Raw genomic sequence first — 72,089 nt, forward strand, 5'->3', positions numbered from 1 at the left:
GCAGGAGAAGCGATCGTCATCGCTCTCCTCTTCCGTTTCCCCGTCGGCGAGGAAGCGGAGGTCGCTTTCCCCGTCGGTCGAGGACTTGTCGTCCTCAGACCAGACGGAGAAGTCGTGACTAGACTCCTCCCCGGCTTCGATGGCGCGGCGGATGTTGGCCGCGTGGGCCTCCTCCGGGTTCCACTCCGGCGTCGGCTCGCGGGAGGAGGAGGATTGGGTGGAAAGATCCGATGAGGCAGAGGAGGAAGAAGACATGGTGGCGCAGGAGGGCTTTTGGGAGTGCTAATGCGAAGGGGACGAAGAAGCAAACTGTTTGGAGCGGTTAAATAAAAGGGGATATAGTGGAAATTCAATGCCACAGCAGTTTCCGAGGAAGTGGTGCCCAACAAAAAAAAAACTGCCAGGTCACGCGGAGAAGTTGAGAAGGCAGGGCATCATGATGAAGGATGCTGCGACGGTTCTGCTCTGCCACGACATGACCCGACGAAGAAAAAGCAGAGTGATTTTGGAATTATCAATTCCAAAACCAGGGGGGCATGTGTTATCACTTAATTTGACCGAGTTAGAGGTGGGCCGCGATCAAGATGGGCTTGAAGAATATACATGGAAGAATATACGTGAATCGGCCTTATATGCAAAGTTTGGGCTAGTTTGCCCGTGTATCTGTAATATAGTAGGATACGTGTCGGTTAGTTAGAGTTTGGCTCGTGCACGGTTTGGATTATTCCCACGTTAGAAAGTCTACGGACTATAAATATGTATCTAGGGTTTATGAAATAAACAACAATCACGTTCACCACAAACCAATCTAGGCGCATCGCCAACTCCCTTGTCTCGAGGGTTTCTTCCGGGTAAGCATCATGTCGCCTAGATCGCATCTTGCGATCTAGGCGTACAAGTTTATTCGCTGTTCATGCGTTGCTCGTACTGAAGCCTTTTTGATGGCGAGCAACGTAGTTATCTTAGATGTGTTAGGGTTAGCATTGTTCATCGTATCATATGCTATCGTCGTGCAACCCTTAGACATCTAGCCGCCCTTACGCCTATCTTAGGTGTAAGGGCGGCACCCCGCTTGATCATTATTTAGTAGATCCGATCCGTTATGGTTGCTCCTTGTTCTTCAAGGATTAGTTTAATATCTGCATAGTTAGGCCTTACAAACGGGTTGAAGGATCCAGTGGCGCGTGGGGTGTAGTTTGCTAGCCCTAGACAGGATGTTCCGGGGATCAACCTCGTGTTGGTTTTTAGGCCTTGCCTAGGGTCGGTTTACGAACACCGTGCGTGGCCGCGAGGCTCAATCACGAGTAGGATGTTCCGATTATGTGGTGAAAACCCTAAATCGTAGTAGATCGTTTTAGCTTTATTTTGATCAAGCAGGACCACCATATATTCGTACACCTCGTGCGAATCATGGGTGGATCGGCTCTTTGAGCCGATTCACAGGACAACCTGAGAGCCGATCGAGGCTCGTATTTAATGTTTACGTGTATGCCATGCAGGAAACTAAGCGAGGCATCTCCATCACCTTCCCGACCGGTATAGGTCGTGGCACGCCTTGCACCAAAGCATCGGACGTACGTGCCGAGTCTTTGCGGGCCGTCGCTCGGAGGGACCAGGGCCAGCCCGCGATCCCCGGGAGCCTCCCGGCTCTCTGTGTTGCCCGTCGCTGCTCGCCGGTGGGTTTCGACCGCAACACATTCTCGCACGCCCGGTGGGACCGTCTTCGACATCAACCGCATCGCCATCTACATCCGAGATGGCGGACGGCACCAGTCACGTACGAGGATCCGACCGAGGAGCTCAAGAAGAAGTATGACGAGGTCAAAGCGATCCTCGAAGCCGACCTCATCGGCTCTTTTCACGTAACCCGCCGACATGGCATCGGGTGGAAAGGGTTCTCACTGAAGGCGCGCTCGATGGAGTGGACCCGTCCGCCCCGTCGAAGAACGCACCAGGTCCCCGCGTCAGAGATTAACTACATGGTAGCTCACTCGCCGCACCGCCATTCTCGAGAGCCTCGGTGAACACTTTGGACCGTGTCGCTCTTCGGGTGATCCAAGAAATCATGAGGCATCGGTACTCTCCGTCAGACCAGCTCTCGGGACTTACCAAGGAGAGATGCCACTCCAGCCCGTCCACCGCCGCCATTCGCGTTGGCAAGCACTGGAAGTGCCGAGTTCACCGGCATACGTCGTCTACAAGATCGGTGGTGACCCTAGTGACTACCAGTTCTTGCATGAGGCGCCGAAGGAGATCCCTCACGGGTACACGTGCACATATGTGCCGCATCGCAGAATCGGGCACTCACAAACCAGCATCGCAACAGCGGGGACCTCTCGGAACAACAGGAGGAACTTCGGGAACAGATCTTGAGAAGCGTACGTGGCTAGCTAAGTATGCCACTCGACAAACCTCCAGAGCTCAGCTCCCGCAGCTTGGCTCGGAGCTGGAAAAGCAAGCATGGCTGGCTAAGTATGCCACTCCGGCGAATCTTCGTAGTTCGACTCTGCAGCCAAGCACCGCGGATCAAATCGCACCATCCCGAGAGACCGGTTCGGCATGGTGCCGAAGAGGAGGACAATCGGCTATTCCAAGCCGTACCACAACGAGTACGAGTTGATCCCGCTACCACCCAAATATCGGCTCCCTGATTTCTCCAAGTTTAATGGATCATATGGTTCCAGCGCCAGCGAGCACGTGAGCCGATATTTGGCACACTGGCACGATCTCAGCAGCAGATGAAGCTGCGTGTGAGGTTCTTCGCACGATCCCTCACAGATCGGCTTTCGGGTGGTACACATCGCCGCCACCGCACTCAATCCGGACGTGGAAGCGCTTGGAAGAGCGATTCCACATGCGGTATCACTCGAGGCTTCCGAGGCCGCATTGCCGATCTAGCACAAGTACGTCGAAGCGTGGAGAACCGTGGCGTAATACGTCCGCGCTTCAGACTTGTTAGGAACCGATGTTATTCGGCTCGTGTGGCGAAAAAGAAGCGATCGAGTTGGCGAGTGGTGGGCCTTGCATCACCAATCAAGGATATGGCCTCCTGCAGACTACCCTTCATCGGCGCACATGGTTCGTAAACTGTCGTTATATGAACAGCGCCAGAGACTTGTACCAGGACAAATTCAAGCGTGCGGTAGTCCTGGTTGAGGCAGATGAAGACGAAGGCTCAAGGGAGATCAAGAGGTAGCAAGTGGCTGAATGGACTCGGGGGCAACCCCGTGTCCCGCAAATGGGTTAAGCCACCAGGTCCGCCCCGCAGGGTTTGATTTTGACGTGACTAAAATCGAGCAAATCTTCGACCTCTTACTCAAGGAGAAGCGGTGAAGATACCCGAAGGCCTCAAAATCCCCACGGTACAGAGCCGAACGGAAAGCCATACTGCAAATGGCATAACTCGTTCTCCCATACCACCAACGAGCAGGGTGTGGCGTCAGCAGATCCAAATGGCGATAGAACAAGGACGTCTAATTTTCAACCAGTACGCCATGAAAGTCGACACTCACCCCTTCCCCGCCGTTAACATGGTGGAGTGCACTTACCCTGGAAGGTGCCAGCCAAGTTTCTCGTTCAACACCAACATGGTAGGACTTGGACACCACTCTGATAAGGACGGAGACGAGGGCAGCTGCTCTCGTAGCAAGGACACAGAGGAAGCCGTTCCACGCGATCGGCTCCGTCACGATGACAAGCGCTACATCACAGAGGGAGAAGTGAGGAACGTGAGATATCAGCGACCTCTCTCTGATCACCTCCTCAACAAGTATGTGAGTCAATATGACCAACGCCGACGACCCAACGACGATGATGAAAGGGATCGTCTGGCTAGGGACGCCAGGAGACGTCGTCGGCATGATCGCGACGAGGAGAGATATGAGCGCCACGCCAAGGAAAGGTTAAGGGAGCAAGACGACGAGGATAGGCACTGGGACTGTCCCTTCTTCGACATCGCTGGGATTCAGGAATGAGCCGATTGCCTACAATCGGCAAGCCGCCGTAATGTAGACGAGAAGAGGAAGGATGCGACTAACGTGTCCGTGTTCAAACGTCTAGGGCCTCTCCCACCTCGGAACAAGCACGCCGAGTCCCCTCGGGTGGAAGATCTCGAGGATTTGGAAGACGATGATGAAGAAGAAGAAGACAGTACCACCGGCCAAGGTGGTGCCCCTGATGGACTCAGCCGTTCCCAAAAGCGTAGGGTTCAGCCGATCGCGTGGCTTGGAGGAAGCCGAAAGGTTATCCCTGCACACGCTACGGACGGCGTGGCCTGATCTGGCCGCGAAAATTCAGCGAACCCTGGATGAAGAGGGTCGACCACAAAAAATGGAGTGGCGCCCCAAGCAAAGGAAAGCCGATGATGAAACATCGGCTGGCACAAACATGGTGTTCATCCTTCCGACGGAGTTTAGTGCTCCAGGATTAGACGAGGCACCTGTGGCACAACTTGACTGCGGCCCACGGCCTGTTATCTTTGAGAAGCCACGAGAAAGAAGCTACAGACATCTGAAGGCCCTGTACTTGCGAGGTTATATCAATGGGCAGCCTGTCAACAAGATGTTGGTGGACACCGGAGCGGCAGTCAACATTATGCCATACTCCATGCTACGCCGGTTGGGACGCTCTAGCTCGGATCTGATCAAGACCAACGTGACACTGAGCGATTTCAACGGCCAAGCGTCTGACGCACAAGGTGTTCTGAACGTGGATCTGACCGTAGGAAGGAAAACCATCCCTACGACGTTCTTTATCGTCGACAAGAAGAGCACCTATGCTTGTCTCGCTAGGAAGAGATTGGATCCACGCCAATCTGTTGCATTCCATCCACGATGCACCAATGCGTAATACGGTGGGATGGAGATGAGGTAGAGGTCGTCCATGCGAGATGACTCACCGAGATTTCAACGGCCGGCATGAACGCTTGGGAAACAAAGCAGCCAAGAGCCACTCTCAGGCATCAATTTGGACGACTGCGAGCGCATCGACGTGACAAAGGATGGGGTTAGGCTGGTCTTATCCACCGGCCTGACCGTGTAGCAAGAACGAACCGATGGGCAAACGTGGCGAGGCCGATCTTTGGGATCGGCCCCAAAGATCTATGGAGGAACATTGCAAAACCTTCATTGAGCGATTCGATCAACGTGGAGGCCGATTCCAGCAATCGGCCAAAATTATCCTCACCACACATTCTGCCTGTGTTCAACGTCGATCTAATGGGCAGCGGTTTTACGTCGGCTGATGAGAGTCAACATTAGTCCTAACGGAGCCGACGCCTTGGCTAACTACAGAGCCGATATCCGCAGTTACCTGGCAGATTCGGCTCGGGGGGCACCTAATCAGATGAACATGTGCAGATGAACATGTGCGATACATGTGCAGTGAAATATTGGGGGCCGATAGAAAATCGGCCAGTAAATTTTTTTTTTCTCATGGTATACAGCCGATGCAAGGACATCGACTTTAGAGCTAAGAAACAAAGCCGATGCACAGCCATCGACTCTAGTACAATTACACAGGATCTACCTGCTGCGTGTTCAAGACGCGGATTTTCACCAAATCCAGTTCAGCTGTGAGGCCTTCTGCTTCCTCGAGGGAGTGAACAATGAGAGCTTCCTCAGCCGTAATGAGCCGATTTTGGTGCCTGAACTTTCTCGTCGAGGACTTCCAACCATTTGCGCTGATTCGCAAAGATCGTCGTAAGCGTCAGTTTTGGCATACAAGGCATCCTTCTGTTCTTTAAGCCGTTGGTGTTTCGTCTACAATATCGGCTTGCAACGGAAGAAAAGACGATCGATGGGGGCAAGTTTGGCTGACTCTGCATGGTGGCTGTCTCGGAATTACCCGAGTTCAAATCTGTGCATCGTCACCGTTATTCTCGCCTTGACTGAGGCTCGGGGGGCAGCTGGCCCGGTAGATGCTCTGTTTTAGAAGCCGATTGGGGTGTCATCGGCTGATCCTGCGTCGCAACCTTCTTCAAAAATGGTGAGTTCTTGCAGAAGAGGATCACTGGACCTGGTGGGAGGAATTTAAAGGCTCTCTTGGAGACTCCACATTATCCACCAGATTTCAAAGTCATCAGTTGAAGAATTGAAGGATGGATTGTGAAGAACCGATGCGTTGCTATCGGCTCATCGAGCATTGGCTAAGTGAACAATCGGCAAAGTCAGTATGAAGGGGAATCGGCTAAATTAGCTTAAAGGAAATCGGCAAAATCAAATTGGGGGAAATTCTTCATTGATAAACAGGATTTCTTACATGAAGAGCTGATTGCTCTCAAAAGGAAGTACTAGGGGATACATTGCCCCATCTACTACTACTGATCCTATGCTAATGGTCCTATCTACGGGCCGTCGCTGCCCTCGTCGTCGCCGTCGTCGCCGCTGTCGGCGCTACTCCCGGCGGGCTCGTCATCGCTGTTGTAGCGGCCGCCGACAGGACCCTCGTTGTCCTCATCCTCCTCGTCAGCGTCGTCGTCGTCGCTGTCGAAGTCGCTGAGGTTCCCCGGCCAGGGACAGAAGCGCTTGGCCGGCGGTTCATCGGAGGAGGTGTCGTCCTCCTCCTCCTTCTCCTCCTCCTCCTCCTCGGGGGAGGTGAAGTCGTCGCAGGAGAAGCGATCGTCATCGCTCTCCTCTTCCGTTTCCCCGTCGGCGAGGAAGCGGAGGTCGCTTTCCCCGTCGGTCGAGGACTTGTCGTCCTCGCACTGCACGGAGAAGTCGTGACTAGACTCCTCCCCGGCTTCGATGGCGCGGCGGATGTTGGCCGCGTGGGCCTCCTCCGGGTTCCACTCCGGCGTCGGCTCGCGGGAGAAGGAGGATTGGGTGGAAAGATCCGATGAGGCAGAGGAGGAAGAAGACATGGTGGCGCAGGAGGGCTTTTGGGAGTGCTAATGCGAAGGGGATGAAGAAGCAAACTGTTTGGAGCGGTTAAATAAAAGGGGATATAGTGGAAATTCAATGCCACAAATAGCTTCCGAGGAAGTGGTGCCCAACAAAAAAAAAACTGCCAGGTCACGCGGAGAAGTTGAGAAGGCAGGGCATCATGATGAAGGATGCTGCGACGGTTCTGCTCTGCCACGACATGACCCGACGAAGAAAAAGCAGAGTGATTTTGGAATTATCAATTCCAAAACCAGGGGGGCATGTGTTATCACCAGAATTTGACCGAGTTAGAGGTGGGCCGCGATCAAGATGGGCTTGAAGAATATACATGGAAGAATATACGTGAATCGGCCTTATATGCAAAGTTTGGGCTAGTTTGCCCGTGTATCTGTAATATAGTAGGATACGTGTCGGTTAGTTAGAGTTTGGCTCGTGCACGGTGGGGATTATTCCCATGTCAGAAAGTCTACGGACTATAAATATGTATCTAGGGTTTATGAAATAAACAACAATCACGTTCACCACAAACCAATCTAGGCGCATCACCAACTCCCTTGTCTCGAGGGTTTATTCCGGGTAAGCATCATGCTGCCTAGATCGCATCTTGCGATCTAGGCAGTACAAGTTTATTCGCTGTTCATGCGTTGCTCGTACTGAAGCCTTTTTGATGGCGAGCAACGTAGTTATCTTAGATGTGTTAGGGTTAGCATTGTTCATTGTATCATATGCTATCGTCGTGCAACCCTTAGACATCTAGCCGCCCTTACGCCTATCTTAGGTGTAAGGGCGGCACCCCGCTTGATCATTATTTAGTAGATCCGATCCGTTATGGTTGCTCCTTGTTCTTCAAAGATTAGTTTAATATCTGCATTGTTAGGCCTTACAAACGGGCTGAAGGATCCAGTGGCGCGTAGGGTGTAGTTTGCTAGCCCTAGACAGGATGTTCCGGGGATCAACCTCGTGTTGGTTTTTAGGCCTTGCCTAGGGTCGGTTTACGAACACCGTGCGTGGCCGCGAGGCTCAATCACGAGTAGGATGTTCCGATTATGTGGTGAAAACCCTAAATCGTAGTAGATCGTTTTAGCTTTATTTTGATCAAGCAGGACCACCATATATTCGTACACCTCGTGCGAATCATGGGTGGATCGGCTCTTTGAGCCGATTCACAGGACAACCTGAGAGCCGATCGAGGCTCGTATTTAATGTTTACGTGTATGCCATGCAGGAAACTAAGCGAGGCATCTCCATCACCTTCCTGACCAGGTATAGGTCAGGTGGCACGCCCTTGCACCAGCATCGGACGTACGTGCCGAGTCTTTGCGGGCCGTCGCTCGGAGGGACCAGGGCCAGCCGCAGTCCTGGGAGCCTCCCGGCTCTACTGTGTTGCCCGTCGCTGCTCGCCGGTGGGTTTCTGACCGCAACAGGTTCCACGTTGGCGCCGGAATCCCTGGTGTTGCGCCGCACTACACTCCGCCACCATCAACCTTCAACGTGCTTCTTGACTCCTACTGGTTCGATAAACCTTGGTTTCTTACTGAGGGAAACTTACTGCTGTACGCATCACACCTTCCACTTGGGGTTCCCAACGGTCGAGTGCTGTACGCGTGTTAATGACTTCCTCGGCGACACCAATACTCCACGCCATATACTCCCCAACAAAATGGGGTCGCCGAAAGGAAGAATCGAACCTTGATCGAAGCCGCTCGAACCATGATGATGGAGTACAAGTCTAACTACAATTTTTGGGCGGAAGCTATCTCTACCGCATGCCATGCTACTAATCGTCTCTACTTTCGCAAAGGTCTAGAGAAGACACCATATGAGATTCTCACCGGCAACAAGCCCAATGTGTCATATTTCAAGGTCTTCGGATGCAAATGCTATGTGCTTGTCAAGGACACACGTCTATCCAAGTTTGATTCAAGAGCTCAAGATGGAATTTTCGTTGGCTATGCTACGGATTCTCACGCCTATAGAGTCTTCAACAAGTCAAATGGGCGAGTTGTAGAATCTTGTGATGTGACATTCGATGAAGATGATAGATCTTTGGAGGAGCGAAGTGCTTCTTGTGAGAAACGAGATGCAATTCCCCCGGATGGCATAGGAAGGATGGGTGTTGGCGTTCGCCGACCTCAAGAGCTACCTTCTATGAGTACCGGGGAAGGACCAAGTTCCACCCAAGTGGATCCATCTACACCACAAGGCCAAGCTTCTTCCGTTGATCTTACAAGTGCAAGCCAACCTCTACAACAACCTCAAGTTCAACCTCAACAACTACAACAACAATCAAGTACAAGCTCACCTCAACAAGCTCAAGAACAACATCTAACGCAAGCTCAAGAACAACATCTACCGCAAGCTCATCTACCACAACAAACAACATCAAGTGACCAAGGCCAAGCTTCAAGTTCTTCTCCGAATGGCTCGGGGATGATCTTTATGGACAATCCCATTCCTAGTACCCCCGAGTCATCCGGCTCTCATGATGATGATGATGCCCCCTTCAACAACAATGCAGGTCAAGGCGAGGACCTAAACCATGATGAAGGCCAAGAGGACCTACAAGAATCTACTCCTTTAGCCGACACTCGCCGTGAAGATCCTACTACTAGACACTTGTGCCTCAAGTCCCATTCTTTGCGTAATGTCATTGGTGATCTAAAGAGCAAAGTAACCACCTGGAGGCAACTAACAAACTTTTGTGAGCACCACACCTTTGTCTCTATGGTGGAACCACTCAAGGTTAATGACGCTCTTGAAGATCCCGATTGGTTGATTGCAATGCAAGAGGAACTCAACAACTTCAAGAGGAATGATGTGTGGACTCTCATGAAGCGACCCGATCATTGCCGCAATGTTATCGACACCAAATGGGTCTTCAAGAACAAACAAGATGAACATGGCATCGTCATCCGCAACAAAGCAAGATTGGTGGCACAAGGCTATTCTCAAGTCGAAGGCGTGGACTTTGGTGAAACCTTTGCACCCGTTGCAAGGCTTTGAGTCCATCCGTATCCTTTTGGCCTTTGCCTCTCATCATGGCTTCAAGTTACAACAAATGGATGTTAAGAGTGTATTCCTTAATGGTCCTTTACATGAGGAGGTATATGTGAATCAACCCCCGGGGTTCGAGGACCCCCATTTCCCGGACCATGTCTTCAAGCTCAAAAAGGCCCTATATGGACTCAAACAAGCTCCCAGAGCTTGGTATGAACATCTAAAGGAGTTTCTTGAAGACCGTGGTTTCGAAGTGGGGAAAATCGATCCCACTCTTTTTACTAAGAAAGTCAATGGGAAGCTTTTCGTATGCCAACTCTATGTAGATGACATCATATTTGGCTCGATTAACACAAAGTTCAATGATGAGTTTGCTAAGTTGATGACTAATAGGTTTGAGATGTCGATGATGGGTGAACTCAAGTACTTCCTTGGGTTCGAGATCAAGCAAATGCGACAAGGAACGCATGAACATAGGGGGAGTGCGGTTTAAACTTATTGAGCTATCCCTTCCCCCATAATGCATAAAGAAATCCAAAGCATATGCTATTTGTCAATCAAGTGACTAATGAGCTTCATGTTGAGTTGTAGTCGTGAGTCCTAGATACATCTACGCGACCTCACACTACTATACTCTTACACGGTGGCTTCGACCACCAACCTCCTCCTTGAGGAGTTCTTCGTGTTTCTTTGTGACCTTCTTTTTGTCCTTCTTCTTTTCTATCTTTTTCTCCATGTTTTTTTGGGAGAGTCTCATTCAAGCTTTGTTTTCCTTTTGGTTTTTGCAAGCTTGGTTGTATGTTCTCTCTTACCATCCTTATAGTTTCCTTACCCTCCTTTTTGGTGTTCCGATGCCAAAGGGGGAGTAGTTCCTATTCGGATGTTTTTTTTTGCATGGGGACCTTCGTTGAGTGTAGCCTTTTGCTCCTCGTTGTTTATCATTTCTTGTGGCTACATCAACTCTATGGAGGCATCTTACAGTGAGTTTGGGTTTTCTCAAGGCAAAGGTATGATAACTTCACCCAAAACTCCTTGCATGATCTTGTGTTGCCTCCATATTGCGCATATGCTATTTGAACATGTCAAGTATCCTTGTTGCATATGTGCTTGGTTTGTAAATCTAGGGGGAGTTATGCCTCTAGGACGTGTGTATTTGTATTCAAATACATATTCAAAATATGCACATGTTTAGGGGGAGCTCCGTCGAGCTTTTGCAAATCTAAGTATCTCATCATAATATCATATGCTTTTGCAAAGTCTTGTGTTGTCATCAAATAACAAAAAGGGGGAGATTGAAAGAGCAAAGTCTAAACCCTTGGTTTTGTGTGTTTGATGACAACACTTGAATAATCTCACCGTGTGCTTTGAGTATCTTTGTTAGATTTGCAAGTGCACGGTGACCTCGCTGGACACGTCAAGATCGGAGGACTGAAGCGTAGCTTATAGATTTTCTGGTTTTGTGTGTGTATCGTGAGGTGACATGGTTGGAGAGAAAAAGGGGAGAAAAACAATTTTTGTCAGGCCGGTACTACCGGTACCAGTAGCGGTAGTACCGCTACCCCTACTGGTATCGCCCACGGTACCGCTCTGAAGTTCTGCGCTGGATTTGACCCACAGTACGAGTTACGGTACCTCTGCGGTACCTGGAGCGGTAGTACCGCTTGCAAGCGGTAGTACCGCCCACGGTACCGCTCAAGTACCGTAACTAGTTACGGCAGTACCGCTTCGGTACCGCTTTGGATCCAGTAAGGTTTGGACCCCATTGCGGTACCTCGAGTGGTACCGCGAGCGGTAGTACCGCTCTGTGTCCACGTGGACAAGATCTATGGGATTTCGAACTCAGAGCGGTAGTACCGCTTACCCAAAGCGGTAGTACGGCTTAGGCAAAAACTGGACATAAGGGTTGGATTTGGGAGGGCCTATTTAAAGGGCCCTTCTTCCCCAACTCGTTTTATCTCTTCTCTTTCTCTCTCCTCCATTGTTGCTGAGCTTAAACCTTGAGGATCTCCCCAACCATCCAACCAATCTTGCCCAAATTTTGAGTAGTGGTGGAGGAGACCCCGATCTATAGTTCTACCAAGAGAGATTTCACCAATACTTGCTATTCCTTAGTGGATCTTGGTGTTAGGGTTCCTATGGTGGGATCTTGGAGAAAGTGCACCTATGGAGGCTAACTTGGTGTTGTACTAGCTCCATAGGTTGTTGGGAGCCTCCTTGTGGTGTGGAGCTCGCCCCAACCTTGTGAAAGAATCACCGCCTCGACCGGTGCCATAGTGGAGAAGGGTGAGCCCATTTGTGGAGCTCTCTCGAGGAAGAAGGTGAGGCCTTCCTTCGTGTGTGGCCGCCTAGCCTCTTGTGTGAGGCTAGCACCTCCTCAACGCAGATGTACTCTCTTTTGTGAGAGGAACTGCGGGAAACAAACCTCGCTTCGTCTCCGTGCCATCCGGTTGTCCCGCTCCTTACTTTTACTATCTTGATTGTTCTTTTGCTTGTTGCACTTGTCTAGCATCATTGTAGGAACACCGACACCACTAAAGGTTTCACCTTTACCTTCCGCCCGCTAAAATTGAAAAAGACTAAAACTTGACGTAGCATCCATTCACCCCCCCATTTTGTTCGCTACGATCCATTCAGTAGTGGAATCAGATTTTAAAAACTTGTTTAAATGCCACTTGGCACATCACAAACTAGTGGCACAGATAGTAGCATGCCTAGACGCATGCCTAAACTTGAGAAGAGTTGTCCAAACACGAGAGCTAATCAGGTTTGGACAATGCACAAAACGACTTCGGCTGGTCAAGAATAGCTCGGACGCGGACCTAACCCTGACTGAGCATCAACACGTGAATGGATCAGCTAAATCCAAATCATCGAAATCCTTGATGTCCCAAACATTGTGAAAACATTTGTCAGTGGTAAACTTAAACCGAGCACCTCTTGACGCCCTCTTCTCCAGCTGCAGCTTCTTACGATGTTCTGCAAAGAACTCCTCATTGGAGTTCATGGCTTCGATCCCAAGTGTCATCGACTCAAGCACTTTCGCATGCAACACAAAGAATGTGACGAAACTAACTTGGGACATGACGCCGTAATATTGTTCAAGCACAATTTTCTTCAGACGGATGTCATGACATCTGACCAGGTTCTGGTGTTTACGACGCCATAAATTGTTTGGCCCTGTTTCAAATGACTGAAAAGAACATACAAAAGTTGGTCACTTCAGAACAGAAAGTGGATAAAAAACAAACAAAGAAGGAAGAATCTGAACCTGAATGTACAACTTTTCCAAGCAGGGAAAGCATCTCATCAAACCAATAACAATATCCAGACTAAGAATATCCAAAGCAATAGCTAAAATCTTGATACTGCTCACCACTGTTGCTAGGGTATTAATGCGCAGTCTCTTTATCAAGCATAAAAGAAAAAAGTAAGTGATACTTTTTTTGAGGGAAAAGTAGGCTACAATTTTTCTGCATGCAGAAATGCAGGTAAGAAGCCTCACATGGGCAAGAAGTAGAAATACCTCAATAACCGTGGAGCCAAGCAAGATTATGTTGTAGGGTTCCGAAGAGCAGCGCAAGGTCTCAAGTTTAGGTGCGAAGACTACTGACATATCCAGGCCACTACTCCAATCAAAGTGGAGCAACTTCTCAAGAGAAGGGGCATTCTCGATGATAAGTTTCTCAAACTTTCGCTCGCATGCCCTGTTGGGGGGAAGACCCCGGGTAGGGCAATGGACGCGGGGCAGCCGGCTGACCACTGGCCGGCTCGCGGCAAAGGCCGGCTGAGGAGCAGCCGGCTGGAGCCGTGGCCGGCTGGTCCAGAAGCCGGCTGGCTCTAGGTCCTAGTCGGCTTGGCTGCGGCCACCAATGCTGTAGCTGGGCCGGCTTCTACAAGCCATATCCGACTGGGGGTTTGTACCTCAGACCGACTCGAGGCTGGCGAGTCTTGCACTAGAAGGAACCGGGTTGGTGATCCGGGTTCGCGAAGTCCACGCTGACTTCATCTCCCGTAAAGCGCGGGGCACTGTGGAGCAATAGTGCCACGCGCCGGACAGGCCATCATGGCACACGTCGATCCGTACTGGCTACAGTGCTCGATGGCGACAGGGACACTTCCTCTCCATACCGCTGACTTCGGCAGCCGGATGGGACAGGCCATGAGGCCTCAACGGCTCCTGACGTCAGTGCCTCGGGAAGGAGCGGAAGCCGGAGCCGGCCAAGCCGGTCAGTAGACTATAGGGTCTTATATGTAAAGTGCCGGTGCCTATATAAGCCGCACTACCCCCTCTCGTGCAGGGGATCGATTAGTCTCACTCCACTTCCACCCTTAGCGCTGCCCTGTGAGAGAGACTATCGTCTTCCTTAGCCTCCCAGGAGCAGCCTGACACAGCTCTAGGAGCAACCTTGTATTGTGTGATCACCATATACACTTATAGCAGGAGTAGGTGTTACCTCCATCGGAGGGCCTCGAACCTGGGTACGTCGCCGTGTCGCTCTTCCCCATACCCGCATCCGGATACCGCCGTGAGATCTCTTAGGAACCACCTTCGTTAGCCACCCTATGGCATATGCCGTGACGATACCACGACATTTGGCGCCCACCGTGGGGCCTTCAGCATCCTCGGCCGGTGTCTTCATCCGGACGGGCCTCACCATCACCACCGGCGAGCGAGTCGCTTCAGGCTTGATCTGGAGATTCGGCTCCCTCGACTGCGTCGGCCGACAACGTCGTCGCTTCGCCGACCGCCCTTCCCAGCCCGGCGGCAGCGTCATCTCCTTCGGCGGCCACGACGTCTACGTCGCCACCGTCGCACCGCCGCGCTACCCGCGGCAGGTGCTGCGCTGCGCAAGCCCTCCTCCGCGAGCCGGAAGCAGCGCTCCCGCCAGCCCCGCCGTCGTGCAAGTCATGATGGCTGGCGAGGAGCTCCCCACCAAGAACCCGCGCACCCGCGGCCCCAACTTGGAGCGCAACATCGACCCCAACGCTTCCGGCTCGGGCCCGAAGGCGCCACCACCACCATCCCGGCTGGACGAAGTCCGGGCGAAGTTGAGCTCTCCGCTCACCGCAGGCGCCGACGCCACCACCGTCGAGGCGGACACGGAGGCGCATCGCCAGCTCCTCCTCCAGCAGGCCGACGAGCTGGCTACCGCCAAACGCCAGCTGGCCATCACCCAGCGCGAGTACGAGCACGCCCATGGCTTCACGCCAGGCGGCAACAACCCCAGCCGAGCCGGCATGATCCGCCGGCGAGGAGGCGCCCTGGGCGCCGAGATCGAACGCGACGGCGCGGAAACGCCGGCTCCATCCGCGGAGCTACCCGTCTACAACACCCCCGACAAGAACATCCTCGCAGCCGAAGCCGCTGCGAAGGAGCTGGCCCTCCTCGAAGGAGAAGAGCTGCGCCGCCAGACGCAGCGCGTAGGCCGACTGTGCCGGGGCCGTGACCGAGCGGACCAAGGACCCCGTGCACGGTGCTCCCAAAGCTCCTCACGTCCGCGCCGCTGCAGGCAGCAAGAAGGACCCCCACAGTGGACACGGCCGAGTCCGCCTCGCCCGCGCCAAGCCGGCACAAGGACTCCCGCGCCACGCACGCAGGTTCAAGCCGGACAAGCCGGCCGGACAGCGGCCACGATGGCCGCAGCCCGGCCACCACCAAACCGGAACTGTGAGCATGACTCGAACAGGCGGCCCCAAGGCGCCAAAGACAAAGCCGGCTCAGAGCGAACCGGCACCCGCCCGGCACGTTCCTGGCCGGGCCCCCGCATCGAGCCCGCCGACGCCGAGAGACCGCCTCGATCGGTGGTCGAATCCCGCATCGCGGAAGAAGAGGCGCCGGCTTGCCCCAAGTGCTTCGAGCCCCGCATCGCCAACGAGCCCATGCTCGACGGCTTCCAACTCCCCGCGACACGCCCAAGTACGACGGCACCGCCAAGCCGGAGGATCGGTCGCGGGACTACTCCACCGCAGTCGGCATCTCCAGAGGCAATAAGCGCCGGGCGGTGCGATACTCCCCTCGATGCTGGTCGGCTCGCCCGCACACTGCTCAACAACCCGCCAGCCGGCAGAATCAACTACCGGGCCGGATTTCGAGGAGGCCTTCATCAACAACTTCACCGGCACCTATCGCCGGCCGGTCGCCCCCCAGCCTAGAGATGTGCAAGCGGGGCCCAGACGAGACGGATCGCGCGTGCACCCGACGCGCCGGTGCGAGATGCGCAACTCTGCGAGGGCGTGCACGAGATCCGTGCCATCGGCTTCTTCATGGGCGCTGCCGGCCAACACCATGCGTGGCACAAGGCTGCGCCGCGGCGAGCCCAAGTCCATGGTCGCCCTCATGGCCATCGCCGACAAGTACGCGCCGGGCTGAAGAAGCCGGCAAGGCGACGATCGAGCCAACGCCGGCTCCCTCGGGCGGGACCACCACAAGTCGGTGAGCACAAGCCGGCAGGCGACGCCTCTCATGGCGGCCGGCGGGACAACTACCGCGGCAAGCGTCACGGCGACCAATGGACCGCCGTGCGGCTCCGCCCATGTGGCGGCCGTGGCGGAACAACGCGGCGGCGGCGGCAGCCGCCGAAGCAAGACCGGCAATGGAAGCCGAAGTACACCTTCGAGCAGATGCTCGACTCGCCGTGCAAGTACCACGGCGGCAAGAACCCCTCCAACCACACCACCCGCGATCGCCACTTCATGAAGCGGGCGACAAGCGGTGAACCTCTCCCGCCTCCACCCCGCCCCCTCCGGCCGGCGGGCTCGGTGGCTGCCGGCCGCAGAGAAACCCAACCTAGAGCACCACGAAGCAAACCAACTGCACCATGGCCGATACGGCCGAAGATGCTACCTACATCATCGACACCTCCGAGCCCTAGGACAAGACGAGCCAGCAGAGCCGTTCCCTCGAGGTCAACGCGGTCATACCGCCGGTCCCCAAGACCTAAACCGGTCGAGAAGCAGCCATCACTCTTGATCGCCGCGACACACCGGCTGTCCCGCCGAAGCCGGCAGCTACGCCATGGTCCTCGACCCCACCATTGGCACGACCCGGCGCGGCGTGCGTTTCTCGCGCGTCCTCATCGACGGCGGCGCAAGCATCAACATCCTCTACCGCGACACCGCCCGCAAGCTAGGCATCCAAGAAGCCGAGCCGCGTCCCACCCCACCGTCTTCCATGGCATCGTGCCCGGCCATCGCTGCCGGCCGATCGGCCGGATCACGCCGGAGGTGATGTTCGGGAAGCCGGACCACTTCCGCACCGAGAAGATCGAGTTCGAGGTGGTGGACCTCGTCGATCCCTACCACGCGCTCACAGGCGTGCCGGCCCCGACCAAGTTCATGGCGGTGCCCCACTATGAGTACATGAAGATGAAGCTGCCTGGCCCTAAAGGGGTCATCACCATAGCCGGCGACTACCGCCGCCCCATGGACTGCGCCACGCAGAGCTCCAAGATGGCCCAGACGCTGGTCATCGCCACCGAGAAGCAGCTCATCCACGACGCCGTCGCCCTCGCCAAAGCCGCGTAGACGGACATGCCGGCTGCAGGCAACCCGGCTGGGACGACTCACTTCCAGCCGGCCGACAACACCAAGAAGATCCTGCTGGACCCGGCGCAGCCGGACAAGTACGTCACCATCGGTGCCGGCTTGAGCAAGAAATAGGAAAGCGAGCTCACCAGCTTCCTCCGTGAGAATCGGGACATCTCCGACTTGGTTATACAGCAAGCGTCTGGCGACTGGGATGCGAAGGACGCCAACATGGCCTCGTACCGCTTCCACGTCCAGCAGCTATCCGGCTTCTTCGACGGCTGCGAATTCCACCATGTGCCACGAGCAAACAACGAGGCGGCTGACGCCTTGTCCAAGATTGGCTCAACCCGGCAAGCCATTCCGCCGGGTGTCGCCGTGGTGCTAGGCGGCCTCGCGCGCAGGGGCACTGCGGGGATCGGCCCCGTGGTGGACGTCGCCGGCTCGTCGTCCTCCGGCTGCTCTGGCGAAGGGAGCGGATTGTGCTCCCCTTGGCCGCCTTGGTCAGGCGCCTGCAGCAGGTCGTCGTCGCCGGCCTGGTCGCCGGCTTGGGTCAGCCGGATCGGCGTGATCCGGCGTCCACCTCCTTGTCGCCAGGTCGCCGTCCTCGACGTTCTGGCGGTCAAAGAGCTAGAAAACAGGATACAAGCAGCAAGCCGGAAGTCGGTAAAGAGAGAAGTCGGCCACGCAGCCGCAAGACGGAAGTCGGCCAAAACAACAAACTTACCAGCTCAGGCGGCAAGTCCCGGTTGCGGGGCGCCAGCCCGTAGTTCCAGTCCTCCGGCATGTTGGCCTTGGTGATGTTGTTCACCCGGCGGGCCACCTGGGCCTTGTTGAGCGCCGCCTTGGACGTCCGGGTCGGATCGAACCGGCCGGACATGTGCCCAATCTTGTGGGTGCGCATTCGACGGCGACACCGACGCTCGGCGACGGTGCGAGAGGAGGTCCTCGGCGATCGGCCCGTTCGCAACGGCGGCCCCGTGAAATCCCGTAGCGCTCACCTCCGCGTCCGGGTCCGTCGTGCGGGCGTTGTAGCCAGTTGATCCGGCCGACCGGAGGAGCCGGATTGAATCAGCAGTTGATCCTGGTCGAAGCCCGGATTATCGTTGCGCACGTAGAAGAACGACATCTGCCAGTTCTTCACCGAGTCGACAGTCGGAATCTTGGGGAAGGGCGTACCCGGCCGGGAGTAGATCGAGGCGGCGCCGCAGGTCCGCAGGTGGCCGTCGGTGGTTTGCGCCTTGATGAAGAAGAGACGGCTCCAGAAGTCAATGTCCGGCCACAAGCCGGCATACGCCTCCATGAAAGCCACATAGCAGCTGAGGAGGACGCAAGCGTTAGCCGGAAGGTGGTGCGGCTGCAAGCCGAAGTACTCGAGGAAGTGACGGAAAAAGTTGGACGCCGGCAGGCCCAACCCACGGTCGAGATGCGCGCCGAAGACGACGCGCTCGCCGGGCTCCGGCTTGGGCTCCACCTCCGCGCCGGGCGCCCTCGTGATCACCGTCGACGGGATCCGGCGGAGGCGCACCAGACGCTCGATGTCATCTTCCCTCATGTAAGATCCCCTCCAAGACCCGCTCGCGCTGGCCATTGATGAAGAGGAGGAGGAAGAAGACCACGAAAGGCGGAAAGGTGAAGAAGAACCTCGCGACGGCGGCGGCGGAGGACGCACCGTCGAAACACGGGGCCCCGTGGTGCCGGCTCGTCGGAGTAGCGGCGGCGGATCGGCGGAGGTGCGTTCGCCGGAGTTCGCCAGTGAAAACCTCAACCGGAGCAGCGAGGAGCTAGAGCGCGAGGAAGGGCGAGCGGAGCGAGAGCGCGAGGAAGAAGAAGAAGTGCGGGGAGTGCCGCCTCGGTACCCTCCCTCGCGGCATTTATAGCCGCCCGCGGCGGACGGTTGGCCTCCAAGTGGCAGACGTGGCCACGTCGCCCGGATTTTCTGCGCCATAACTCCTCCCACGATCGCTGCGGTTACCAGAAACCGCCACACCACGTCGCCCACGACCGCACCGGATCCGGAGGAGACTTTGATGTGACCAGACGAACCGGCAGCAGCGGCCTGACGTCAGACCGGTCAAGTCGGGCGCAGGACCCGAGGCGGCGGAGACTCCGGTGCGCCGGAGCCGGAGCCGGACGTTAAATTCAATCCGGCCCAAAGTTTTCCCAACAAGGCGGAGACATCGTCAAGACTTGTGAAAAAGCAAAAGCTGCAGAAGCGAAAACAGCGGCCGGCTAGGAGCAGCCGGCCAGAACGAGCCAGATGAGGGCGCAGCCGGCTGAACGAAAATTCTCAGCCGGCCCCTCCGAGTGCCGTTAAGCATGTCCAAGAGATCAAAAAGCCAGGAAAACCTGCCTAGGTCCCTCTAAACGCAGGACCTTGCCAGCTTCGGGGGCTAATGTCGGGGGGGAAGACCCCGGGTAGGGCAATGGACGCGGGGCAGCCGGCTGACCACTGGCCGGCTCGCGGCAAAGGCCGGCTGAGGAGCAGCCGGCTGGAGCCGTGGCCGGCTGGTCCGGAAGCCGGCTGGCTCTAGGTCCTAGTCGGCTTGGCTGCGGCCACCAATGTTGTAGTTGGGCCGGCTTCTACAAGCCATATCCGACTGGGGGTTTGTACCTCAGACCGACTCGAGGCTGGCGAGTCTTGCACTAGAAGGAACCGGGTTGGTGATCCGGGTTCGCGAAGTCCACGCTGACTTCATCTCCCGTAAAGCGCGGGGCACTGTGGAGCAATAGTGCCACGCGCCGGACAGGCCATCATGGCACACGTCGATCCGTACTGGCTACAGTGCTCGATGGCGACAGTGACACTTCCTCTCCATACCGCTGACTTCGGCAGCCGGATGGGACAGGCCATGAGGCCTCAACGGCTCCTGACGTCAGTGCCTCGGGAAGGAGCGGAAGCCGGAGCCGGCCAAGCCGGCCAGTAGACTATAGGGTCTTATATGTAAAGTGTCGGTGCCTATATAAGCCGCACTACCCCCTCTCGTGCAGGGGATCGATCAGTCTCACTCCACTTCCACCCTTAGCGCTGCCCTGTGAGAGAGACTATCGTCTTCCTTAGCCTCCCAGGAGCAGCCGGACACAGCTCTAGGAGCAACCTTGTATTGTGTGATCACCATATACACTCATAGCAGGAGTAGAGGTGTTACCTCCATCGGAGGGCCTCGAACCTGGGTACGTCGCCGTGTCGCTCGTCCCCATACCCGCATCCGGATACCGTCGTGAGATCTCTTAGGAACCACCTTCGTTAGCCACCCTATGGCATATGCCGTGACGATACCACGACATGCCCAACGACATTCAGCACGCACACCAATGCTTCTAAGGCTAACAGAATTGATCGTGATGCGACGGAAACTGGAACAGTAGCTAATCAGCAAGCATTCCAGTGCAGGGCACCCTGCAATAATGCATTGCAGCGAACACTCGGAGATCGTGACCATTTCGAGCGAGAGCTGCTTAAGCTGGAGGAACTGAAGCCCTTGGACAGTGTTGTCAGAGAGGTGGCATCTTTCAATGGTGGCAACAATGAGAGTTTTCGAGAAGCGGAAAAAGGGTTCCGACAACACTGGTAGCATCACCTGATGTTGTCTCGGGCAATGTAAATTAAATTCCTCGAGGTTGTCAAGGGCGGGCGACCGGAGCCAGGAGTCCACGGTAGCTGCTCTGTAGCCTCTAAATCCATGGCGGATACAGAAGCGTCGTCCGGGACCTTGGTGAGAGGCAAGGATGTGTGATATAACACCTGCAGCAAGCTCACCGCAACAGGCAAGGCCACGGCAGTCGAGGTTGAGAGGGGCAGAGCACCAGATGTGGCGCCACCGGGAAGCAAGGATTCGGGTGCGGGCGCCATCCTTGGTAGGAAGGAGGGAGATGATCTCGCCAAGAACAGCGTCAGAGAGGTCGCTGATGCGGTCGGCCCCTCCTCCTTCATCCTCATCCACTCGCATCCTCTTCTCTGAACTAGGGCCGTCCGCCTCCATTTCCATCCTCGTTCCTGAAACTCTGCTGTGCTACATATTGTCCATCACATCTTCAGGAAATACACATCTGCTAAACTCCTTAACCTGAAACTCTGCTGTCAAGCAAGCAGTACAGTCAATTATCTAAGTTGGAAAAGATCTTTTAACATGAACTGAGCTTGTAAAACCAATGGCGTAGAAAGAAGAGCAAGGGACCAATCTCTATACGTAAGATGTGAAGAGAAAATGATAATTCTAAGGGATAGAATGTTACGAGACAGAAACAAGTAGACAATGTTACCAATACCATGCATCCTTTGCTTATTCAGATCAAGTAGAACAGATCTGACTCACTTGCACACACAATTCTGGGCAAGTTGCAATTAGAATTGGTGACAAGATAACACTGCACACTACCATTTCTGGTACCGACAAAATCACACTGCACACCAAAGAACTACACTAGCAAGAGAGGCTACAATGTCCAAGAACACCAAAAGTAACTTGCAGCAACATGCTCAGCGCATCTTTCAACAAAACAAGAAACAAATATGATGGCCCTGCAATATTCAGTGTTAACACTGAAGAAACATGCATACTGAAAGTGGCAACATGCTCACGGCATTCAGATAGGACACAGGACAGACGCGAATTTAACATGAGCTAACTAGGATTGCACATACATATATAGACAGATTATATCAGAGTTCAATGACAGACAAGCATCCCAGGCGAGAATAGATGATTGCCTCAAGCATTGCACCCAGCTAGTAACAGGTTCCGTAGCCAGAACAGATCTGAGCCTCTGGAACATAGAACGAATGTGAATTAATAATCTCTAGATACGTTGGGAGAAGATGTTACCCCTCCGATCCATATTAGTTGAAACAAATATAGATGTATTTAGATATATTTTAGTTCTAGGTACATCAACAGGTCCACATGGCCCGGCCGCATAGGGCCCCATTTTTTGGGGGCCCAAAATTTCTAAGTTGTCCTTCTATATAGATTATAGACATGTGTGCCATAGTTTAATTACTAAGCCTTCTCAGCTGAATTAGTTGTAAGGTTCAACCTTGCATATTGATAGATAAGGAGGAGCTTGCTAGTTCGATTCTTGCAGATGGCGCCACTTCTTTGTTTTCTTCGAGTTTTTTCTATTCTGATTGGCGCAGCTCATTTCTTTATTTTCTTCGACTTCCTCTATTCTGATTAGAGTTACTCATTTTTTTTGTTTTCTCCAACTTTTTCCTATTCTGCCTGTACTTATGGTATAAATACTTAATTATTTATTTTATTAGCATCAAATAAAACTCAAACAAGCTGCATGTATAAATCACACTGTATCCACTTTTGAAACAAATATGTAATTCAAGTTTTAAACATATCAGAAAGTTTATAGTTAGATATAGTGATGTTGTATTCCTCTGATGGAGCACTTCTTATAATGGGCTTTTATCTATATACATGCACTTGTTTGTTTCTTTTGAAAACAATTTTCTGTTCCAAGTCTTAAACATATCAGAAAGTTCATTATTTTGTATAGTAATATTGCATTTCTCTCATCGGGGTAGTTCTTGTAATGGTCTTATCTATATACATGTATTTCTCTCATCGGGGTAGAATGAAAGTACTTTCCTAGTTTTTATAACTCAAACAGTGTAAATGCATCAAAACCATCAGCTGTAGGTCTTTTTTGGTTGGACCATTGGTCCGGTCGGATTTTAAACTATATGCTACCTCATAAAATAATTTTTAAGACGATGTTAGCGCGAGTTCAGAATCCACAGATGTCGAGAGTAGTTCTTCCCTAAAAAAAAACATAAACCACACATGTGTCATAATTTTTCATTATCTATATTTGTCTAGTGAAATAGGGCTCATTTTAGAGTAATATGAATCATAGGGAGTAATATTTTTGGCCAACAAGACAACTGACTGACTGAACGAACCTACACGTGCTGTTCTTCCACTAGATTGACGGCACCAAAATGACACATCACACCACATAATCATGATTTTTCACTAGAAACTACGGAATCAAGCGTGTACCTTGGAGATGATCTTGGATTCCTCCACTTGTAGCACAGCAGATGAAACTTCGTTCCTAGAACGTGTCGCAGAGCGCCTTGGAGGGAAGAGGATGTCGGAGCCTCGGGTGCGGCGGCGGCGCCCAGCAGAGAGGGAGGTCGGGGAGATGGTGTGAGCTACGGGATGGTGGCTGACAACACGGCCACGCCGGTTCAGCCCAGCGGCGTTTTGCAGGCTGAATTTCTGCAGGGCTTTTGGGCCCTGATCATGACCGGCCCGGTCCACCAAGATATAACCGGTGCGTCCATGGTCCAGCACGGTCCGCCCGAACCAACCGTCCACGTCTGCCCCCAGCTCAGCTCAGGCCGAGAGCCGGCGCCGGCGGCGACCATGGGGACACGGGAGGTTTACGAGGAGAAGCTCCGCAGCGGCGCGCACCTCCACCGCGACCCCACCATCAACCCCGGCCTCGGCTCCGCCCGCTGCCCGCGCTGCCTCTCCCTCCTCAACCCCACCGCCAACTCCGTACGTGCTCACCAATCCCGGCCCCTTCTTGCCTTCCACCCTCTCCCGATTCCTTCGCTGTTTGTTCTGACCGGCTCTTTCTGATTGGCTGCGCAGGGAGAGGGCGACTGGGCCATCACCTCCGTCCTGCACGACGCCACCTCCGTGGTAACGCGATTTCCCCCCCCCCTTGCTCTGCTTACTTTTCTGGCTGCCTGCCCGAGATCCGTGCCCCCTTTCAGCGTGACGTGGGGAAATTTGCCGATAATTTGTGTGCTTACCTTAGTTTTTCCTGTCTGTCCTGTCGATGTAGACTGGTGCGGGCGCCGGCGCGATGCTCAGTGCCGTTCACGGGTTCAATACAGGTTCGTTGTGTTTTGAGTTCTGGCAGTTTTAGGTTTTCTAGCATTGTTTAGCTCTTGGCAAGGTGCTCTGGATGAGAATTGATTTAACTTTGTGGCTTTGGGACAGGCATTCCGTTTGTCCAGAAGCATGTCAAGGGACCCAAGTGGCTGCATTTACTTGTTGGGGTAAGTCTTGATTTCAGTTCATGTGATGCTAGTATCCCTTTGATTCAGTTCAGTCATGTACATTGTTAGGTTCACAGTTTTGTCAAGTTAGCTGAGAATTGATTTAACTTTGTGGCCCTTTGATTCAGTTCAGTCATGTACATTGTTAGGTTCACAGTTTTGTCAAGTTAGCTGACAAGATTGTTGGATCGTCTTACATCACTAATCCTATTATTTAACTGCAATTCTAGAAGATGGATGTAGTGAAGGAGCTTATAAGTCGTTAGTTATCAAGTGAATGAGTGCAAGTTTGGTGCAAATTGACCTCAGTTCCCATAAGATAAAAATACACAAAAAATTATAATAAATTCATCGCTGTTTGGAATCTACTAAAAGATTGATAAGTAGGAGTGGGTATACAGACTAGAAGAACTAAATGAATTAATTGGCTAAACCGTTTTTCCTTCAAGCATGATTAAATATTGAACATTGCTGCAGTGGTGGAGCTTGAAAGAAATTGATGGGCGGGCCAAGTTAAAGGAGAACCTAGTTTTTTAGTGAATTGCACTTTTCAACCTGTAGTTGTGTATTTGTGACACATATTGTTCCATTTAGTGGAACTTCTACCAAAATATCCCATTTAGGAGACTTTAAACACGGTATAGCCCCAATTTAGCATCTTGCTTGTTATTGTTAGATAGGATAGGCATGATACATCGATGTGGAGCGACAAAATATGTAATATCGGAAGGCCTCAGGGACGATTATGTCCAAACTTCTTTAATCCATGTGTTCCATTCCTCACTATTGTCTTCATATTTTTGGACCCTGATCATCATCTAACACCTTGCTCAATGGGCACACATCAGAAAACAAGGGTCCAAAGCTTTTAAAATGGGTAATCTACACAAATTTTCACTCAACGGAGTAATTAGTGTCACAAATGCATAACTAGAAGGTAAAAAAGTGGAATTCACTCAACTTTTTTTTTTCTTGAATCATAACATTTCACTAGATATTAATCATCATTACTGGTTGTGTTGTTCTGGTTTAAGCAAGGGTAAAGGACCAGTTGGTGGTGCTGAAGAACCTTCCTGAACTCAACTTATTTCATCTACCTTTTCTTTTCAAGACAAAAATCAATTCTTCTCTGACTAGCCTTTCTCACACGGATGATGGTTGCTGGCTGTTGCAATTTGTCAATGCGAAGAACGAATTAAATGAACAACAGAAGATATCATGTTGCCAAATTGCTAGCTAAAAATTTGGGGAAAGAAAGATAAATTGGGTGTGAAGGAAATTAGAGATGAGAATTGGCTGGATTCGCTGGCTTGATTTTGTCGCTGGTCATCTGCCGGATCTACCGTCCGGTGCGGCCGTGCCCCGTGCATCTGTCAGTCCGGCGACCAACTGCCCCCCTGGGCCTGGCTGCAGGCGGCGGCTGCCTGCTGTGCTGCTGCTCAGCTGCTTCCCCACTTTTCACATGTTCTTCTGTCCTATTTTTCTAGACTTGGTGAAGTAGCGAGCGGTTGGGCCAGGTGAGTACATCGATAGAGTGTTCCGGAAACGAGGGCATTGAGGGAGACATGAAAGAGATCGGGAGTCTGGATTCTGCAAAGCAGCGTGAAGGGCTGGGGTCAGGAGTTGGTGCGCTGGGACGCTAGTATACATGCATCAATATTTTTTGACAAAATATCTGGGCAGGCGATGGCCCAGTTTGGCCCTAACGAAGTGTGTTTAAGAATAAGAGCAGCGTATTTACTGAATGTAGTAGCCTCCTGGACAAATATAGTTTTAATTAATCGTTGTTTAGATACTGCTACAAGAATGATAAGTTACTGGTGAAACTTGTACAGATTAGGAAAACTAAAGATAATTTTATTCGCTAAAGCCTAAACCTGTTCCTTCAAGCATCATTAATTTAATATTTTATGAAAGCAAAGAATAAGAGCAGGGTGAATGTTATAGTATCCTGGACAAATCGTATCGACGACAGGCCATCTCCTAAGGCACTTGTTCAAATGTTTGACAGGCTGGAAATGCTTAAGGAAAAATGTTGTGTTTAGGCACATAACACTTCGGCTTTAGGAAATTCAACCTTAACATAAGTTCAGGTTTGCAGCCATCTGTTTAGACAGGATAGTGATATGTGTTGTTAAGTACTTGCGTTGGACCTTCTCTTCTCTATCATGTGTTTTAAGCACAACTGAAACTAGACCTTGCATTGATCTGCTTGCTGTTTGGCATTGTTGGCAGTTTCTGTAGATGTTAAGTGTACATTGTTGTTGCATGTTCAATTAACGGGGAGATTTGATTTTTGTGCAGGTCCCTCCTTTGATCTTATTCTCTGGCGCTAGTGCTTTGTTTGGCTGTAAGTCTTTGAAATACTACTAATATTTTTTTTGTACAAAGAGGGTTTTGATATTTTCGATTACCAAATGCCCCCTCATTATAGGAATTCGCATAATTTTCTTCTTTCGTTTATGCATTGGTCATTATGAATCTTCATGAGCTATATTCATTCTTTACGGCTATACGGAGAAGGGGATCATATGATATTGTGTGATCTACCATCATTTGTTGTTTAATGTATGGTTTTGGACTCATTCAACTCTACAGAACTTATCTGGTTATTGCTATAGCTTCAACTCCCAGCCTAAGCATTTACTTTCAAATTCTGTAGTTAAGTTGTTATTCATACTTATGTATCAGTGGATCCACTATCAGCAAAGGAATGTAAGTGTGCAGAATAGAGATTATAGGTGCATTAGAAAGGAATTACTTGATCAGGATGGGACTGGACAATGGATATGATCAATGGCTCTTTGCCATTCTGTTATCCTAATCATGCTAGGCTTATTCCAAGCTTCTGCAAAAGTTATTTCGGATCTTCTTAGCCACCATGAATTGTTGGATGTTAGTATTTCCGTGTACTTGTCCAATCTCAGAAAACGCGGTCTCCACTTTTCCAGATGTATAACTTGATTGTCATGCATTTTGCCAACGAATGCCGGTTAGCGAAGTAGGTTACAGTAGGAATTAGTTTTGATTTTGAGGCATCCTGTCTTGCTGCAGTAAAACATGCATTCTATCTTTTTTCCTTTTGGTGTATTGAATCGTCGTATTTTAACATTTGAGATATGCTGAAATTTGCACCAGCTCATGCAAGTGATTGGCTTTGTGAACTTGTAATAATATATTTATTTGCTAATGTCTAATAATTGGCTACTTCCCTTTTGCAGCATATGCGCTCCCAACGTTTGCTCAGCTCACCGTGACATCATATTATGCCGCATCAAGTGCTTCTCACTACGCAATTTCACAGATCACACGCCAGATCGAGAAGGCCCATTTATCAGACACTGATGAGAAATCTTGATGAGCTGTTCACAATCAGTTTGATTCGGTGCACATGCCATGTACATTGGTATTGGTATATATATGGACTCCCTGCTTCTCCATGTTTCTGTAGTCTGATAGTTTTGCCAAGTTCCAGGCGCTCAAACTTATTCTACGACGCATATAGTTATTATATAGTTTTGCTAATTCGTAGGCATGCCACGTTTAAGCATGTATTGTTTTGGCTTCCTTCGTTTTGTTTGCTGTTTGTATAAAGTGACATCTGAAACTGTTGGTCACGTCGTGCATGGTGAAAGTGATGAGCGAGAAATCTGCTGAATTCACCACGAAACAGTAATTTTGAGTAACAACAAGGTAACTTTGTCCTTGCTGAGAGTTCTTTTTGATGCGGCACCCAAACTGGACATAATTAAGCAAGGCACTGAGAGTTTCATGCCGCCTTTCATTGAATGACAATGGAGACTTCTCTGAAAGATGGATGGATCACTAGGCCGCTTTTTCAGCTGGTTACGTAAACGAAGCTAAACGATCGAAGATTATGTACAGTTGATGATTCATTTGAAAAAAACTTGGCCAAAGAAAAAAAATGACAGGATGCATGGCTCGATTCCTCGGACGGCCGCCCCACAACGTACGTCGGTCACAAATGGATTGCTCTAACTCTGCAAACGAACGACGATCTCGTTATTCTCCAGATCGAGCTCCAGGTAGACCTCCGGAACGAGCAGATCCGGCGGCGCCCGGACGTTGGACAACCGCGCCGCCTCCCTCGCCAGCCGCCGTTCGTCCTTGCACTTCTTCCGCCACATCAGGAACTCCCTCCGCCGCTTCCCGACTCCGCCGGCCGGCAGCAGCGTCGCGCGCCGCCTGACCGGGCGCAGCGTCCCGCTCGCCTTCTTCATCCTCGCGACCCTCCGCGACTGCTGCTGCTCTTCCTCACCCTCTACTACTTCCGCGTCGGGGATGGAGTACACGTATTCGCCGTCGCTGGAGTCCATGGCTCCGTTGCTCGCGTCGGCGCCGTCGCTGTCGCTGGCCATGGGTCGGTTGCTCGCGCTGGGTTAGGGCTATCTTGCGGGTTTTTATGGAGCCCGTACGTCGGTGTCGTGTGTGGGTCGGTGTCGGACCCCAGAACGACCACGCCTCCTCCCGGTCGGTCGGGTCCTACTATTCTTTGCCATCTGTTTGGAGACTAGGCCTGGCATAGATCTGTCCTACCCGGCCCATCTCCAATGAAACCTGCGAATCATTTTATTCAGATTTCGTATTCTTATTACTTAGTTGACTTGGGACAAAATTCTTTGATCGAGGACGTCAGCCTCCGCGTGCGTCAGGATGTCCGGCGCCCGCGTATCGTGTTACAGTTTTTATTTTCTTTGATCGAGACCTTCGTGTGCGTCCGGTTCGGTTTCTATTTTAGATCGAGGCGACGTACGACGTACCGGTCTCATTGAGATTTAATAGTAAAGATTTGAGAGCTCCTTAAATAGACGCCGACAACAGAGACGCCGACACCGTATCATCTATTTGACGGCAACCGATCCATGAAAGCTATTTTATTTCATTTTAAAAATATTTTAAAACAATGTTTATTTATTTTCTTTTTACAATCTTTGCCGTCACCGCATCCTCCATTTGCCGGCAACCGACACCAACGTTCTCCAAACCGGCACCCCCAAATATTTTTATTTTCTTTTTACAATATTTCAATCATATAAAATTATCCGTAAAATATTTTAACATAATTTAATACAAATACAAATGAAATTATTCATATAATAATTCAAATTAAATCATGCGTTGTTGGCAGCTCCTCTCCTCGCCCACAAATGCGCAACTAGATCTGTCTGAAATTGAACACGAACACCCGCATCTCGGATTTCTTGATGTATGTGAAAGAAAGCGGCAAATTGTTGGGTATATGCTCTACTTTACCAAGAGGCTCCTGATAATCAAATGGTTGATCATCATGCACAGATTTGTCGTGCTCGCTCTCAATGATCATGTTATGCATGATCGCACATGCGTTCATCACCTCCCACATCTCAGACTCAGACTAAGTGAGAGCTGGGTACCTGACAACGACGAAACGCTGCTGAAGCACCCCAAAAACACGCTCAACATCCTTGTGAGCTGCTTCCTAATATGTTGCAAAATAAGCGTCCATCTCCGAAGCTGGAGCCGGGATTTTCTTCACAAATGTAGCATACATTGGATAGATACCATCAGCTAGATAGTACCCCTTGTTATATGCGTGGTCGTTTACCTTAAAGTTCACGGCAAAAGCTTCTCCCTCAGCCAGCCTGAAAAACACCGGAAAGGGCTGCAACGCGTTGATATCATTGTTTCTTCCTGCCATGCCAAAATAAGCATGCCAAATCCAGAGGTCATAGTCTGCCACCGCCTCAAAAATGACACTGCACTCACTGGTATGCCCCATCTAGATCCCTTTCCAAGCAAGAGGGCAATTCTTCCAACTCCAATCCATACAGTCGATGCTTCCTAGCATCCCAGGAAACCCTCGGGCTGCATTTTGTTTCAGGATTCAAGCTGTATCATCTGCCCTTGGTGCTTCCAAATAATCCCCACCAAACACCGCTATGACGGCTGAGAAAAACCTGTAGACAGTCTATGAACATATCGACTCTGCCATGCACAGGCAGGTAGTCATTGACTATATCTGGAGGAGCTCCATATGCAAGACAACACATTGCAGTAGTGCATTTCTGGATTGAGGAGAAGCCCCAGAAACCCGTGCAATCTTGCTTGGTCATGAAGTAGTCATCGTACTCTCCTGACGCCAAAGACAATCTTCATGAATAGATCCTTGTTCATCCTAAACCGGTGCCAAAATTCCTTCGGCGAATGAGTAGCATCGTCGACGAAGAAGTCACACTCAAGCAGCATGGCACCGGCTTCACGATGCCGGTCGATGTTCCTCCTCTTGCTTGGCCTTAAACTGCCGCATCGAGGCACGACCTAGAAGGGTTGGCGAACGCGGAGGAAGCTCTCCAAAATCAGCAGTAGTTGCTGCTGCCGCTGGACATCGGCAGTGCTCTCCTCCTCCATGAACAGTTGGACCAACATCTCGTCGTCGCTGTCCATTGCGGCAATCCGATTGACAAGGTATTAACTCGTCAATGCCTACAGATTGTAGACTAGGGTTTTGTTCGATGTAGAGGGCAAGTAGATCTCGAAGGTTTCAGCCAAAAAGTACTCGACGAATATAAAACTAGGGTTGTGTTGACAGTAAATTCGATCCTTTCTTTGTCCCTCGACTCCCCCTTATATAGGAGGTGGAGCCGAGGGTTTCGTAATACACAAGTTTACAGAGTCCGGGAGGGTTTCTGACCCGTCCCGCAGGATTACACGTAAGGCTTCCTATTACAACTCTAGCTTTCCTAAATAACATCTTGGGCTTCCGAATCTTCTTGCTCTTCAGGTTATGGGCTTTCAGTAAACCCCGGGTACCATCTTCGGCAGGCCCATTGGGGATGCCTATGTCAGTAGCCCCCGAGATTTTGCTTGAATCGCAGAATCAGGGAAAATCTCCAACTTTAATCATTCAATACATCTGTCGAATTTATGACATATCTTTAGATACGCAATTCTATATTGTACAGGGATAATGGTAATTGGGGCTAGTTCATCTGACGGATCAGGTACTAGTTAACTGCTCTAGTGGCAATCCGCAAAAACCTACTTCAAGATCACGTCCCCGGACATGATCTCGGGATACTGGTGTAAACTTCGACAGGTGCCGCTTAAGGTCTTACCATTCTGTCGAGTCCCAGTCATATTTTATCGGGTACCTAACGCGTCCGTTAGGATTTTTCTTCGTATCTGTTGATACGGAAAAAAGTAGCAAACCGACGTCAGAGACGGCGCTACGCCGCTCAGAACGGATCTGGGGTCTTACCTTCGCAATGTTTTGCGGCATTCAGAGATTATTTGCTACTTTGGCACTCTGAGAATATATTGTCGAGTGCTTTTTCGGCTATTGGAATAGCACATTTTATCGAGTCAATCTATGACTTATTTTGCCTTCCCGATGGGAGTATATGTAGAGTTATTTGTATAACTCGAAATATCCTCACTTCGTCTTTTTTCTTCTTTCTCTCTTTTTTTTTATAATTTCATCGGGCACGCGAACAGCGTTCCCGATGGGAGTAGCCCCCGAGGCTATAGCCAAGGACTTGTGCTTGGTTGTAGGCTCAACACTTTATTGCCTCATGTCAATATATTTTCATTCTTTCTTGACCTTTTTATATTTATCGGGTGCGCGACCAGCGCTCCCGATGGGAGTAGCCCCCGAGGCTCTGAACAAATGCTTGCATTTGGTCATAGGCTCTCGACATTTCTATTTTGTCATACTTGAATTGTTCTTTTTTTTTCAAAGTAGCCCCCGAGCATTTGGGCAAAAACTTGTATTTGTTCAAAGGCTCTCGAAATAATCAATAATATTCTGCTGTCGCCATCTTTATGAAGCTTCATAGTCGAGTTTTTCTCTTGCCAAGGTGACATCATTGCTGACGATAGCCACGATCACTGTATCAGGAAAACGCGAGAACGTCTCTCCCTCTGTCTCGTGGCCCCAAATTTCGTACCATGTTGACACGTCGTGCAAGTGGGGGACACACGTCCTCCACTTTTCCTGGCGCATGTACTGTAGCTCCTGTGCTTTCTCGTCTGTATGAAATTACCTTTTACCCCTTGTCCACGTGTACACCATCTGTCCCGCAATCTCTCAATCCAACGGCGCGTCGATTCACCGCACCTCTATATAAAGGTATCGTCTTCCTCCTCTAGTCCTTTCGCTCGCGCCGCACCTCTGCTTCTCCTCTGCAAAATCCTCCATTGCTCCCATTGCTTCAAGCGCTCAACCACACTCACACCCTTCGCCGCCAAGCTCATTGATGCCACCGCGCGCGCGTCTGACCAGGCATAGCACTCCGAAGTCTAAGATGGCCGCCGAAGATCTGGAGTGGGAGAGACCCAAGATCTCCAACCAAGACATGAATCTGCTGAAGAAGCTGGGGTTCACCAAGAAGGAGAACGCGCTACGCTTCCCCAAGGAGGAGAGCTATCCATCACCTCCAATGGAGTATCGGGTCAGTTTTGTTGACCATCTCATCCACGGTCTTTCTCCCCCCATCCATGAATTTCTCCGGGGTCTCCTTTTTGTCTATGGGCTTCAGCTGCATCAGCTGACGCCTAATTCTATCCTCCACGTGTCGATTTTTATCACACTGTGTGAGTGCTTCCTCGGAGTCCAACCTAATTGGGCTTTGTGGAAGCGCATTTTCTGCCTCCGCCGTAATGGCTCCCACGGCGTCGCTTATAACATCGGCGGTGTTGTGATCTGTGTTCGTCCTGACGTCGAGTATTTCGACGTTAAATTCCCCGACTCCGTCCAAGGATGGCGCAAGAGATGGCTCTATGTACACGAAGAGAGCTCTGATTCAGTGGAGTACAACATTGCTCCCTTTGACGGAAAAACCAAGATTCTTCGCCGCCGATCCTGGGACGCTGAAGCTACTGAAGAAGAGAAATCGGCGACAGAGGCGCTGATGACTCGCGTCCATGAGCTCCAGAACACCCGTGGCAAGGAATTGTCGGGTATCCAGATCACAACCTATTTCCTTAGGATTAGAGTGCAGCCTCTGCAAGCTCGCAAAAATCCCCTTTGGATGTACGCTGGTGATGAAGATATCGAGAGAATTTCCAAGGACCTTCCTGTGAAGGACTTAGAGAAATTGATCCGAAGAATGTCAAAGCTTAGCAAGAAAGACACCATTCCATATTCTTGCCGCGTTAAGCCATTCAGTAGCACCAATCCCCTTCCCGAGGTAATTTTTCCTCTATTATATTGTTCTTCTCGAGCTTTTAGTATCTGTCGACTACCATTTTGCTAACGTCTTTTTTGCATAACTTTTTGTCAACACCCTTTGTGTTTCGCAGAACCACCCTGTTCTAGCTTCTGTTCCTCCTCTTCCTGAAGGTGGTGAAGTCGAAGAACGTACCGTTGTCGAGGATGACAACCAGGGTACTTCTCGCCCTGATAGTGAAGTTGCGGGTTCCCACAAATCCACGGCTTCTCTTGAAAAAGAAGTTGATACTGAGGCCACTGCCTCGACACACTCTTCTCTCCCAGCTGCTTCTCCGAAGAGCAAGAGGAAGAGGGACGAGTTTGTCAATTCAGGCACCTCCGAAGCCGGTGCTGCACGTGCCGGAGAAGCTGCACTTGATGCTGGAAAGAAAGCTTTTGACCCTTACGAGGCTGCTCTTTTCATCTCGTAAGTTCTTGATGCACTATATTTGTTTGTTCTCGATAATTCTTTCTTTCGTTTCTTATATTGTCGCTTTTATTTTTGTAGTGGCGACAAAGATGAGAATACACCTATCGAGGCGACTGCTCGAACGAGCACGTCCCGTACTTTAGTTGTTTCCGAATCTTGGCCCGATGGGGATGAAACTTCGCCTCCTCAACAAAACACCGAACATCCAACACCAGTCGAGAGCCCCCGAGCTTCTTCTCCAAAGAGAGCGAGGGTAGAACCAGCTAAGGAGCCCATCCAGTTCCCTGGTAGCTCTACAACACCTTCATTGGATGACGTAAGTTTTTCACTCTTTTTCTTTATGGTCCAAACCTTGCAGCACTTTCATCTCTCATATGTTTCTTTATTAGGTGTTGTCGAGCTTTTGCTGGCTATATTGACTTCTTTTCTCTCTTGGTCCTCTCTTCAGCCTTTAATGAAGGGATTTATTCGTCTCGGTACCCAATTCGCCGGGTACCGTGACTATTCCAAAAAGCTGGAAGGTACTTCTTTTATCCTCCTCCTCTGTTGCATGTGCTCCATTATTTTGTCATGATATTTTATTGTCGTTTATTTTGCCAGGAGATCTTGCGGAATCCAATAAGCGTGCTAATGATCTTGCTACTAAGTTAAAGCAGAGCGAGAAGGCCCGCAAGAAAGCTGAAGCAGATGCTGCCGCCGTCGAAGATCTTCGAAAAAGACTTCATGATGCAGAAACTTCTTTGAGCGAGAATATAGCTCAACAATCTGCTCGAGAAACAGAAATCCTCACTCGCCTGGAGTCGCAGAGTCGACGCTTTGTTAGTAAGTGCTCGAATCCTTGTGCATTTCCTCGGGTTACTTCACATTTTCCGAGCATTCTTTATTTACGAGCTACCCTTTGCTTGTTTTCAGGGAGAACTCATCAAGAATACGAAGTGGAAGGTCCCGAAGGCGACGAGCTTCTCGACGCGCTGACCCTTCTTGAAATTCATGGGGATGAAGCACGCGAAGGCCTTGCTGACGCTGAGGCAGGTCTGTCGAAGCTTTTCCCCTACTTCTTCAAGAAGAAAGAGGTACCCGCGACTTTTGTCGCTCTCGCCAAGTGCTTCAATTCTCGATAAGACCTTGGACTCCAACTTCGTCAAGAAGGGTTGAAAGTCGGCGTCGAGGGTACAATTGCCTTGGTTGCTGACAGCCAGCAAGAAGTCGATTGGGCAAGAGTTGGCAACACGGAGGAGATGGAGACGAAGAAATGGCAGTCGCTGATTAAAGCGGCCAAGCCCAACTCGAAGAAGATCCTCGCCTACCTTGGATACAATCCAACTCCTGCTACCAGTTCGTCGAAGCCGGAGGTCAAGTAGACCACCTTGTCCTCTCTTTTAGTTTTAGCTGTCTTTTGACGCTGTCGCCCTAGTAGTTTTGGCGACAACTGCTTCCGTAGTCCATTAGGGACCCTTCTTTTGTAATAGCAATGTACATACTTCGAGAATCAATGGAAATCTATCTTTGCTTGATGATTGATGTCGAATCTTTTATTTCCAGTTGATTTTTGACAACTATACTGCAACTCCTCGTCCTTCCGATGTTTTACCTGCATCATCCCGTTTGAAGAAAGCACCTGTTGCTGTCGAACGTATTGAAGATTCATCGAGTAAAGATTCGGCAGAGGATTTGGAAGAACTTCGCCAACAACTCCAGTGTGCGAAGAAACAAACACTTGTGACGATGGAACAATCTCGAAAGGCATCTGAAAAAGAGAAAATTGCGCTGCAGCAGGCTCAAGAAGCCATAGCTGCCAAGGAAGCCGCCGTTTCTGAAGCTGAAAAAGCGACCACTCGAGAAAATTTTATGCTTGATTTGATGAATGAAGCCAATGTGGATATGTCAGGTATACTTTTGCAAACGAAAACTCCTTTGTTTTTTCGCTGTTTCTTTTTTGAAATTCTTGTGCTGTCGCCAAATAGGTTCCTTTCTCGACGCTGCTGCTGAAGACGAAAGGGTCAACACCAGGACAAATATCCTCGTTAACCTTTCTCTTGACCATGGTTCTCTTTTATGGGCCACTCCAGAATGTACCCGGCAGATTGTCAGGTTTCAAGACCGCGCCTGTCAGGTTCGCGAATTCCTTGATTTCTGCACCAGGACCTTGTCCCTGGTTTACAAGACAATGTTTCCTCGGAACGAGACACCCGACACTCTTCTTGGTCTGATGGAAATATTTCGGGATGCTCCTCGTATCCATAACTTTGTGCGAGCTCAATTGTCTGCTGGGGCAAGATTCGCAATGATTATGATACAGATCTGCTACCAAAAATTAGACCTGACGACGATTGTCTCCAAGTGCCTGGCCAAGCAGCCGAAACGAAAAAGGAACATCGACAAAATCAATGACATTGTAACTCCTGTAGCCGAGGAAATGATGGACGAGCTTCTTCGGATGGACTCTGAATTCTTTGTCAAAGGGAGCTATGCTGAACATACGACAAATGTTGCAAATAACAAAGGTCTATCCATAGATAGTATATTAGGCAGGAATTGATATTTTCTTGTAGCTTGTCGAGCCTTCTCAGGAATTGCGTCTTTGTATGTTGTAAACATATTCTATATTGTAAAGCCAGCAGATATGTTTATTTTTCTTCATCAAGCCCCCGAGTGACTCGGTGGTAGATTTCTTTATTGTATGTGCGAGGTTTAAACCAAAGCCAATAAATTATATTGAATATACTATATTTTGCGGGTACGAGCCCCCGAGTGTGTTTTTCTGATTGCTATTTTGTCTCTTCGTTTATTTTGCGAGGTGTTTTCCACCAAAGCGAAATATTTTGTCGGTAATATATATTGTAATTCTTGGACATGAACCTCCTGCCGAAAAAGGATATATATCTCCACTATCTTTATTATATTGCAGCACCGCGAGCCCGCCTCATTAAAAACCTTTTCCGGCCCCACTCGGTGCCCCGAAAAAGGAAAAGAGTGCGTCTGAAAACTCGTGGGCGTTTCAGTACATTGTATTTTTACAAGGAGGACTATATTTCGATTCTAGGCGTAGAAACGCCTTAGCTGCGCCACGTTCCAAGGGTTTTTCTCGGGATCCCCCGTCTTCTTGTCCTTTATCCTGTACGCTCCTCCTTCGATTACTTCTGTGACAATGTAAGGGCCAAGCCATGGCGACTCGAGTTTTTCAGTACTATTTTGATTGAGTCGCAGAACTAAGTCTCCGACCTGAAAAGATCTTGGTCGCAAACGTCGACTGTGGTAATTTTTCATGTCCTGCTGGTACTTAGTGACCCGCGACAGTACTTCGTCTCTGGCTTCGTCCAATGCATCGACATCGTCTTCCAATGCTTTCCTAGAAGCTTCTTCATCATACTCAGTTACTCTTGGGGAATCATGCTCTATTTCGATCGGTAGTACTGCCTCAGCTCCATGGACCAGAAAGAATGGAGTTTCTTGTGTCGCTGTATTTGGCGTTGTTCGAATACTCCATAAAACACTTGGCAGCTCCTCTGGCCAAGTATGTCGAGCTTTTTCCAGTGGTCCTAGCAAGCGCTTCTTGATACCATTGCAGATTATACCATTAGCTTTCTCGACTTGGCCGTTTGTTTGCGGATGCGCAACTGACGCAAAGTGCAATTTAATGCCCACCTCTGCACAGTATGCCTTGAATTCCTTGGATGTGAAGTTACTGCCATTGTCCGTGACGATGCTATGAGGTACTCCAAATCGGAAAACAATGCTTTTCACGAACTTTATTGCTGATGCTGCGTCTGGTGAGTTTATCGGCTTTGCTTCTATCCACTTGGTGAATTTGTCGACAGCGACGAGCATATACTTGTATCCTCCTGGCGAGGCTTTGTGTAACTTTCCCACCATATCGAGGCCCCATTGAGCAAAGGGCCAAGATAATGGTATTGGCATCAACTCCGCCGCCGGAGAGTGAGGTTTCGCGGCAAATCTCTGGCACGCGTCACAAGTTCGCACTATTTCCTTCGCATCCTCAATTGCTGTCAACCAGTAGAACCCAGCTCGGAAAACCTTGGCCGCGATAGCTCGGCTGCTTGCGTGATGACCGCATACTCCTTCGTGTACTTCCTTCAGAATTACCCTTCCTTCTTCGGGTGTAACGCATCTTTGTAACACACCCGAAATACTTCGTTTGTACAACTCTCCTTTGACCACAATGAAGGCTTTGGAACGTCTAATAACTCGCCTTGCTTCAACTGGATCGTCGGGTATTGTTTTCCTTAAGATGTATGATATGTATGCCTGCATCCATGGGATTTGCACCATCAGTACTAGATCCTGTTCCTCTTCTTCTTCCGGTGTTTCTTGCACAGCCCCCGAGGATTTCTCATCCTTCTCCTTCTTTTTTGATTTCTTCGGCTTTGTGGATCTCTCTGTTATCTCCTCCCAGAACACGCCAGGAGGAATCGCGAGACACTGCGACCCGATGTTTGCAAGAACATCGGCTTCATCGTTGCTTAGCCTGCTGATGTGGTTTACCTCGCATCCATCAAACAGTTTCTCCAGCTCATTATACATTTCCTTGTACGCCACCATGCTATAATTGACTGTGTCACATTGGTTCATGACTTGTTGGGCCACCAATTGTGAGTCGCCAAAGATTTTTAGTCGAGTTGCACCACAAGCCTTCGCCATCTTCATCCCATGTATAAGAGCTTCATATTATGCCTCGTTGTTGGACGCGTTTGGGAACGTCATCCGTAAGACATACTTTAGTTTGTCGCCTTCAGGTGATATGAGTATTGGATAGAGGCGAAAGTTTATTGCTTTTCTTTTTTCATACGTGATGTCCCAAGGAGAAAGTTCTATTCCCCAAAGGGAGACACGACCTGTAGCTTCTGGATTGTTTAGTATATTGGATAGAGGCACCTCGTTGACCACTATTATCGGATGTGCCGAAAAATAGTGCCGCAATTTTCTTGCGGTTGTAAACACTCCGTATGCTAGCTTCTGGTACTGCGGGTACCGCTGTTTTGAAGGCGATAAAACTTCACTGATGAAGTATACCGGTCTCTGCACTCCATGGAGTGTTCCTTCTTCTTCTCTTTCGACAACTGGCGCCGTGCTGACCACCTGGGGTGTAGCCGCAATGTATAACAGGAGGGATTCCTTCTCTTTTGGCGCCACCAAGATTGGTGGTGTCGAAATTGTGCGTTTAAGATCCTCGAAGGCTCTATCTGCCTCTTCGTTCCACTGGAACTTCTCTCCTTGTTTGATTAAGGCATAGAATGGTAACGCCTTTTCTCCCAGCTTGGCGACGAATCTGCTTAAAGCTGCGACTCGCCCAGTTAATTGCTGTATTTCTTTCAACTTTGTTGGTTTCCTCATTGTTACGATAGCTTGGATTTTCTCTGGATTGGCTTCGATCCCTCTTGCTGATACTAGGAACCCAAGAAGTTCTCCCGCAGAAATGCCGAAAGAGCATTTTGTCGGATTCAATTTAAGGCAAAACTTGTCAAGGTTGTCGAAAGTTTCTTTCAAATCCTCGATCAATGTTGTCCCCTTTTTTGAGGTTATGACGACATCATCAACGTACACTTGTACGTTTTTGCCAATCTGTGTTGTTAAACACTTCTGCATCATCCGCTGATATGTTGCTCCCGCGTTTTTCAGACCAAAAGGCATTGTTCTGTAGCAAAACACGCCATACGGTGTGATGAACGCTGTCTTGGCTTCGTCATCTTCTTTTAATCTAATCTGGTTATAACCAGAATATGCGTCCAGGAAGGAAAGACATTCACATCCTGCCGTGGAGTCGATAATTTGATCGATCCTTGGGAGGGGAAAGTGATCCTTTGGACAGTGTTTATTGAGGCACGTAAAGTCGACACACATGCGAAGGACTTTCGTATTTTTCTTCGGCACCATCACTGGGTTAGCTACCCAAGTGGCCTCTGTAGATATCTCTTTAATAAAACCAGCTTCTCTGAGTCGATCAATTTCTGACAGCATGGCTTTGCGGTTTGGTTCCGAAAAACGCCGCAAAGGTTGTTTGATTGGTCTCGCTATTGGATCCAAGTTTAGGTGGTGCTCGGCAAGTTCCCTGGGTACTCCTGGCATGTCAGCTGGACACTATGCGAAGATTTTCCAGTGCTCACGGATGAACTCGACGAGCGCGCTTTCCTATGCAAGGTCCATGTTTGTTGCAATGGACGTCGTTTTCTTTAGATCTGTCGGGTGAATCTGCACTTCCTTGGAATCCTTAGTAGTATTAAAGGTTGGTTCCTTGAGTGGCCTTCCTGAGTCTGGTAACACATCATAGTCGGTTGTAAGCCGTGACGCCATATATTCTGCTTGCATCCCGAAAGTTTCTGATAGTTGGTGAAAGTCTTTGTCGCATTTATCGGATAAGGCGAAACTTCCTTTGACTGTGATTGGTCCCTTAGGTCCAGGTAATCTCCACAACAAATACGTGTAGTGTGGTACCGCCATAAACCTGGCATATGCTGGTCGTCCCAACAAAGCATGATATTGCGACGGGAAATCCACGACTTCGAATTCTAGCCTTTCTATCCTGTAGTTTTCTCGGGTCCCAAACTGAACGTCGAGATTGATTCTTCCCAACGGATAACTCGGCTTCTCTGGCGTGATTCCATGGAAGCGTGTATCGGTTGGTTTTAAATTTGCCAAGGATATGTTCATCTTCCTTAGTGTATCTGCGTACATAAGGTTTAAACTGCTGCCTCCATCTATGAAAACTCGAGATACGTCGAATCCTGCAATCACCACTGGTAAGATAAGTGCTGACTGTCCTGGTCGAGGAACTTGCTGCGGATGATCCGCGATTGTGAAGCCAATGTCCTGTCCCGACCAATTTAAGTACTCAATCGTTGGTGGAGGCATCTTCTCTGCCATGAATACTTGCCGCGAGATTACTTTCTGCGCCCTATTAGATGGCCTAGCTTTCTGAATCATCAAGACCGCGCCATTGGAATTAGGATCAACATATGGAGGTGGGTGTGGTGCTGCCGCTATTCTGAGCTGGTGTCGATTTTCGTCCGTGATCGCGGGAGGAGGTGGGATGTGGATCTCACTCCTGGGTCCCTGGGGGTTTCTAGTTGCTGCTTGAGCATTGGCTAGCCCTGCAACTCGCAACATTGCTTGAAAATTGCGACAGTCTTTCTGCAGATGTCCTGACTGCCTCTTCCCGTTGTTATCGAGATAGAAATGCATCTGGCATGGCCCGTTCATCATATCTTCGGGAGTTACAAAAGGTCTCTGAAACCTTGATCCACTATTTTGCCTGTTGTTTCGAGAATCATCTCTATTGTCGCCTCGCTGTTCATTACTCCTTTGATATTCATATCTATTGTTTCCTCCAGTGTTTCCTCGAAAACCAGCCGATATTTGGCCAGGAGCATCGTAGTTCGAGAATTGCCGCGAAAACCGTCTTCTATTTTGAAAGTTTCGGCTACGGTCCTCCTCTGGTGACCTGTGTCGCTTATTGTGAACAGCATCCTCTCCGTCTGCCCACCTGTTTGCTATCTCCATCAATGCTGACACTGTCCTTGGGTTAGTTCTCCCCAAGTCTTCGACAAAATCTCCTCGCCGAATTCCTGCCACAAACGCATCTATTGCTCTCTCGTCAGATATATTCTCTGCCGAGTTTTTGATGATGTTCCACCTTTGGATGTATTTTCTCATTGATTCATCATGTTTTTGTCGACACGATCTCAACTCTTCTAGTGATGCCGGTTTTTTGCAGGTTGATTGGAAGTTCTTGACGAATACGTCCTCAAAACTGTCCCAGCTGTCGATGGATCCCGGAGGAAGCTTTTTTATCCAGGACCTTGCGGCTCCGCTCAGGTGTATTTGAATAGTTTGCATGGCTGTTGCTCTGGTACCACCTATCAGTTTCACCGTCTCGAGGTAATCGACAAGCCAATCTTCGGGGTCTTGCAGGCCATCGAATTTTTTGAAACCATCTGGCAACTTGAATCCTGACGGGACTCGAGTTTTTCGGACCCGTCGCGTAAAACACGGGAGACCACACATATCTTCTTCAGTAAGGTCTGGTGACTGCCGATGTTCCCTTCTCTCTTGTCGCGCTCTATCCACTCTGGCTTGAGTCGCCGTATCTCTAACTCCACTTGCTCTTGGTGGATCTTGCACTGCTGCAGTAGGTCGCGGACTATTTTGCCTTGCAGTTCCTTCGGGAGGTGTAGCCGCGAATGCTGCTCCCATGGCTCCACATCCTGCCATGGCCATGTTGTACAACGCTTCTCTTGGATCTCCGGGAGGTGGTCTGGACGCGAGGATTAAAGCTTGCGTTGCGATGTATCCAGCTTCCGGTGTTTTAGGGATAATATTTCCCCTCGTGTCGATTGACATGAAAGACATGTCGAGGTTTTGAATTAAATTCTCCCTTTCTGCTTCGGGTATATTCTGTAACCGAGATCTTGCTCGCCTTCGAGCTTCCCTGTGACTATCTCCCGAATTTCCTGATTATCGACTGAGCTCTGCTCTTCGCCTGCTTGACGCGGAGGCTGCCTCCTGCCTTCTATTTAATGCAGCTGTCTGTTTTTCTAGCTCCCTACTAACACGGGCGAGTCTATATTGATAAGCTTGCAGTTCTTCTGCTTTCGCAGTTGTGGTCATTGGCTCCGTTCCATCCATGGCTTTTGCGGCTCTATCCCATGCTGCTTGTGGGAGTTGAACCCTCACACGTGGTGTAGGCCCGACATATTTAGTGCCTAAACCTCGCCTAAGATCAGCGGGATCAACATATGGGTTTCCCGCATTGTCGAAATCCTTTGATGTCTCCGGCTCTGCTCGGTTTTTTTCTTCGATTGCGTAGATCTGATGATATTTTGATTTTTGTCAGGATTGGTGACACCATCGTATAGATTGGTGAAGACCTTTTCGAGAGCGACAGATCTATCGATGAAGTTGAAGCTGTCGATGCTGTCTGAGTCGCTGCTTATATCAGAGTCCGCAGACGACTCGAAGGACATGCCGCCGAAGATCTTGGCGAGTTTTTCACTTGCCATGGCGCTGATGAAGCGTGGCGACGAACTCTCTTCTTCGCCTGATGAGAAATCGGAGTCGATCGCTGATGATCCCGACGACATCGGAACTTCGAGACGATATGACCCTTCTTTCCCGACGCAGAATCGGAATTTTCCCAATGTCATCTCCATGGGCTCCTCCAGATACATACATGCATCCAAACGGGAGGGCGAGTGAGGTATAAAATCAACTAGACCAGTTTCGATCTGTTTACCTCGATCCAACGCATTGCTTGCTACCGACGAAGTCGACGATCTTGAACGTGCCATCGAGATCAGCTCCTTGTCGCCTCTAGACCCCATGGTCGGCGCCAATTGACAAGGTATTAACTCGTCAATGCCTACAGATTGTAGACTAGGGTTTCGTTGGATGTAGAGGGCAAGTAGATCTCGAAGGTTTCAGCCGAAAAGTACTCGACGAATATAAAACTAGGGTTGTGTTGACAGTAAATTCGATCCTTTCTTTGTCCCTCGACTCCCCCTTATATAGGAGGTGGAGCCGAGGGTTTCGTAATACACAAGTTTACAGAGTCCGGGAGGGTTTCTGACCCGTCCCGCAAGATTACACGTAAGGCTTCCTATTACAACTCTAGCTTTCCTAAATAACATCTTGGGCTTCCGAATCTTCTTGCTCTTCGGGTTATGGGCTTTCAGTAAACCCCGGGTACCATCTTCGGCAGGCCCATTGGGGATGCCTATGTCACCGATGAACACCTTGCGGGCGGGGCGGTTGGGCGTTTGGGTAGCGGTGACGACCACTATTCCGGCCGAAAGAGCGGTAGCCGGTCGAGGGAGTGGCGGCGGTGTCGATGGCCGGTGGTTTATGGACAAGTAGGGTGGAAGGCTAGCACGGGGGACACGACGGAGACGGCGGTGATGTGTGGGAGTCGACTCGGGCGGGGATGGGAGGAGGCGGAAATTGGCGCGTCTGGCTGGCAGAAGGGCCCCACGGGTGCTTTCTTACGTGGGCGAGGGTGCCGGCGCGCCCGATTCACGCCCTTTGCAAAGGGGCCGGCACGGGGTTGCCGACGCTTCTATTGTGCTCGGATCCGTGCAAACGCTTTTTGGGGCGCGCCGGTGTGAGTCCAAAAACAACGCCGACCCCAAATATCTTTCGGGGCCGCTATCAGGGCCGAAACTACTACCTCTATGTAAAAAAACCGTCCATTTTTTCTAGATACGAATGTATCTACACACTAAAAATATATAACCGGATATAGACAAATTAAGTTTGCGGTGGATGTGGTTACCTCCCGTGTGGCCTCTACTTGGCTGCCCCTCGGTTTCGGGATACTCATTGATCCCGCTGGCCTCGGTTCGCTGGCCGCAGTAAGAGGGTGATGATGTTTCTAAGGCCGTGGTGGCGCACGTTGGTGGGTGGTGAGTACGGTGGAGCACGATGGTGCATTCGGGGCGGGGTGCGAGGGTTGGGAGAAATCTTTGTCGTTCTGGACGACATCGACGGTGTGACGCCGGTGGGCACCAACCTTCCTTCCTAAAGGGTACGTGTTGGGTGAAGCCCTCCTCCCATGTCACTATGCGTACCGGGGAAAACCCGGACTAGTCCGGGCAGTAGCGTCGGTGTCATCGCATTCCTTCTTGAAGGTCATGCTTGGTACGCGGTGCATCGAAGTGCTAGGAGCGTGGTGGGAATTCTCTGGAGGACGCAATGGCTGCAGGACATATTCGTTTTCGTCGATCCGACCTTTTTGACTTTTCTTTTTTTGTGTGTTTTCTTTTGGGTGCGCTTGTGCTGATGCCTAGTAGTTGTACCATATATGTGGTTGCTATATTAATATTGCGGGACAAAAGACTATTTCGAGGAATATAGACAAAGTTAAGCAGTTTATTTTAGGATGGAGAGAGTATCAACAATTATGCTACTATTGTATGAAAATATGTTTTATGATGTATCTAATAAAATTAATTTGATGTTGTAAAGCTTTATACTAGTTTGGGTGCCGCATATTAACATTATAAGATTAATTTGGTACATGAGTAATTGGTGCTAAAAATTTGGTTAAACTTTGCACCGTTTGAATTTAGACAAAATTTACATGCTTTGTTTTAGGTAAACGGGGGGAGCACATGTTGGAGATATGCCCAAGAGGCAATAATAAAAGTGATTATTATATATCTTTATGTTTATGATAAATGTTTATATACCATGCTATAATTGTATTAACCGAAACATTGATACATGTGTGTTATGTAAACAAACAATGAGTCCCTAGTAAGCCTCTTAACTAGCTTGTTGATTAATAGATGATTAGTTTCATAATCATGAACATTGGATGTTATTAATAACAAGGTTATATCATTATGTCAATGATGTAATGGACACACCCAATTAAGCGTAGCATAAGATCACGTCATTAAGTTATTTGCTATAAGCTTTCGATACATAGTTACCTAGTCCTTATGACCATGAGATCATGTAAATCACTTATACTGGAAAGGTACTTTGATTACATCAAACGCCACTGCGTAAATGGGTGGTTATAAAGGTGAGATTAAGTATCCGGAAAGTATGAGTTGAGGCATATGGATCAACAGCGGGATTTGTCCATCCCGATGACGGATAGATATACTCTGGGCCCTCTCGGTGGAATGTCGTCTAATGTCTTGCAAGCATATGAATAAGTTCGTAAGAGACCACATACCACGGTACGAGTAAAGAGTACTTGTCAGGAGACGAGGTTGAACAAGGTATAGAGTGATACCGATGATCAAACCTCGGACAAGTAAAATATCGCGTGACAAAGGGTTCATTCGATCACTAAGTCATCGTTGAATATGTGGGAGCCATTATGGATCTCCAGATCCCGCTATTGGTTATTGGTCGGAGAGAGTTATCAACCATGTCTACATAGTTCGCGAACCGTAGGGTGACACACTTAAGGTTTGATGTTGTAATAGTAGAACTTGAATATGGAATGGAGTTCGAAGTATTGTTCGAAGTCTCGGATGGGATCCCGGACATCACGAGGAGTTCCGGAATGGTCCGGAGAATAAGATTCATATATAGGAAGTCATATTCCAAGTTTGGAAATGATCCGGTGCATTTATGGAAGGTTCTAGAAGGTTCTAGAAAAGTCCGGAAGAAATCACTAAGGAAGGAGGAGTCCCGGAGGGACTCCACCTCCCCATGGCCGGCCAACCCTAGAGGGGGGAGTCCAAGGTGGACTCCACCAAGGGGGCCGGCCACCCCCCTTCATGGAAGGGTGGGAATCCCACTTGGGTGGGAGTCCCACCTTGGGTAGGTTTCCCTACTACATGGAAGGTTTTGGGTTCGGGTCTTATTCGAAGACTTGTAGTCCAACACTTGGGGTTCCACCTATATAATGAGGGGCATAGGGGAGGGGGCCGGCCACCACAAGCCACCAAGCTGGCCGCACCCATAGAGGCCGGCCACCCCTTCTCCCAAACCCTAGCCGCCCCCTCTCCTCCACCTCTCCCGCACGCTTAGCGAAGCTCCGCCGGAGTTCTCCATCGCCACCGCCACCATGCCGTCGTGCTGCCGGAATCAAGGAGGAGCTACTACTTCTGCTGCCCGCTGGAACGGGGAGAAGGACGTCGTCTTCATCAACACCGAACGTGTGACCGAGTACGGAGGTGCTGCCCGATCGTGGCACCGTGATCAAGATCTTCTACGCGCTTTTGCAAGCGGCAAGTGATCGTCTACCGCATTAACAAGAGCCTCATCTTGTAGGCTTTGTAAATCTTCAAGGGTGAGTCTCGATCATCTCCTCGTTGCTCCCGTCTTCTAGATTGCATCTTGGCTTGGATTGCGTTCTCGCGGTAGGAAAATTTTTGTTTTCTATGCAACGAATCCTTACAGTGGTATCAGAGCCATGTCTATGCATAGATGGTTGCACGAGTAGAACACAATGGTTTTGTGGGCGTTGATGCTTATGTTGTTTTTAGTTTGAGTACTTTGCATCTTTGTGGCATAGTGGGATGAAGCGGCTCGGGCTAACTTTACATGACCGCGTTCATGAGATTTGCTCCACGCTCGACATGCAACTTGTATTGCATAAGTGGCTTTGCGGGTGTCTGTCTCTCCTACTATAGTGAATATTCAATTTATTCTTCTATTGACAACACTAGTATCACCGTTGTGGTTCATGTTCGTAGGTAGATTGGATCTCACTCGAAAACCCTAAACCACGTAAAATATGCAAACCAAATTAGAGAACATCTAACTTGTTTTTGCAGGGTTTGGTGATGTGATATGGCCATAATTTGATGATGACTATGTATGAGATGATCATTATTGTATTGTGGCAACCGGCAGGAGCCTTATGGTTGTCTTTAAATTTCATGTTGAGTAGTATTTCAAAGAAGTTGTAATAGTTGCTACATGGGAGAACAATCATGAAGACGGCGTCATTGACCTTGACGCTACGCCGACGATGATGGAGATCATGCCCGCTGATGATGGAGATCATGTCCGTGCTTTGGAGATGAAGATCAAAGGGGCAAAGACAAAGGGGCCTATCATATCACATATGAACTGCATGTGATGTTAATCCTTTTATGCATCTTATTTTGCTTAGATCGCGACGGTAGCATTATAAGATGATCCCTCTCACTAAAATATCAAGATAATAAAGTGTTCATCCTTAGTAGCACCGTTGCCAAGACTTGTCGTTTCGAAGCATCTCGTGATGATCGGGTGTGATAGACTCAACAAGTGCATACAACGGGTGCAAGCCAGTTTTGCACATGCGGATACTAAGGTGGCCTTGACGAACCTAGCATGTACAGACATGGTCTCGGAACACGTGATACCGAAAGGTAGAGCATGAATCATATGATTGATATGATGAACACTTTGAGTGTTCGCCATTGAAGTTACATCTTGTCTCGTGATGATCGGACTTGGTGTGATGGATTTGGTTCGTGTGATCACTAAGACAATTCGAGGGATATTGTTTTGAGTGGGAGTTCACCTAGTTTTTAATTTTGTTAAACTAAAATTTGAACTCAATTTGTCATAAACTTAGTCTAAACTATTGCAAATATATGATGTAGATATGGCATCCCCAATCAATTTTAACCAGTTCCTAGAGAAAGAAAAGCTTAAGAGCAACGGTAGCAACTTCACCGACTGGTTCCGTCATGTGAGGATCTTCCTCAATGGCGGAAACCTGCAATATGTGCTTGATGCACCGCTAGGTGACCCTCTTGCAGAAACTGAAACCGATGAAGTAAAGAATGTTTACGCTACTCAGAAAACTCGGTACTCTCAAGTTCAGTGTGCCATCCTATGCAGTCTGGAAGCCGATCTTCAAAAACGTTTTGAGCACCACGATCCACATGAGTTAGTCAATGGGTTGAAAACTATCTTTGAAACTCATGCGGCCGTGGAATGCTATGAAGCATCTAAACACTTCTTCAGTTGCATGATGGAAGAAGGCAGCTCCGTTAGTGAGCACATGCTCGCCATGACTGGGCATGCGAAGAAACTCAGTGACTTGGGAATAGTGATTCCTAACAGACTGGGGATTAATCGTGTCCTTCAATCACTGCCACCTAGTTACAAGAACTTTGTGATGAACTACAATATGCAGAACATGAATAAAGAGTTACCTGAACTCTTCGCCATGCTAAAATCTGCTGAGATTGAGATCAAGAAAGAGCACCAAGTGTTGATGGTCAACAAGACCACCAGTTTCAAGAAACAGGGCAAGTCTAAAGGCAGAAACAAGAAGGGTGGCAAGAAAGCTGTCACGCCTCCTGTGAAACCTAAGACTGGCCCTAAGCCTGATGCTGAGTGCTATTACTGCAAGGAGAAGAGACACTGGAAGCGTAATTGCTCCAAGTATTTGGCGGATCTGAAGAGCGGCCTTGTCAAGAAGAAGAAAGAAGGTATATCTGATATACATGTTATAGATGTTTATCTTACTGGTTCTCGTACTAGTACCTGGGTATTTGATACTGGTTCGGTTGCTCATATTTGTAACTCGAAACAGGAACTAAAGAATAAACGAAGACTACTTGACGTGGGCATTACCCTTCGGGTAACCAATGTTGCTCTACCCTACGCGGTCCAACTGGAGGCCCATGAAGGTACCCGATGGCAAGATGGGCCACTAGGGCGGTACGACGGAAGATTACTTGGAGAACAAGACACGGAAGAAGCCGAACAAGGAAAGATTGGAGATAGATCTACTGTAAACCTACTCGTACTCGATTAGACCTCTCGGGACTTGGCCACCTATATAAAGGCCAGGAGAGGGGCTATCGAGGGACACAATCAATCTTAGCAATACTAGCCAGCAGAAGCTTAGAACTAGGTTACCCTAGCAACCAGCATCTCGACGAGATCACAACCGAACTATTCGGCACCCCATTGTAACCTGTTTTCATCATAATCAAAGAACAGACAGGCAGGACGTAAGGGTTTTACCTCATCGAGGGCCCCGAACCTGGGTAAATCGCTCTCCCCGCTTGTCTGTGAACCGATGTCTCGTGTCAGCTTGCAGGATTCCATCAACCCTAAGCCCCTATCAGAGGGCATTGCCGAGGAGCACCCCCGACAATTGGCGCCGTCTGTGGGAACCCTGTCGGCACAAGGCAGGACATCGGCAGATCCGATCATGACATCGGCAGCTTCGCCGGCAAATTCGCCGGCAACTTCATCACCAACTTCATCAACAACTTCGTCGACACCATCGTCGCCAATCCTAGGAAGCCCGATTCGATTCGGCTCCTACGAGTTTACTCCACATAGCGATTCCTCCCGCTCGAACTTTTCAGATCTACAAGGGAACATGGAGATGACCTTCGGCAGCGTCCACTACAACGTCAACGCAGAAGGAATCCTTCGATTGCTGGAATCCCCCACCTCCGGATCGACGAGTTCAAGCGCACCATTGTCACTCAATCTGTCGGCTGGTCTGACAGGATCGACGTGCTCACCCGCACCCTCGACTCCCCGCTCGGTGTCCTCCATGTCGGTAGGGTCTGACGATCCCACGCCTTCGGAATTAACCTCGTACTACTGCTTGAACTGCGACACCAGGCACGGGCTGGGATCGAGCGACATGCCGTTCATCTGCAACGCCCAGTATTCATCGGGAGAGGACAGTATCGACAGCACCGTCCAGGGAACCACCCGAAGACCGGCACATCATCAGGTTTATGTCGCCAATAACACGGGAAACACAAGGCGTAGAGGTGACGAGGAGCATACCCCCCGTTCCAGTAGAAGGGCGAGTTTTGAGAACAGCGCCAGCAACCGCGACAGCGATTATACCATCGCGGTTGAGGAATGGGCAGCAGCAAGGGCAACAGTACTCAACAACACGCCGCTCCCCGCGGGGACTTCGGTCGGAACCCTCAATGCTTATCGCTCCATACTAGAGAAAAACCAGGAGCACCTGTCAAAAGAGCAAGCCTCCCTCGAGAGACGCTTATCTGCAGCGGATCGATCCAGCGAACGGCGAAGGGGATCGCAAGGGAGTGCCTCCCGAAACACTCAGGGAGCAGGCAAGCACCGGTCGAGGATGTCCAGGCTTTCGGAAGATGACGCCAGAGAGATAACGTCGAATCTAACAAAATCCTTTATGACTACGGATACCGCGGGCATGCCACGGCCGAAAACCGTTGTAGGAGCAACGGCCAACCTCGCCGCTTACCTCATCAACCAACGCCCCGAAGGATCCATGACTCAAGCTCATCGAGGTGCCCTGGAAAGCCTCGCAATATTGGGGAACAACCTAGTCCTGTCGAAGGAAAAGACCACCTTCCAAGGCAGTGGGTCGAAACATCATGCGAGAGATGCTCGGGACGAAATCACCCAGAGCAAGATCGACAAAGCAAGGCGACGACGCGCCGCTAGGAAGGACGACGACAGCGATTCTTCGGATGAAGACCAGGAGTACGACGGCGAACTCAGGGGAGCCGACTGTCTAAGTTACAAGATACGCGAAGCAATGCTGCCCAAAAAGTTTAAGCCTACCCCTACCGACGCTGCCAAATACGATGGGCAGCAAGAACCAAGATCCTGGATAGACGACTACCTGCAGACTGTGATCCTGCACAAAGGAAACCAGATAGCGGCAATGCAATGCTTACAGCTTTACTTGAAAGATTCAGCACGGGCCTGGCTAAGGGGGCTGCCGAAAGGTTCTGTCAAATCATGGGACGACCTAGTAGACGCCTTCGTTGCCAACTTCCAAGCAACATACAAGAGGCCCGTCGGGATCGAAGAGCTACAGAATTGCCGGCAGAAGCAGAAGGAGTCGATGCGTTCATACATCGGGAGATTCACAAAGCTCCTGAACGCTGCCGAAGACGTATCTATCGACAGAGCAATCGATGCTTTCAGCGACGGCGTTCAGCGGGAAAGTTACATAGAAGAACTCGGGCGCAAAAAGCCAAAAACCATAACCAAGCTAATGGAAATCGCCAACAGCTGGGCTGATGGTGAGGACAACGTACGAAGGCCACGGCAGCGTAGTGATGACAAAGACGATGACCAGCCGAAGCACGACTCGGGTGGCCAAAGGGATCGTCACAAGAGAAGGAAAAACCGCAACTACGATGATAACAATCTGGTAGCCACAGGGTATTCCGATCGGCAGGACGATCGAGACGACATGCACGATGGTAACCGGAACAACTCTGGGAACCGTGGTAATTATAAACCACGACAGCAGAGGACTCCCGAACTACCCTACGCTGAATAGGTTAACGCCCCCTGTTACCTACATTCGTATGTCGATTCCAAGGACGGCAAAACGAAGTCAAGTCACCTGCTCAGGGACTGCCGGCAGTTCCTTGACATGCACAAACTCATCCAAAGAAGCCAAAGCAAGAATGACTACCACCACCACCCCCACCTCCACCGCAGCATCAAGTCCAGCAGGCTCAACCCCATCAACCCAACGAGGCGTTTCCACCACCACGTGGGCAGATGGGCATGATCCACAGGACAGGTGTTTCGAAAAGGGAAATGAAGAAGCTCACCCGAGAAATCAACTTGGCAGAAAGCATCATGGCAAACATCCCTGAGTACGTCGACTGGTCTTCTCAGAACATTACGTTCAGTCGAGCAGATCACCCGATGACCATACCAAAACCAGGACACGCCGCCTTGGTAGTCGAAGCACAAATTGGGGGGTTCAAGATGAGCAAAGTCTTCATGGATGGTGGAAGCGGACTAAATCTGATATTCGTCGACACAATCAGAAGCATGGGAATCACCATGAGCATGCTGGAAGAAACAGACACCTGCTTCCACGGGATCCTTCCAACTGCACCGGGCTACTCTCTTGGCAAAGTCTACCTGAATGTTATCTTCGGTAGAGCCGACAATTTCAGGAAGGAAAAAATCGAGTTTGAAGTGGTGAACTGGGAGTCACAGTATCACGCTATACTCGGGAGACCAGCGTATGCCAAGTTCATGGCTGTGCCACATTATGCATACCTCAAGCTGAAAATGCCTGGGAACAATGGGACAAACATCACAGTCTATGGAAGTTTTTCACGCTCGGACAATTGTGATCGCGACTTTCAGAGGATTGCTGCAAAGTTCGGGCCACAGCAAGAAATCATCGACCCCCCGCCCAAGCTGTCTTTACGAGAGATCAAGGAAGAAAAAGATGGCAGGGAAACCAAGAAGAAGCCAGCCGCTCTCGCCCTCAAAGCTTCGGCAGCAGAAGCTTCGGCAGCAGAAGCCTCGGCAGCAAAGGGTTCGGCAGTTGATGGCACAGAAGGCTTAGGAGATAGCAAGACGATGGCAACCACCGCTCAAACCCCTGATGAAACCAGCAACGCTGCAGCAACCACTAACGCGGTGAAAAAGCCAGAAGAAGAGAAGAATCCCTTCCTTGACTAAGCAGTTTACTGGCCTTTATTTTCTTTTTCCTTTATTATAAACAGGGCCCTCCCCTTTTTGCCCTCTAGCATCGTGCTTACCTTATTAATAAGAACTTAAGCTTTGATTCTTTGCTAAGCATTGCAGTAACTACAAAACTTCTAAAGCCCCATCACTATGTAAAAGTAGTACGAGGCAGAAGATCGTGCTCCAAAAAGCCTCTACGAGTGCTAAAACGACGTTGACCTTCCCCTCTGCTATAGATGCCTCTACGAGTGCCGTAAATAGCAAGAGTTTGGAAATACACATAAACAACAACCCACGTTCGATATTTTACTTATGGAAATATCAAAGAACAACGGGCTCATCGGCAGAATCACTACACCCGAAATATTCGGGAGTGCCTGTCGAAATTTAAAACGGTTGAAAGAAAAGTTGCGCATACAACAGGTTTAGCAAGACCTGCAACACGAGCTGATCACTCACATGATTTGCTAACCAACCAATATACATACATCTAAACGAGCAACTAAGATTCGCTCAAAACCTGCCAACGGCAATAACATGGTAAAAGTACATATGCATGTATCTACCGAATGAGAGGGCATCATTACATAATCCAGACACTTGGATAAAGTAGCCAAATTCTCTATTTACAAAACGGACATTAAATCCCTGAAATCACCCTTGTGGAGTTCCTCTTTCTTCAGGTACCCTTGAGTCTTCCTCGAGTCTGTCGACAACTATGTTGGCAGGCAATAATACCTTCAGGTACATCGCCTCCAAGTCTCCAGTAGCGTTGGCAATCGACAGTAAACCTGCCGAAGGATAACGGGCAAGTACAAGGGCAAGTGTAAACCTGGCCCCTGCAAAAACTTGCGCACGTACCAACTCTCGGACCTTCTTGGCGTTACCAAATTCAGACATCAAAGCAAGGAGAGTTGGAGGAACTGTGTTCAAAGGGAACATTGTTTTCCAAACCACCCTCATAGCATTATAGCACTTGTCAAAAAAGGTATGGACCTGCTGAACCCGATCTTGAAATCGCGCGACAGCCGAAGCCTTCGAGTGCTCCCGCTGAAAATCTCTTCGGATGAGGATAGCTGGGTCAATGCATTCACACGTTCGTGAATCCGTTTGTTCTCCTCTGCACGGTTCAGAGCTATGACTGGCACAGAAGTAAGCAAAGGATCAGATAAGATTCTATCAATCAAAGGGCGCAGAGATCAAAGGACTCACAGTTCAAGCTCTCGGTAGCCTTATGTAGCTCAGTAAGAGCATACCGCTCTACGTCGGCTGCAATCTCGCTCTTCTTGTTGACAATTGCAGCCAAGGCGTAAGTGCTGCGCAGGTCCTTCTCCATCTGCGTGATCCGGTCCTTCATTCGTTGGACCCGATCACCTTCGGGAAGAACGCCCGAAGAGTCATCAACAAACGAGGGCACCGGGAAAACCTGCAGGCAACAGTGTCAAAAGGATGATGGTTATGGGCAAATCAAGCATCCAATGTAACTCCCATCGGGAGAGGTACAAGAAATTCCTATCAGAAGAAGTACAAACGAAGATATTATGACAAAAGTATGTTGGCAACATTGCCAGCACAGTGTTCATTACAAACTTGGGTTCTCGCAACAGAATAATGTTTCATACTAGCCCAAGGATAAAATTGTTACAACAATCAAGGAGCCTGAGTCTGAGTCGACAGGCTGGGGCCAGCCGATGCCTTTCCCGACGAAACTAAATCAAGGAGCTGGCGAGCACAAGTACGGGCGGATGCTGTAAAGGCGCTTAAGTTAACAAGTCGCCCATCTTTCTCTTTCGGCAGCTCCTTAGTCATTTCTTCAATGTCAGCCTTAAAGCCGTAACCCATCATAAGTTGGAAGGCAAGGAGGGCACCATAGGTACATGAGGTGCGCTTGAATACCCCGATGACCTCCTTGGTGTCTACTGCGAAGGCATCAATCAGCTGCCCCAGAGTCTTCTCCTGCTTGGCCTTGGGGAATATCATCGAATGCATCCGCGCCAGAGCACCCTTTCCCTTGTCAAGCAGCTCCCGGGTAAGCTGGTGGGTGGCGAGAACCATTGACACACCATTTGCCGGGGAGTTGCTTGGAATTTTGTCCAAGGCAGTAGCAGGGATGCTGGCGGCTTCTGCAAAGAAATTAAAGGGAATCGTTGACGAAGAAACAGATTCATAAAAAGTGGTAATCTACAAGAGATGTAGGAACTTACCAAGCAGGGCCAAGGCAGACTGACGGAGGAGTTCATCCTTTTCTGCCGCCTGAGCTTCCTCCTCCTTCAGCCTCTCCTTCAGCTTGTTCAGTTCTTCTTTCAGGGAGTCGACCTCCTGGCGAGCTATGGCGGCCTTTTTGATGGCGCCATCCAGCTTTGAAGAGGAAGACTTAGGCTCCTCCTGCAGCCGGATTTTGTCCGCCTCCAGAGAGGTGAATTGAGAGGCGAAGGCCTCTAAAGAGGATATCACACCTCGTAGATCCTTGAAGAAAGGGAATGTTTTACAAAGATCATTAGGCAAAGACACATTCCAGAAGATTCTTGTTAAATTCGACAAAGACTTACAGAAGGAGGAGCTGTGGCAGCAGCAGGAGCATCTTTCCCTCTGGAAAGGGAGGAGGCAGTCGATGCTTGCGCCGCGGGAGCCGCCTTAGGAGCCGAAGCTTTGGAAGCTGCGGCGGCTGGTGAGACAGCATCAGACCTGACCCTCTTAGGTGGAGGCTCAATAAAATCATCGTCACTACAAGGAAGGTTTGATCGACTAAGTTATGAGAAAAATATGAAAAGACCAAGGAGCTGAAAATAGTAAAAAGAAGAAAAACACTTACATATCAAGGAGATCATCTTCATCGGCAAAGCCGCCGATTGACCTCTTCGTAGGTGGAGCCCTGGTCTCCTCCGCAGCTGCATTAACAAAGGCATCGTGATCAGCGTCATCATCACGCACTGATCCCTCTGTGTCGCAAGTGTCATCGGCTGATGGGGGGAGATTGGTGTGAGTAGTTTCAGAATCTATCAGGTCATCGTGATCGCTTGTTGGGTTTTTATGCTCAACAGTACGAGAGTCAACGGGTTCTGAAGAGCCTCTTCCTTCGGAAGTATCATTTGGCAAGTTATGAAAATCCCCGGAAGCTACGAGGGTCTGTAGAATAAAAGACGAATGAGAATAACAGTAATCGTGTTGATTAAGTAAATAGCAGCATAAGAAGAATCTGAGGAGGGAAATTACCTCTGGTGGTGGATGATCGGCATCAAAAGGAATATACGGGGACAACAATGGGATCGAGTCTTCTTGGCTGAAGAAAGTGAGGCGACGGACTTCATCAAGCAGTTCTTTTTCCGACAGCTCGGCAGCGTTAATTCTGGTCTCATCCTTTGGACCCGAATACAACCACATTGGACGAATTCTAGCCATAACTGGTTGGACTCGATGTTTCAAGAACACTGCCGCTACCTCAGTACCAACCATGGTTTGGCCATCAGCTTCTTTAATCCGAAGAAATCTAGCAAATAGTTCGTCGGCAGCTACTTTTTTGTCGGGAGAGAGAACATTCTTCCAGGAATTCTTAGGCTTGGCTTCAAGGGCATCGACAAAGCAGGGAAGCTGAGATTCGGGTGATAAGGAATCCTTGATATAGAACCACTTCAATCTCCACCCTTGCACGGACTCTCTCATTGGGAAATTGAAGTAATTGACATCCGAACGAGCTACAAATCCCACTCCTCCGGTGACAAAAGATCCGTTACTACTGCTGTATCTTTTCACATAGAAGATCTTTTTCCACAACCCAAAATGAGGCTCAACGCCCACATATGCTTCGCAGAGGGTGATAAACACAGCAACGTGGAGGATTGAGTTGGGAGTGAGTTGCCATAACTGGATTTCGTAAGTTCGCAAGAGATGGAGGAGGAATTCGTGGACGGGAAGCGAAAGACCTCGGTATAAGAACGATAAGAACATCACGGTAAAACCGGCAGGGGGATTAGGTCGAGAAATCGCACCTGGAAAGATCACATTCCCCTCATCGGAGGAGATCAATCCCAGGCTTCGGGATCCTTTTTCGTCACGCTTGGTGACGGTAGAGGCTGTCCAATCTCCGGGCCTGGCTGCTGAACTTGGTGGCGCCATCGGCGCCGGAGCTGGGGGAGGAGCGCCAGGCGCGCCTTCCTTCGAAAGAATCGAGGAAGATTTGGCGGCGGCACCACCGCTCGTGGAACTGGCGGCGGCGCTAGGGTTCTTCTTCTTCACCATTGTGAGATCTAGGAGAAATCGGAAGACAGTGGTGGCGGCGCGAGCGGTTGTGAACAGGAGAAGAAGAAGAACAGCGAAGGGATGAATGAAGGAGAATGCTAGGGATTTCTATCTCTTGGGGAACTTAAGGAAGGCTTCGTATTGTTAATGGGCCTTTTCTCCAGTTAATGGTTGCGGAAATCGAGGAGGTGCCTCGCTAACCGTGTAAAGAGGAGCAGGAATTGCTCGAAAACAGGGCTGGCAGGTTGCGTCTTATCAGTCAAAATCAAGGGGACAGAAAAATGACATCAATGACGTCATGAGGAATGATTGCATACGAAGAGATAAGAAAGTATTGAGTGATCAACTTAAGCCTATGCACGGATTGCAAGCATCCGCACCTAGGCTCGGGGGCTACTCCCATCGGGAGTGCTGACGCGCACCCGATAGAATAAAGGTTCGAAGGAAAAAACTTGACTTGAGTCTGTACCCGGATGTAAGCACCCGTGCCCAGACTCGGGGGCTACTCCCATCGGGAGCACTGAACGCGCACCCGATAAAACTTTTTCGTACTCCAGGATCATGCCCGGGGACTTGATTCTGTGTAGGGTAACGTTGTTTTGCCATCGGCAGTTAACCAACAGAAGTTGGGCACGTTATTCGTTATCCCTTGCATAAAGAAAATGTATCATATGGACTATAAAGACATGCAGGATGAAGCTTCGGCAGAAGAAACTGTTCGAGTGGTACAACTTGAGTCTACGCACGGATTGCAGGCATCCGTACCTAGACTCGGGGGCTACTCCCATCGGGAGCGCTGACGCGCACCCGATAGAAAATAGAAGATAGAGGAAACGCAAGAATGATCGAGGAGAAGGACTTCGGAAGAAGACATGTTCTAGTCTCTACCCGAACTATGTTCGGCTAGACACTCAGGGGCTACTGACGTGGGCATTACCCTTCGGGTAACCAATGTTGCTCTACCCTACGCGGTCCAACTGGAGGCCCATGAAGGTACCCGATGGCAAGATGGGCCACTAGGGCGGTACGACGGAAGATTACTTGGAGAACAAGACACGGAAGAAGCCGAACAAGGAAAGATTGGAGATAGATCTACTGTAAACCTACTCGTACTCGATTAGACCTCTCGGGACCTGGCCACCTATATAAAGGCCAGGAGAGGGGCTATCGAGGGACACAATCAATCTTAGCAATACTAGCCAGCAGAAGCTTAGAACTAGGTTACCCTAGCAACCAGCATCTCAACGAGATCACAGCCGAACTATTCGGCACCCCATTGTAACCTGTTTTCATCATAATCAAAGAACAGACAGGCAGGACGTAAGGGTTTTACCTCATCGAGGGCCCCGAACCTGGGTAAATCGCTCTCCCCGCTTGTCTGTGAACCGATGTCTCGTGTCAGCTTGCAGGATTCCATCAACCCTAAGCCCCTATCAGAGGGCATTGCCAAGGAGCACCCCCGACACTACTAAAGGATGAAGTGACGATGCGCGTTGGAAATGGATCCAAAGTCGATGTGATCGCTGTCGGCACACTTCCTCTACATCTACCTTCGGGATTAGTTTTAAACCTCAATAATTGTTATTTTGTACCCGCGTTGAGCATGAACATTATATCTGGATCTTGTTTAATGCAAGACGGTTATTCATTCAAGTCTGAGAATAATGGTTGTTCTATTTTTATGAATAATATCTTTTATGGTCGAGCACCTGAAAAGAATGGTTTATTTCTGTTAGATCTCGATAGTAGTGATACACATATTCATAACATTGATGCTAAGCGAATTAAATTGAATGATAATTCTACTTATATGTGGCACTGTCGTCTTGGTCATATTGGAGTGAAACGCATGAAGAAACTCCATACCGATGGATTACTTGAATCACTTGACTTTGAGTCACTTGATAGATGCGAAGCATGTCTAATGGGAAAAATGACTAAGACTCCATTCTCTGGTATTATGGAGCGAGCTACAGACTTATTGGAAATCATACATACCGATGTGTGCGGACCAATGAGTGTAGCCTCACGCGGTGGTTATCGTTATGTTCTAACCTTCACAGATGATTTGAGTAGATATGGGTATATCTATTTAATGAAACATAAATCCGAAACTTTCGAGAAGTTTAAGGAATTCCAAAGTGAAGTAGAAAATCAACGTAACAAGAAGATTAAATTTCCACGATCTGATCGCAGAGGTGAATATCTGAGTTATGAATTTGGCATGCATTTAAAGAAATGCGGAATACTTTCACAATTGACACCGCCGGGAACACCACAACGAAACGGTGTGTCCGAACGTCGTAATCGAACTCTCTTAGATATGGTTCGTTCTATGATGTCTCTTACTGATTTGCCGTTATCATTTTGGAGTTATGCATTAGAGATAGCCGCATTCACTTTAAATAGAGCACCATCAAAATCCGTTGAAACGACACCGTATGAATTATGGTTTAATAAGAAACCTAAGCTGTCGTTCCTTAAAGTTTGGGGTTGTGAAGCCTATGTAAAAAAGTTACAACCGGACAAGCTAGAACCCAAAGCGGAGAAATGCGTCTTCATAGGATACCCTAAGGAAACTATAGGGTACACTTTCTATCACAGATCCGAAGGCAAGATCTTTGTTGCTAAGAACGAAACCTTTCTTGAGAAAGAATTTCTCACTAAAGAAGTGACTGGAAGAAAAGTAGAACTCGATAAGATTGAAGAATCTTTGCTCGTTGATCAGAGTAGCGCAGTACCGGAAGATGTTCCTGTGCCGCCTACACCGGCAACAGAGGAAGCTAATGATAATGATCATGAAACTTCAAACGAGATAGCTACTGAACCTCGCAGATCAACAAGGGAACGTGCCACTCCAGATTGGTATGATCCTTGTCTAAATGTCATGATTGTGGACAACAATGATGAAGACCCTGCGACGTATGAAGAAGCGATGATGAGCCCAGATTCCAACAAATGGCAAGAAGCCATGAAATCCGAAATGGGATCCATGTATGATAACAAAGTGTGGACTTTGGTAGACTTACCTGATAGCCGCAAGGCTGTCGAGAATAAATGGATCTTCAAGAGAAAAACAGATGCTGATGGTAATATTACTGTCTATAAAGCTCGACTTGTCGCAAAGGGTTTCCGACAAATTCAAGGTGTTGACTACGATGAGACTTTCTCACCTGTAGCGAAGCTAAAATCTGTGAGGATTTTGTTAGCAATAGCTGCATTTTTCGATTATGAGATTTGGCAGATGGATGTCAAAACGGCGTTCCTTAATGGAGACATTGAGGAAGAGTTGTATATGGTACAACCCAAAGGTTTTGTCGATCCTAAAAATGCTGACAAAGTATGCAAACTTCAGCGTTCAATTTATGGACTGAAGCAAGCATCGAGAAGTTGGAACTGACGCTTTGATAAGGTGATCAAAGACTTCGGGTTTATACAGTGTCATGGAGAGGCCTGTATTTACAAGAAAGTGAGTGGGAGCTCTGTAGCATTCCTGATATTATATGTAGATGACATATTATTGATTGGGAATGATATAGAACTATTAAGCAGTGTAAAAGGTTATTTGAATAATAGTTTTTCAATGAAAGACCTTGGTGAAGCATCGTATATATTAGGCATCAAGGTTTATAGAGATAGATCAAGACGTCTAATAGGGCTATCACAGAGTACATACCTGGACAAGATTCTAAAGAAGTTTAGAATGGATGAAAGTAAGAAAGGATTCTTACCTATGTTACCAGGCAAGGTCTTGAGTAAGACTCAAGGTCCGGATACGGCAGAAGAAAGAGAAAGGATGAGTCAGATCCCCTATGCCTCGGCAGTAGGATCTATCATGTATGCCATGTTATGTACTAGACCGGATATAGCACATGATGTAAGTTTGACTAGCAGATATCAAAGTGATCCAGGAATGGAACACTAGACAGCGGTCAAGAATATCCTGAAGTACTTGAAAAGAACTAAGGATATGTTTCTTTGTTATGGAGGTGACCAAGAGCTCGTTGTAACCAGTTACACCGATGCAAGTTGGAACACTGATCCTGATGACTCTAAGTCACGATGCAGGTACGTGTTTATATTGAATGGTGCTGCGATGGTGGGCAAGCTCGAAGCAGTGCACGGTGGCGAAGTCTTCAACAGAATCGGAGTACATAGCGGCTTCAGAGGCTTCATCAGAAGCGGTATGGATGAATAGGTTCATTGTAGAGCTCGGTGTGGTTCCTAGTGCATTGGACCCACTAGTCATCTACTGTGACAACATGGGTGCCATCGCCAATGCACAAGAACCAAGGTCACATAAGAGGCTGAAGCATATCAAGCTGCGTTATCATTCGATTCGTGAGTACATCGAAGATGGAGAAGTAAAGATTTGCAAAGTACACACTGATCTGAATGTAGCAGATCCGTTGACTAAAGCTCTCCCTAGGGCAAAGCATGACCAACACCAGAATGCCATGGGTGTTAGGTACCTTACAATGTAATCTAGATTATTGACTCTACTGCAAGTGGGAGACTGTTGGAGATATGCCCAAGAGGCAATAATAAAAGTGGTTATTATATATCTTTATGTTTATGATAAATGTTTATATACCATGCTATAATTGTATTAACCGAAACATTGATACATGTGTGTTAAGTAAACAAACAATGAGTCCCTAGTAAGCCTCTTAACTAGCTTGTTGATTAATAGATGATTAGTTTCATAATCATGAACATTGGATGTTATTAATAACAAGGTTATATCATTATGTGAATGATGTAATGGACACACCCAATTAAGCGTAGCATAAGATCACGTCATTAAGTTATTTGCTATAAGCTTTCGATACATAGTTACCTAGTCCTTATGACCATGAGATCATGTAAATCACTTATACTGGAAAGGTACTTTGATTACATCAAACGCCACTGCGTAAATGGGTGGCTATAAAGGTGGGATTAAGTATCCGGAAAGTATGAGTTGAGGCATATGGATCAACAGAGGGATTTGTCCATCCCGATGACGGGTAGATATACTCTGGGCCCTCTCGGTGGAATGTCGTCTAATGTCTTGCAAGCATATGAATAAGTTCATAAGAGACCACATACCACGGTACGAGTAAAGAGTACTTGTCAGGAGACGAGGTTGAACAAGGTATAGAGTGATACCGATGATCAAACCTCGGACAAGTAAAATATCGCGTGACAAAGGGAATTGGTATCGTATGTGAATGGTTCATTCGATCACTAAGTCATCGTTGAATATGTGGGAGCCATTATGGATCTCCAGATCCCGCTATTGGTTATTGGTCGGAGAGAGTTCTCAACCATGTCTACATAGTTCGCGAACCGTAGGGTGACACACTTAAGGTTTGATGTTGTAATAGTAGAACTTGAATATGGAATGGAGTTCGAAGTATTGTTTGAAGTCTCGGATGGGATCCCGGACATCACGAGGAGTTCCGGAATGGTCCGGAGAATAAGATTCATATATAGGAAGTCATATTCCAAGTTTGGAAATGATCCGGTGCATTTATGGAAGGTTCTGGAAGGTTCTAGAAAAGTCCGGAAGAAATCACTAAGGAAGGAGGAGTCCCGGAGGGACTCCACCTCCCCATGGCCGGCCAACCCTAGAGGGGGGAGTCCAAGGTGGACTCCACCAAGGGGGCCGGTCACCCCCTTCATGGAAGGGTGGGAATCCCACTTGGGTGGGAGTCCCACCTTGGGTAGGTTTCCCTACTACATGGAAGGTTTTGGGTTCGGGTCTTATTCGAAGACTTGTAGTCCAACACTTGGGGTTCCACCTATATAATGAGGGGCATAGGGGAGGGGGCCGGCCACCACAAGCCACCAAGCTGGCCGCACCCATAGAGGCCGGCCACCCCTTCTCCCAAACCCTAGCCGCCCCCCTCTCCTCCACCTCTCCCGCACGCTTAGCGAAGCTCCGCCGGAGTTCTCCATCGCCACCGCCACCACGCCGTCGTGCTGCCGGAATCAAGGAGGAGCTACTACTTCCGCTGCCCGCTGGAACGGGGAGAAGGACGTCGTCTTCATCAACACCAAACGTGTGACCGAGTACGGAGGTGCTGCCCGATCGTGGCACCGTGATCAAGATCTTCTACGCGCTTTTGCAAGCGGCAAGTGATCGTCTACCGCAGCAACAAGAGCCTCATCTTGTAGGCTTTGGAAATCTTCAAGGGTGAGTCTCGATCATCTCCTCGTTGCTCCCGTCTTCTAGATTGCATCTTGGCTTGGATTGCGTTCTCGCGGTAGGAAAATTTTTGTTTTCTATGCAACGAATCTCTACAGCACATAGCTACGAATTCAAGGATAACGAGACGTACAGCAGGACCTTAACTCTCACTCCTAGGATATGTGATCAAGATGAATTGATGGTACTACCTTCTGCCTTAGCGGTAAAACACGTTTGTCTGCTGTACGTTGTATAAGTACCATGCGTCCGGCTAAAAAAGAATGATGCAGCGTCGCGGCCGGTCGGTGTGCCTACCTTATTGGTACGTACCTCAACAAGATTAGACATTGCAGTCTATGGTTATTAAGGGCGCGTTTGGTAGTGAGTCTGATTCATGGCTCGCTGACGATAGTGGTGTGGTAGGTTGGGTTGCATGATTTAGCTAAAAAGATCTTTTTGTTTGTTTGCCTGCAGTTAACCCAAATTCTCGATGAAGATGAGATTATGCCTGTTTGGTACCATCCAGACATACTTAAGGTCACCTCTTATCTACAACAGGTAGCCTTACCCCATCACACAGACATCTCAGTTCATCACAGTTACAGACTAACGAAGCTAGCAGTTCACGAAATTAGCTCTAGCTACTACAAATGGCAGTTTATCATCACGGGGTAGTTCAACATACGGGGATCCAATTGGGGTTCGAGAAACATGGGATCAAAGGGGCTGTTCTTCTCCTTCTCAAATGTTCTTCACTTGTTCACTTCACTTCTTCACTTGTTGTTCTTCTTCTTCTCAAATGGTGGTGTCGCCTCTGGCTTCCACATTGCATCTGCTCACTCTTGCCTCTTCTCCTTCCATACTTCATTGTCGCCTACCTCCATGCCATGGTCGGTCTCAACTTCATCACAAATGACAACCTCTTGGAAGAAATCATCCACGCCCCAACCTAGGATCCAGTTGTGAAGAATGCAGCAAGCAATGACCAACTTTACTTGAGTCACAAAAGTGTGGAACGGTATCTGGTCAAGGACCTTGAACATGTTCTTCAATGCAGTAAATACCCTCTCAATGGTGACTCTAAGATTTGTGTGTCTCAGATTGAACAACTCTTTCGCATTCTTAGGTCGGTTCCTGGGAGTGAACTCGTTGAGATAGTACCTTGTTTTCATGAAGGGAGGTAGAATACCAGGTCGGCATGCATATCTAGCATCTCCAAGATAGAACTTACCCTCAGAGATTTGCAACCCATCAGGACTGGTCAAGCTGTCGGACAGGATGCTCGCATCATGAGCTGAACCCTCCCACCTAGCAAACACGTATGTGAACCTCATATCGAAATCCGCAACTGCTAGCACGTTCTTCCTGGTGTAGTGCTTCCTCCCGCGAAATGTTGTAGACATTGATCTCGGTACCTTTGCAGTCACATGAGTACCATCAATAGCTCCAATGCAATCCTGTTAAACAATTAGCACATAGTCATGTTGTGACAGTACCACACATCTGATAAGTAGAACGAATATGATTTTGTACTCACCATGAAATACTTAAACCACCTGTAGTTGTTCTTGATCTTGGGTGGTGTGTTCGTTGATGTTAGCTTGCTCATTTCACCTCCGAGCTCCCCAATTGCGTACAACACCTGCTGGAAGTACCGAGAGATAGTCTTCGTGGATCGCCTGAATGTACTAGGATGACTCTGAACCTCTGCTTATGACCCACGATATGAGGACACATTGCTACTTATTCTTTGACAAAGGTTTTGATGCTATCAACTAGCAGTCCTCTAGACCTGAACGTTTTCATAAGTGCATAGAAATGGGCTCTTCTCATCGGAAGCATCTGGATAGCCTCTACATCGTTGCAGTTGCAGATGTAGTTTAGGTTGGCCATCCTCTCCTGATCTCGTTGTAACATAGGATCGTAACTGACAGGAGGAAAAGCAACATGCCTAACTGCTCTGTTGTGCACCATCAGGATCCATGCTTGTATGCAAATGATGAGTGCTATAGTGTGATGCTCTAGCTGGAGCTGGTCGGTCTACTCAAACAAGATCTATGCATTATGAACGGTCTTATCGAACCCAACTAGTTCTAATAACATGAATCTAACACTACAGTAGAGTAGAGGAGTTTCCCGTTACCTCCGTCATGGCAGACGATGGAGACGGCCGAAAGCCGCCGCATATGTGCGCAGGCTCCGCCTCGGCTGCAAACGACGACTCTGGTCCGGCACCGGAGACCGAAGGGAGATGCGCGCGATCAGATCTAGGTCGCCACAGTCGCCGCCAATGCGAAAATTGGGGAAATGAAATTTTTGAGAGGGGGTTAATGGAGAGGGTGCACCTACCTTTGCCGTGCAACAGCGTTCGGATTTCGCCTTCTCCCGCCATGCCAAGGCTGAGCGCCTGAGCGAAAGGCGTTGTCAATTTTTGTCTCCCCAGTGCTGTCCCTAGAGAAACTATCAAATTAGGCGGTCCTCCCATGTCTGTCTCATAGGTGCTTTAAGAACGTGCGATGCGACAACGCGGAGGAGTCCAAAAAATCAAACGGCTTAAAAACTGTGAGGCACATGCGAACCAAATGCTGCCCAGACTTCCAAACGCGTCCTAACTGTATGTAGCCAACAGTACTTGATTTGGACCTCCAAGTCTCGGATGGTTACAAAGTGAGACGAAAGTCATCATGGTAACATGCATTATCGACCGTGATCAGAGTCGTATGTTTGGACGGTTGTTTTGATACACATCTAGCCACAAGCTAGGCATGCACACGTACACGTACATCTCCGACACACCCACACCCAATGCATGCGTACATAGTCAATCAACCATCATGTTGGGAATTGGTTACCCGTTTATGCCAGATCGATCCGACACACCCACACCCAATGCATGCGTACATAGTCAATCAACCATCATCTTGGGAATTGGTTACCCGTTTATGCCAGTTCGATCCAGACTGCAAACGGCAACTAGATCGGAAACATCACGTACTAGAGTCTAGAGAGTCATCTCCAAAAAATGAGGAAAAAGAGTACAAGAAAAATCATAAATATGTATTTGGACCAAATGGGGACGATTCCACGAACTAGTGCGAGCTAAAGGTACGTTGCCGTTTTCGCCCCTCCATCACCGGAGGTGGATAAAAAAATTCGGTGGAGGATATTGTAACAGGCTATGTGAAGTCGTAGTGCTAAGGCCCAAAGAACCAACGCAAAGCATCATCCACCGTCAATGGTAACAACCATAGATCAGAAGAGACTGGCCTAAAACCACACGAATAAACACGAAAATCGAGCAGATCCTAGGAAATTCGTCGGGAATACGACTCCACCTACTCTGTGTCAGCGCTAGACACACCGCCGGAGCGAGGGTAAAGCGAAGAGGATCTTATTCTGACCATCACCTCACCATCCCAAAAACATCATTAAAAAACAGTCCAAGCGAAGAACGGATTCCCGCAAGTGAGGGGTCATATTCCAAGAGCGGCGATTTTAAAGGCGCCGGTAGGTGTAGGTGTTACATCTACCGTCCACACTCTGCTTTGAGATTGGTGAGGCTTTTGACATTTGTCTAATATAAAAATAATAATTGAAACATAAGTGAAACTTTTTTGAAACTAAAGTGATACATGAGAAATATTGTGAAACAGTCTGACAAAAAGTGAAACTGATGACATCATTGCTGACGTCACTACGGTTTGTTTCACAAAATATTAGTGTTTCAGTTATGTTTTAATTATGTTTCAAATTTGTTTCACAATTTTATGAAAAAATTGGTCAGTACATGGCTGACGTCATTGCTGACGTCACTCCGGTAGGTACCGGCGCCTGTAAAAACAAGTTTTCGGTCATATTCCGCCATACCTCCAAGCTCCATGGCCAGTGAAAACGAAGCGAACCATCGGCGTTGCTGGCAAGGGAAATGGAACCCTAAACGAGTTTTGCGATCGCCGCTCCTGATCGCCTCAGGTACCGGTTCGGTAGACAACCTCCGATCTGTACCGACGAACGCACTATACTAGTGTATCATGTAGTATATGGACTATGGCGTACATTATTAGCTCCATGAGCAATAAGCTTGATGTATCGTCTATGTACGTAAGTACCTACTCGTAGCTACGTGGGGTCAGCGATATTATAAAGATCGGCAAACAAGACGACAGCGACACAGCGTACAGAAAAGGCATCACACGTACGTGCGCGCGTTATACATAGAGCGCATACGTACACGTACTGAATTTTGCCAGCGACCCAGCGTTGCACTTGCACGCACACACATACAGGTTACAACCACAAGCACAGTGATCTTGGGTACATCGTGGAGCAGCAGTACGTGTGAAGGTGCACGTACGCGTACATGGCTTGGGTTGGACTTAGCGACAGGAGCTAGCTAGCTAGCGCAGGGTACGCTCGTACGCATGTGTTGTGTGGTGATTAGCTAAGGCGATCGATGTGGTATAGGACAGTGTACCGGTGAATTGGTACGGTGATGAGCAAGATCGACGCTTGACGCTGGTCGACACGAACTGACCTACAGCTAAGTTTATACGGAAGTTAACACCGTTGGGTATTTTTACTCGCAAATCAATGTATGCAGATTAATTTAGTGAATGGACACACTCGTTTTCGTCAAAAATACTTATAAAAGTTAAAAGTCCCACTGAAGATAAAGAATTTTTTGTGCTTCCTTACTAAAAAAGTATTACTCACTTGTGATAATCTAGCTAAAAGAAATTGGAACGGAAATAAGAAATATTGCTTTTGCGACTCATAGGAGATGGTAAATCATCTTTTTATATCTTTGTCCTTTTGCTAGATTAGCGTGGAGGGTTGTATTTGCTACTTAAGCTATTTCACCACCAATCAATATCACAAATATATTTGGGATTGACTGAATGAAACCGATAACAAAACTAAGGCTAAAATTCGAATTGGTGTTTCAGCCTTATGTTAGTCGATATGGAATTGCAGAAACAACATTGTTTTTAACAGGAAGAATACTACTAATTTTTTGCAGGTTAACCATATGGTTGTACACTGGATCCAGCTATGGCATTTTCTTTCTCCGGAGGATCAACGGGATGGCATGGTTGCTGGCAACCCTCTCCTGATGGTTGCTCAAGATAGGTTCTACTGGGCTACCTGGAAGGCTATTAATAGATTGCAAGATGTTTAGTTCTATAAGCGTTTGGCTATTTTTTCGATGGTTGATATTTGTATCGACCTGTCCAATCCATGAGTTGTAAACGTTGAATTTTTAAACTATGTTTACTAAAAAGGCTGTGTGCATCTAGTGATGCAGAGGCCGGGGTGTTCCCCATTTCAAAAAAAAAAAACAACGCATAGAGTACTACAACCGGAGATCGTCACCAACTATTTCAACCAAAACTCTTTAATACTCTCCATGCTTTTCCCCTATGCACCTCTTTGGGACAGTGACAGAGCTAGGTGGGTTGAAGAGTGGGGCTGCCCACTCTAAGATTCTACCTAGCTAGCCCATCCGTCAACTATAGGAAAACATAGAAAAATTACAAAGCCTAATAAGGTTTCCCTACGGTGGAGAAATGGTCTAAATCAACTAGTGTTACCGGGTCGCCCTCCCTAGCACGACTCTCTCTTTCCCATACATGTCAGCCCCTCGAGTCCTTCACATGTGGGGAGAAACACCCTCCCCCTCCCCCTCATGCTCTGGCAAGCTCCAACCCCTTTACATCTACCTGCTTCGGCCACTGCTCCTCCACGATTCCGCCGCTGACCCCCGCGTGCCGCCGCTCCTCGGAGGCGCCGCTAACGCTAACTCCCTCGCGTGTCTGCCTCTACTACATCTCGCTCATGCATGTTAGCCGCATGCGTAGCTCGTCCTGCCAACTGGTTCCTCCTCTCTTTTGTTGGCTCATCTCCTCAGTTGATGCTCCAAATGTAGGTGGAGGCAGCTCCCCATGGATGTCACCATGCACGTTAGGTGGAGCTCGGCTTGAACGCCATCCTAGACCTATCACTACAAGAAATGGGACATTTGTTGACGAAAACCCTGGTGACGAAAATGCATACCGTCATGGATGTGTCCTTATAGGTGACGAATTCATCTTTCGTCAAGCATTTAAGGTAATGCTTGACGGTATGATTTTTTGTCAACAAAAAATCGTCACCCATTACCCAAGCGGGAAGGGCTTCCATCGTGTCTGTTAATAGGTGACGAAATCAAAGATCGTGGTGTATGTAAACCGTGATTTGCATATACAACAGGCCCACATAGCAGGTAAATAATACTAAGTTACTTTATTAAATGTTATTAGTTTTATATATCATGCGTGACCCACTTGTCAGGAACATATTTAATTAAGTAAAAATTGTGGTTTGAAAGAATCGAACCAGGGCTTTGGCGTGACCGACGCGGAGTGTTACCGCTAAGGTAGATATAGAATTTTGATCTTGATCCGTAACTAGTCTATTCTACATATTTATTTCAATGGTGTGATCTAGATGTTACGACATAATAATTTCCTTATTAATATTTATGTCGGCCGAGGGTGCCTCATTTAAGTTGTGCCGCTAGCAGACACGGCCTATCTAGGTGATCTTGCTAACAGTCGAATCGACTAGGGTTCTCGTCGAGGTGAGAAGAAATCCGTGAAGGCTCCATTGTGGTGGCGGCGAGACGCATCATCGGTGAGTTCTCCTGATTGTTCGTTAGGTCTAGATTTTTTAATCAGTTGTCAAGATCTGTTCTGAAGAACGTTGGCATGTTCTTAACTGAATTGTAGGCAATGGATCGAAGTTGGATAACTGATGGCACCAAGAAGTTCACAACAAAGTACATGGCAGGTGTTAGGGATTTCATCAAGTTTGCGCGAGAACACTTGGACAATACAGATGAACCAATCTTGTGCCCTTGCAAGGACTGCCTAAATCTGATACATCAGGATATAAAAACAGTCGAGGATCACTGCAATTGTTCAGGTATGTCCATGACGTATACAAGATGGACTAGACATGGGGAAGGTTTTAGTGATGACGAAGGGCGGGATAGAAACGATGATGGTGCGTATGATAGTGACAACGATGAAGAGGAAGACAATGGTGATTGTTATGTTGATGATTCGTCTAGTATGATCGATGAACTGCAAAAGTCTGGAAATAAAGGTCCTGACCTGCCAAATATGTATGCTAATCTAATTGAGTCAGCGAAAAAAGAACTTTATGAGGGATGCACCACTTTCACTAGGTTGTCGTTCATTATTAAGCTCCTTCATGTCAAATCATACAGCCGGATAACAAACAGAGGATTTGATCTCTTACTTCAGCTTTTACGTACAGCTTTGCCAGATGTGGACTTTCCCAAATCATATGCTGATGCTAAGAGTGTTCTTTCTGATGTTGGGCTTGGTTATGAGACAATTCATGCATGCAAGTTTGATTGTTCTTTATTTTGGGGAGATCACAAGGACGATACGCACTGCCATGTTTGTGGATTATCAAGATATAGAGACCCTACTGGAAAAAAGAAAATCCCTAACAAGGTGTTAAGGTACTTTCCTATAATTAAAAGGTTGCAGAGACTATTTGTTAAAAAGGAAATGTCGACACATACTAGATGGCACAAAGAGAAGAGGGTTGTTGAGCCCAATGTACTGAGGCACCCTGCTGATGGTGAGGCATGGAAGCACTTTGATGACAGGTTTGATTGGTTTGCTAAAGATCCTCGTAACATAAGACTAGGTTTCGCCACAGACGGCTTCAGTCCCTTTGGAAGTATGAGTAATCCTTACAGTATGTGGCCTGTTTTTGTCATTCCTTACAACTTCCCACCATGGATGTGCATGGATCAATCGAATTACATGATGGCATTGCTAATCCCCGGAAAGTATTCCCCAGGGAAAGATTTTCATGTATTTATGCAGCCACTGATAAAAGATATGATGCAGCTATGGAGTGGTGTGCAGACATTTGATGCATGCACAGAGGAAAATTTCCCATTGCATGCTGCGTTTCTTTGGTCTATTCATGATTATCCTGGATATGCCACTATGTCAGGCCGAAGCACAAGAGGATTTCATGCGTGTTGTGATCCTATGCGAACTTGAGAAGCTCTTCCCCCATCTTTTTTTGATGTAATGGTGCACTTAGCTATTCATCTTCCTGACGAGGCTCTTTTGAGAGGTCCTGTTCATTATGGTTGGATGTATCCAGTTGAGAGAAGATTAGGTTATCTAAAGTCTACGGTCCGTAACAAAGCAAGGCCAGAAGGTTCTATCGCAGAGGGCTACATTGTTGATGAGTGTTTGATTTTTTGCTCTAGATTTTTCAAGGATGGCACAGAAACAAGATTTAACAAAGATGATAGGAACCAAGACATACGGAGAAAACCTGATCGTGACGAGATGGAAGTATTTTCAGTTGGAGCTAAAGGTCTTGGGAAATCCATTTTGAAACATTTTGACAAGGAATTTGACAAAATGGTTTGGTATGTGCTGAACAACTGTGACGATGTAGAACGTTATATCAAGTAAGTAGTTAGCTTCACTTTAATAACTACTTCTCAATGTTGCAGACATAATTGTCCTATATTTCATACACTACAAGAAAAGTTGCCATGGCCGACGAAGTTGAAGTCGCGCCGTGGTTGCTGGTGTACCATGGCCGACGATTTTTGGTCTCTCCGTTGTGCATGTCAAAACGTTTTTTTTCTCGTTTTTGAGGCCACCTAGCCCGACGAAAAC

The 72,089-nt window shown here is 48.7% G+C and overlaps 2 protein-coding genes across 2 annotated transcripts; one reads left to right on the top strand and one right to left on the bottom strand.

Moving 5' to 3' along the window:
- Positions 1-12,511: 12,511 nt before the first annotated feature.
- Positions 12,512-23,612, bottom strand: LOC127317794 (F-box/FBD/LRR-repeat protein At5g56420). Its single transcript, XM_071824613.1, has 5 exons — positions 23,417-23,612; positions 20,688-21,480; positions 13,402-13,576; positions 13,147-13,281; positions 12,512-13,068 (listed from the first exon to the last, which is right to left on the bottom strand). The coding sequence occupies exons 2-5, from the start codon at positions 21,389-21,391 to the stop codon at positions 12,715-12,717; spliced, it is 1,368 nt and encodes a 455-aa protein (XP_071680714.1). The 5' UTR covers positions 21,392-21,480; positions 23,417-23,612; the 3' UTR covers positions 12,512-12,714.
- A 90-nt stretch (positions 23,613-23,702) lies between these two features.
- Positions 23,703-28,136, top strand: LOC127317796 (uncharacterized). Its single transcript, XM_051348385.2, has 6 exons — positions 23,703-23,920; positions 24,017-24,067; positions 24,213-24,264; positions 24,371-24,429; positions 26,734-26,779; positions 27,651-28,136. The coding sequence occupies exons 1-6, from the start codon at positions 23,786-23,788 to the stop codon at positions 27,785-27,787; spliced, it is 480 nt and encodes a 159-aa protein (XP_051204345.2). The 5' UTR covers positions 23,703-23,785; the 3' UTR covers positions 27,788-28,136.
- The last annotated feature ends 43,953 nt before the right edge of the window (positions 28,137-72,089 follow it).

The sequence above is a fragment of the Lolium perenne genome, chromosome 7, assembly GCF_019359855.2.
Source record: "Lolium perenne isolate Kyuss_39 chromosome 7, Kyuss_2.0, whole genome shotgun sequence".
Lineage (NCBI taxonomy): Eukaryota > Viridiplantae > Streptophyta > Magnoliopsida > Poales > Poaceae > Lolium > Lolium perenne.

Excerpts from the sequence above, each read along its gene's own strand:
- LOC127317794 (XM_071824613.1), bottom strand. The coding sequence starts at position 21,391 with ATGGAAATGGAGGCGGACGGCCCTAGTTCAGAGAAGAGGATGCGAGTG. Across the intron at positions 13,577-20,687 it reads GCTGAATGTCGTTGGGCATG|CGAGCGAAAGTTTGAGAAAC; the intron begins TCGTGGTATCGT and ends CAACAGGGCATG. Across the intron at positions 13,282-13,401 it reads TTGGCTCCACGGTTATTGAG|AGACTGCGCATTAATACCCT; the intron begins GTATTTCTACTT and ends TGCTTGATAAAG.
- LOC127317796 (XM_051348385.2), top strand. The coding sequence starts at position 23,786 with ATGGGGACACGGGAGGTTTACGAGGAGAAGCTCCGCAGCGGCGCGCAC. Across the intron at positions 24,265-24,370 it reads CGTTCACGGGTTCAATACAG|GCATTCCGTTTGTCCAGAAG; the intron begins GTTCGTTGTGTT and ends GCTTTGGGACAG. Across the intron at positions 26,780-27,650 it reads CGCTAGTGCTTTGTTTGGCT|CATATGCGCTCCCAACGTTT; the intron begins GTAAGTCTTTGA and ends TCCCTTTTGCAG.